Source organism: Rhinatrema bivittatum, chromosome 12, assembly GCF_901001135.1.
Source record: "Rhinatrema bivittatum chromosome 12, aRhiBiv1.1, whole genome shotgun sequence".
Taxonomy (NCBI): Eukaryota; Metazoa; Chordata; class Amphibia; order Gymnophiona; family Rhinatrematidae; genus Rhinatrema; species Rhinatrema bivittatum.
Window position 1 is genome coordinate 71,045,086 of NC_042626.1, and position 71,929 is coordinate 71,117,014.

General features: G+C 44.6%; 2 protein-coding genes across 6 annotated transcripts in view; both read left to right on the forward strand.

Moving 5' to 3' along the window:
* The window catches only part of LOC115074019 (keratin, type I cytoskeletal 10-like), a 6,527-nt gene extending 5,944 nt beyond the window's left edge, over positions 1–583 (forward strand). For both annotated transcript variants that reach the window (XM_029573088.1, XM_029573087.1), the window contains exons 7-8: positions 22–65; positions 272–583. In XM_029573088.1, the coding sequence (XP_029428948.1) occupies positions 22–65; positions 272–369 (142 nt within the window). In that variant the 3' untranslated portion in view covers positions 370–583. The remainder of the gene's footprint in view (positions 1–21; positions 66–271) is intronic.
* Positions 584–39,368: 38,785 nt separating this feature from the next.
* LOC115074117 (keratin, type I cytoskeletal 47 kDa-like) lies at positions 39,369–46,998 on the forward strand. 4 transcript variants are annotated; one of them, XM_029573286.1, is made up of 9 exons: positions 39,369–40,097; positions 40,494–40,576; positions 40,815–40,971; positions 43,558–43,719; positions 44,330–44,455; positions 45,061–45,283; positions 45,410–45,458; positions 46,441–46,484; positions 46,687–46,998. In XM_029573286.1, the coding sequence occupies exons 1-9, from the start codon at positions 39,438–39,440 to the stop codon at positions 46,782–46,784; spliced, it is 1,602 nt and encodes a 533-aa protein (XP_029429146.1). In that variant the 5' UTR covers positions 39,369–39,437; the 3' UTR covers positions 46,785–46,998. The 4 variants fall into 4 exon arrangements, with proteins under 4 accessions (XP_029429146.1, XP_029429144.1, XP_029429145.1 ...); XM_029573284.1 differs by having other exon boundaries at positions 45,061–45,458; XM_029573285.1 differs by having other exon boundaries at positions 45,061–45,413.
* Positions 46,999–71,929: the final 24,931 nt, after the last annotated feature.

Sequence of the window (71,929 nt, forward strand, 5' to 3'; positions counted from 1 at the left end):
ATTTATACATTTTCCCTGCAGTGGTCAACAGCAAAGCGTTCATACTCCACCGTCTTTAACAAAAGGTAATCAGTTTCTGGTGCTTTTTATGGGTGGAGAGGGGTAGTTTTCTTCAGACAGTTTTTATTACTGCAATGCTTGATTATAATATCCTGTTTCCCATTCTGAAAAGTGTCTTTATCTGCTTTAAGATGCATGATAACTCTTTACAGTGCATTTTATTTTAAGCAATTGTATTGCAAAACTTACAAAGATATTATTTAAATTTCAGAGATAAAGAAAACCGTAAAAACAACAATAATTACTGAGCAGATGGAAGATGGTAAAGTTATCGCATCCAAAACAGAGGAAACTGAAAAAGAGATGTAAATAACGCTGAAGATTTGTCTTTCACCGGTTGCCATTGTTTCAATGAAAAGAACAGTTTGGGGGAATAGTCTAAGCTCTTCAAACTTAAAGATGTTTTCAGAGATCTCATTTCCTTTCCCTTTACTAAAAAATTCCTCATTCATGAAGGTTAACAACACTTTTTGTTTTCCCTGTCTCTAGTACGCAATAAACTTTCTTTCTGATGCAAACAATATATGCTTGAGTTTCTAAAATGTGTTTACTACAGATTAAAATAATTAGCAGTCGTAATTTAGTAAATGTTCAAAAGGGTTACGGAAGGACAATTACCATATATGAATTTTACATACATGCTATTTTGTAAACATCACAAGTCCATGCTTATTTATGTGTGCAAAATAGGGGCAACCTAGCAGCGCTGCCAAGAGCTATATGCAGAGTTGCTATTTTATTAGAGATTTAGGTGAATACATTAGGCAAATTATTTGCGCCATTTTATACCATGCTAATTAAACAGCACAAGGGACATCAGACTCATCTATTGTGCACTGTTTTTGGGTGGGAGGTCTGGGTGAACTGGAGGGGAATTCAGTGAGAAGTACTAGGATGGTCTCAGTAAACTGGAGACAAACTGGGTAAACTGGTGAAGGTATCTGCAAACTGGTGATTTCAAGAGCTTGCATATTTTAAAATATACCAGCAGCCAATATAAATTAGGGTTTTGTGTGTACATATTATTTTTGTTTTACACGTTATATTTACATGCTGTTATGGGTTCAGACCGGGCATACTGGTATCCTGCCCAGGGGTTCTAACCTGGGGGGGGTTAATCTCATATAAACACACACAATTACTGGGATTATACCTGAGGTCTTGAACCCAGGAGCTTATCCCCAATACAAAAAGCCAGACACAAACTTGGATTCAGTACATCACGGTTCCAGTAAGGAAGTAAGTTTATTTGAGCAATAGGAGGAACAAATAAAAATCAGATCATACAGAAGAAGTAATGGTAGATAATAACAATTGCTACATAGATATAAAAAGCTTACATTTCCAAAGGATCAGCCGTACCATCACGTCCAGGGCTCTCTCTCCCCTCTCTTTCTCGCTGTCTCCGCTTATACACTACAAATGCTTCTGAAAGCAAAGCATTCCCTCCCTCTGAGTTCTTATCAGTTTTCAGAAACAGCTGTGTGGCCTTCATTTTCTCTCAGGCTTTAGTATAAGTTAATCGCTATTTTTCTCATCATAGACTTAGTGTAGAACTAAATAAACACTCTTGTCTGTTCGTAAACATTTCACAGTGCAAAACAGTAAGCAGGAGTTCACTCAGAGGTTGGCCTGTAGCCTGTTTTGAGACTATATAGCCCAAAAAGGGCAGGCTCTCTCATTTGAAGGTACACTTCTCCAGTTTCGCAAAATGTTAATGGTCTCTGAGGCATTGGAGTACCCAAGCGACGTTGCGGCAATGGGTGGTGAGGTCTCGGGGAAAAAATCAAGATGTCATCGAGGTAGACGACTATGCACTCGTAGAGCATATCCCGAAATACCTCATTCATCATCTTTTGGAAAACTGCGGGCACATTACAGAGACCGAAGGGCATAACAAGATACTCGTAATGCCCGTCTCTGGTGTTGAAGGTGGTTTTCCATTCATCGCCACTCCGGATGCGGATCAGATTATACGCTACTCGGAGGTCTAGCTTGGAGAAGATGTGGGTTCCTTGTAGGCGGTCAAAGAGTTCGGAGATAAGTGTCAAGGGTTAGCGGTCCTTTCGGATGATGGTGTTTAGCCCGCGATAATCAATACATAGGTGGAGCGCCCCGTCTTTCTTTGCCACAAAAAAGAATCCCACCCCTGTGGGAGAGTGAGAAGGCTGGAAGAAGCCTTTGGCCAGGTTTTCTCGAACATAGTCAGACATAGCTTTAGTTTCAGCTCGAGGCAAGGGATAAACCTGACCCTGGGGTAGCTCAGTGCCGGGGAGTAGGTTTATAGCGCAGTTGTACTGATGATGGGGCAGAAGAGTATCAGCACCTTCCTTGGAAAAGACATCTAGGAAGGGTGCATATTGAGGCGGGAGCCCCAGAGGGAGAAGAGTGGTCGTCAGACAGGATTGCTGGAGGGTCGGTTTCAGACAGGATTCATGACAGGAGTCCCCACATTGGGAGAGTTGCAGAGCCATCCAATCAAATTGGGGAGAATGCCGTTGTTGCCAGGGAAGGCCCAAGACTATGAGATGAATAGTCTTCTCGATGATGTGGAAAGGCAGGATCTCCTCAAGCAAGGCGCCCGTATGAAGCTTTACTGGAGCAGTGATATGGGAGACTCGACCCGGCAAGGGTTCCCCTTGGATGAAATGCAGGATGAGCGGGACTGGAGCGGAGTAGGTAGAAATCCGAAGGTGCATGACCAGTTGTCTCATAATGAAATTCCCCCCTCAGCCCCGGAGTCTACTAGGGCTAGCATATGGAAATCCTGGTCGGGCATCCGAATGGTCACCGGAAGAGTAAGAGAAGGGGCAGGATGCGTCATACCTAGGAGCAATCCCTCTCTGCAACCTAGGCCTGGGAGTTTCCTGGCCGCACTGGGCATGAGGACAACACGTGTCCACCTTCTCCACAGCAGAGACACAGCCCCGAACGTAGGCGATGGCGGCGTTTCTCCAGAGCTAACTTAAGAACATAAGAACATAAGAAAATGCCATACTGGGTCAGACCAAGGGTCTATCAAGCCTAGCATCCTGTTTCCAGTAGTGGCCAATCCAGGCCATAAGAACCTGGCAAGTACCCAAAAACTAAGTCTATTCCATGTTACCATTGTTAATGGCAGTGGCTATTCTCTAAGTGAACTTAATAGCAGGTAATGGACTTCTCTTCCAAGAACTTATCCAATCCTTTTTTAAACACTGCTATACTAACTGCACTAACCACATCCTCTGGCAACAAATTCCAGAGTTTAATTGTGCGTTGAGTAAAAAAGAACTTTCTCCGATTAGTTTTAAATGTGCCCCAAACTAACTTCATGGAGTGCCCCCTAGTCTTTCTACTATCCGAAAGAGTAAATAACCGATTCACATCTACCCATTCTAGACCTCTCATAATTTTAAACATCTCTATCATATCCCCCCTCAGCCGTCTCTTCTCCAAGCTGAAAAGTCCTAACCTCTTTAGTCTTTCCTCGGCCTAACTGCATCGGTTCTTCCAGAGGGGATTTGGGTGGAGGAGGAGCCCATCTAGGGGATGGTGAATGTCACGGACGTGGAATGGTGGAGGAAGATCTTCTGAAGGATTGCTGTTCTCTGGCCCGCTACTGAAGACTGTGGTCAATGGGGCTGGTCAAGTCGATGAGAGCATCAAGGGAAGTCGGGAGCTCTCGGGCCACCAACTCGTCCTTTTTTTTTTTTAATTCTTTATTTATCAATTTTAACATTACAAAAACTGAATTTTGCAAATACAGAAACAGAAAGGAATGAAGACAAAATTTCCTTCTATCAACATTTCAAAACTGAAATAAGTAATTCCATCCTTTCTTAAACCATAAATCAATATATATATTAACTTTGGATCCGAAATTATAGAGAGTTAATTTTTAGTAATAATTATCAGACTAAAGGAAACACAAGCATGTCTAACAGCTATTACATTGTTACATTTTTATGGGAGAAGATATGGTGGGAGTTTTTGATTGCAAAAAGAATTTCAGCTGCTCGACCATGAAGAATACATTGACTTCAGCCCCCCTCTTTAACATACATTTACAAGGGAATTTTAACTTAAAGGTATATCCCAACGAAATTGTCTGTTGACACAGGGCTAAAAACTCCCTGCGCCTCTACTGAGTAATAGGAGATAGATAAGGAATAATTTTAACATTTTCGTTAAGAAAAGAGTTTCCTGAAATAATTTTTCATTATTAACTGAACATTAGATAGAGATATCAAAGAAACCAATAGCGTGGCTCTATCTAATACCTCTATTGTCGAATTTTCTAATATTTCAGTTAAATTATCCTGAAGGTTAACTCTATTAAATGTTGAAGTAACTTTAGGAAAAAAATAACATTTATTTATTGCAGGTAACTTTTCTTCTTCAAAACCAAGGACCTCTTGCATAAATCTTTTCAAGGAAACATAGGGAGTTTCACCCAACACACAAGGAAAATTGAGGATCCTTATATTTAAGTGTCTAGAAACATTTTCCAGAGTTTCCACTCTTCTAGCAAGAAATTCTTTATCTTTCACAACCGCCGCTTTAAATTTTAAATTCTCTTGCTACTTCTTCTCCAAAGTCACAACTTTCACAAAAATTTGATCAAATTTCCTTTGAAAATCATATGAATTATGAGCGCTTTCAGAAGCCAAAGTCTCCACTTTCTCACTCAATTTATTCACTGTGGATGCTACCCCCACCATCAGATCCCATAATGCAGCCAGTGTGATGACCTCAGGACGTTCAGGGATTTTTAGGGGCTTAAAATTTGGGGTAGACTCTTGTGGTATTTGCAGGCTTATACCACCTGGACTTACCCCAACTGCCCCTTTTCCCAGTCCGAATCCTGTTGTTTCCGCGCTAATCATCTCACCCGAGGCGACCGCAATTGCTGGTGTTGCCTGAAAGGCTGCGGTCAGCGTTGGAGTCACTGCAAGCAACCCAGAAGAGTTTCCCTCGTTCAGCGCGTCGGGTTGAAACATTAACCCTGTTCCTTGCGTTGGGGCTGATCTTTGATCTGGACTCAGCGTAATCTCCTTTGGTGCAGGAACTTCTCTCTCTGTTCCTTGTACCAAGGGCTCCTTGACTCCTGGGATTTCAATAGCTGAAGAAGTAAGGAACCGAATAATTTCTTGCTGCATAGCTGATGATGGTGGGCGTGTAGAGGGTTATACCCTGATTTTCCCCTTCCTTTTTGGTGGCATTTCGAGTATAGGAAAATTATATATTCGTGGTAGCAGCAGGAGACCACTCCATTCCTACTCATAGCGTGCCGCCATCTTGGATTCCTCATAGCGTGCCGCCCCAACTCGTCCTTTATGCGGGTTACAAGACCCTCCAGGAATATGGAATGAAGGCAATCCTCGCCCCACTGAAGCTCCGTGGGCAATGTCCAGAACTCAATAACATAGTCGGCCAAGGGCCAGGATCCCTGGAGTAGGTGTAGGAGCGAAGAGCCTAAGGTGGCCTGTCGTCTGGGATCTTCGAAGACATTGCGGAACCAAACAAGGAAGCCGGATAGGTCCCGGAGTATTGGATCTGCCCGCTCCCACAGAGGAGAAACCCATGCCAGATGTTGCGACCGTCGCTGCCTGACATCTCCACTCTGCCCACCTTACCTCTTCTGCGACTCCCTCTTTGGTTGATGGAAGTTTGGCTGCTGCGGCGTCATCTTGCTGTTCTCCTCCGGCGTCCCTGGACTGGCTAGACGCTGCCTTCTGCCATGTTCTCCTGAAGCTTAAGGGCGCGCGTGCGGCACAGCCCCGACTCAAGTACCAGCTGTTGCGTGAACCTCAGGGGCGTCCCCCTGAGATGACGTCATCCTCACCGGATACTTAAGATCTTTCGTTTTGCTAGCTATTCGAGTTAGCAAAGATTAAGGTTTACCTAGCTTCCTCCAGGTATTCGCTCTCCGCATACCTTGCTACTCTGCCTCCTCGGACTTTACCAGGGGTACCCGCTCCTCGGGGGCCTCACTCTCTCTCTTGCTTTTCAGGTCGTAGTCTGGAACCGGTACTCACTCCTCGAGGGCCCATGTTCCCGGACCTGCTACCGAATATAACTTCTGCCAGGAAGTCACCACTGCTTACAACACCAGTGAGTTACCATCTCTCTCTCAGAGCTTTCCCTGGAACCAGGTACTCGCTCCTCGAGGGCCTACTTCATTCCAGCCTCTGGGCTGCTTCAGGAGACTATTGTGTGAGTGTTACCATCAAGGTTCTGTTCCTGAACTCTGCATACTCTGCCTACTCACTATATTCAGTTTCTCTACAGCTCAGCCATCCTGGTATCGCTGTTCCAGTGCCTGAGGGACTACAGCCCAGCCGGGCTCTTCCAGCTCACCACTGCCACCTCTGGTGGTTCACTATACAGTTTAATAAAAGATCTAGTGTGTGTCTGTCTTCCAATTCTGAGCCTGACCGGTGGCCCCTCTCGGGATCTTCCCCCGTGGGCATGGTCATCTGCCACCGGCCCAAGGATCCACCCACAATTATCACAAATAATAACACCAAAGCCTTGCCATCCAACAAGGAAAGGATATAGGTGGACTTGGTGAGGTCGTCAGGGAAGAGCGCAGACTGAAGAGTAAAGTGCATACTGCACTGGTTCAGGAATCCTCAACAAGAGGCCAGGTTCCCCGAGAAGTGTGAAGGAACCGAAAGAAGAAGAACTGTCCGGTTCACTGGCATGGCCACCGTGAACCCCGGTGCAGAAGAAACTGAAGGAGCTGCAGGAACCGAGGAATCCAAGCGGGAATTGAGCCATTCTATTGCTGATGCCAGAGCCTCCAGCGCCCCCTGTTGCTCGAGAATTTTCTGGGCCAGACCGGGGATCACCTGCAAGGCAGAGGCCTCCACCGGGTCCATGGACTTGACAATCTATTATGACCTTGAGGAAAATGTGGACCCTTGACCTGTGTTGGAATTGACGCTACCTGGGTTGAGCCTTTGGGTGCCGGGATCAGCTGGGCTTAGGAGGGCCCCCGTGAAGAAACGGAAAGCAGCCGATTCAAGATCCAATCCAATGGTCGGTGGCAGGCAGGGCCGGTGCAAGGGGATTAGGTGCCCTAGGCGAGCCTTCTCCCTTGCACCCTCTCCCCCCCTCCCCTCAGTTGCACCACCTACCCCCGGTCTCGGCCCTGACTCCTACCTCATTCTCAATCACGCCGGCTGACTGTGTGGTTTTCTGGGTCGCGAGCAGGTTAGGCACTGCTCGCGGCCCGCCAAATCTCCACTCCTCTTTGCCACCGCTTGCGGCTCCATATGGCTCACACCCAGTGGCGTACCAAGGGTCTCCGGCGCCCGGGAGCCAATGCATTTGTGTGCCTCTCCAGCATCCCCCCTTAATTCTTCTTGTACTAATGCTTAAGGTCACAGAAAATCAATGGCGTCTCTAGATAGAAGATGTTTGGGGAAGGAATCAAAATTACATTTCTTCATCACACCTACCTCTATAGCAGCGGTTCTCAACCGGTGTGTCGCCAAGCACCGGCTGCTGTGTCGCATGTTCCCGGTCTCTCCCGCTGCTCTTTCTTCCCTGCTGCCGTTGCCGCCGGGCTATCAGCACGTTCAAGCCCAGTGAGAACGGCAGCAGTGCTAAAAAAAAGCTGTGGCACCCGCGGCTGGCCTTTTCTTCTCCCCGCGCCTGCCCCCCCCCCCCCCCCCCCCCCCCGTGACCCGGAACAGGAAGTGATACACAGTGCGATGCGCGGGAAGGAGAAAGAGCCGTGCCGCGTGATAAAGTAGCAGCGGCGGCTGCAGCAGCAGCCCCCGAGCAATTGAAGCAGCCGGTAATCGAGAAAGGAGACAGCAGCATGAGCCTCCCGCGGCCTATGGGATTCTTCTTTCTTGGCCTGCGGGGACTGGAGGAGGAGGCTGCTGCAACTACCATTTGTGCTCGGGGAGGGGCAGGGGAGAAGAAGTGAGTGAGAGAAAGAAGCAGCCAGCCTGCGTGTGAGTGAGAGAAACTGGTCAGAGAGCTGATGTGTGTGTGTGTTTGTGTGTGTGTGTGAGAGACAATGAAAGTGACTGCTCAAGGAGATGACTGATGTGTATGTGAGAGTGTGAGACATTAGTCAGGGAGGTGACTGATGTGTGTGTGTGACAGAGAAAAAGCATTGAAGTGAGAAATCTGGGTATGTGAGAAAACATGGGCATAAGAAGCCTGCTGTTGGGGGGGGGGGTGGATGTGTGTGAAAGAAAGCATGGGAGTGAGAAGCCTATGTGAGAGAGAGAGCATGGGAGTGGGAAGCCTGTGTGTGTGTGCATGCATGAGAGCGAGAGACTGGTTGGTAAGGTGACGGTGTGTATGAGAGAAAGAGACTGGTGTGTGTGAATATGAGAGAAAGAATGTGATTCAGGGAATGAGAAGCCTGTGCAGTGGAGAGCGAGCATGGAAATGAGAGAGAGACTGTTGTGTGTGTGTATGTATGTGTGTGTGTGTATGTATGTGTGTGTAACAGAGAGAAAGTGATTATGGGAATGAGAAGCCTGTGCATGTGAAGAGAGTGAGCATGGGAGTGAGAAACCTGGGTGTGTGTGAGACACAGCATGTGAGGGAGAAGCCTGTATATCTGAAAGAGAACATGGGAGTGGGAGGCCTGTGTGTGTGTGTATGCATGAGAGAGATCAGGTGACTGGTGTGTGTTTGTGTGTATGTGTGTGAGAGAAAGAAAGTGATTATGGGAATGAGAAGCCTGTGCATGTGAAGAGTGAGCATGGGAGTGAGAAACCTGGGTGTGTGTGAGACACAGCATGGGAGTGAGAAGCCTGTATATCTTAAAGAGAACATGGGAGTGGGAGGCCTGTGTGTGTGTGTATGCATGAGAGAGATCAGGTGACTGGTGTGTGTTTGTGTGTATGTGTGTGAGAGAAAGAAAGTGATTATGGAAATGAGAAGCCTGTGCATGTGAAGAGTGAGCATGGGAGTGAGAAACCTGGGTGTGTGTGAGACACAGCATGGGAGTGAGAAGCCTGTATATCTGAAAGAGAACATGGGAGTGGGAAGCCTGTGTGTGTGTGTATGCATGAGAGAGATCAGCCTGTCTCTCACCTCTGGGCCTCCTCCTCTCAGGTTGCCGCAGGATGGGCTCTGCAGTGGCCCTGATCTTCTCGGGCCTCCTCCTCTTCTCAGCGCAATGCGACTTGGGATTCGCGGCGGCCCGTAAGCGCTGCTCCTCTTCTGCACACGGCTGATGCTCCTCCTCCTTCCTGCCCGTGTGGCTCTGGCAACATTTTTCTTCCGGGGCCGCGCGGGCAGGAAGGAGGAGGAGCATCTGCAGGTTTAGACACACAACCTTTTTCTTTGGGCTGTCGGCCCTGCCGATCTTCCTGCTGTGTGTATCCAGCACACAGCACAGCAGTAGTTCACTGCTCAGCCGCCATTGGGATGAGGTCCACTGGCGGCCGCATGAGCCTTCATGTCGGCCATCAGTGTCCCCCCTATGGGCCTGCTCCTGGGGGAATTGGATCCCCCTGACCTCCCCTCAGTATACCACTGCTCGGCGCCCCCTAATGCTTGGCGCCCTAGGCCCAGGCCTAGTTTGCCCAGTGCTTCCACCGGCCCTGGTGGCAGGAAGCAATCAGTCAACATGAGGTCCAGTCCAAAGGTCAGGCCAGGGAGATCCGTCTGAAGGGAGAGAGGAAGCTGGGGTCCGGAACAGGCGAAGGAAGACAGAGGCAGGAACAAGAACGGGACCAGGAACAGGAACAAGTGGGCGAAGGCAGGAACAGGAATCATGAGCAGGAACCAACGCTGGAGCAGGAAAGGAGCACCAAGAAGACCTGTTGCCAAGTCGTTGGACCGAGGTTGCCGCTGGGTATTTGTATGGAGAGGCCCCGACGTGATTGGGAGGAGTCAATGGTATCTCCCTGCCGCGGGCCCTTTAAATTCACATGGGCCGTGTGCACGAGTGCCTAGCGAGCGGGGCTGAAACGGCCGGTCGGCGGTATCCCTGCTCAGCTAGAGAGTGAAGTGGCCCCAACAGTGCGAGAGGAGCGTCGGCCCTGCTGGGAGCCAGGAGAGGCGGCGGAGCATTGGTAAGCCGACCCGAGGATGGTAGGCCTAACATCTGCTTGGACCCGGAAAGAAGAAAGGAACGTCATTGGTCTTCCGCGGCTGAAAAAGGAGGAACTTGACAGTGATTTCTACCATCTCCGGACCTTTTCAATTGTTAACTTCGCTTCATCATGACATCACCTGCTCCTGCACAGCCTGTTTCTTGTATCCAGCAACTTGCCCACCCCATCCTGTTTGACTTGGCCAATCAACATTGAGATTTCCTGTCTGTGCATCAAACAAGGAGTAAGAAACAGGCAGCATCCACGTCTGCAGCACAGGAGGAGAAGGAAAAGGCTGCTCCTGCTCCAGGACCCCAAGTTAGAGTCTGCTGTTGCTAGTGTGTTTTGAAAGGGGGGGAGAGAGAATGAATGAGCAGGTCTGTGAGAGTGAGTGTGTATTTGTGTAGGAAGAAGAGATCTGAGAGTGTATGTAGGTGAGTAGGAGAGAGCTGAGTGCAAGTGAGCATAGATGTGAAAGTGAGTGGGCATGTGTGTATGGAAGAGGGAGAGACGTGAGTGAGTGTGTGAGTGTTGGTGGGAGAATGGCAGAAGTAAAGGTGTAAATGGACATGTGAGAATGTGAGAGAATGAGCAGTGAAAGTAAGTGGGAACATGTAAGAGTGTTTATGAGAGCAAATTTGTGAGCATCCAGTGCCACTGTGCAGTTGCCCTCCCCCCGCCCCGCTAATCCATGGTAATCTCAGGGTGACTGGAAGTCAAAGGTTGCCAGGTATGGTTGGGGCTAACTAGGGGGAGTGCAGGCTATAAAACTAGAGGGGTTTAGCGGACCACTCTCAGCTGGAAAACTGAGAATAAACTGGTAGGGATGTGAATCGTTTTTTGACGATTTAAAATATCGTCCGATATATTTTAAATCGTCAAAAATCGTTAGGGCCACGATACAATACCAATTCCCCCGATTTATCGTCAAAAAATCGTAAATCAGGGGAAGGGGGAGGGCAGGAAAACCGGAACACTAAAACACCCTAAAACCCACCCCCGACCCTTTAAATTAAATCCCCCACCCTCCCGAACCCCCCCCAAATGCCTTAAATTACCTGGGGGTCCAGCGGCACACTAAAACACGGCACACTAAAACCCCCTAAAACCCACCCCGACCCTTTAAATTAAATCCCCCACCCTCCCGAACCCCCCCCCCCCAAATGCCTTAAATTACCTGGGGGTCCGTAGCGGCGGTCCGTAGCTTAAATTACCTCCGTAGCCTTAAATTACCTCCGTAGCGGCGGTCCGTAGCTAAATCGGGGGAAGGGGGAGAGCAGGAAACCGGCACACTAAATCGTGTAGTCTTCAGCCGGCGCCATTTTGCAAAATGGCCGCCGCAAAATGGCGGCGGCCATAGACCAAAACGATTCGACGCAGGAGGTCGTTCCGGGCCCCCGCTGGACTTTTGGCAAGTCTTGTGGGGGTCAGGAGGCCCCCCCAAGCTGGCCAAAAGTTCCTGGGGGTCCAGCGGGGGTCCGGGAGCGATCTCCTGCCGCGAATCGTTTTCCGTACGGAAAATGGCGCCGGCAGGAGATCGACTGCAGGAGGTCGTTCAGCGGGGGTCCGGAACCCTCGCTGAACGACCTCCTGCAGTCGATCTCCTGCCGGCGCCATTTTCCGTACGGAAAACGATTCGCGGCAGGAGATCGCTCCCGGACCCCCGCTGGACCCCCAGGAACTTTTGGCCAGCTTGGGGGGGCCTCCTGACCCCCACAAGACTTGCCAAAAGTCCAGCGGGGGTCCGGAACGACCTCCTGCGTCGAATCGTTTTGGTCTATGGCCGCCGCCATTTTGCGGCGGCCATTTTGCAAAATGGCGCCGGCTGAAGACTACACGATTTAGTGTGCCGGTTTCCTGCTCTCCCCCTTCCCCCGATTTAGCTACGGACCGCCGCTACGGAGGTAATTTAAGGCTACGGAGGTAATTTAAGCTACGGACTGCCGCTACGGACCCCCAGGTAATTTAAGGCATTTGGGGGGGGGGGTTCGGGAGGGTGGGGGATTTAATTTAAAGGGTCGGGGTGGGTTTTAGGGGGTTTTAGTGTGCCGTGTTTTAGTGTGCCGCTGGACCCCCAGGTAATTTAAGGCATTTGGGGGGGGGGTTCGGGAGGGTGGGGGATTTAATTTAAAGGGTCAGGGGTGGGTTTTAGGGGGTTTTAGTGTGCCGGCTCACGATTTTAACGATTTTCACGATACTTTACACACCCAAACGGCAACAATACGATTCCCTCCTCCTCCCAGCCGAAATCGATCATTAAGACGATCGAGGACACGATTCACATCTCTATAAACTGGTAAAACTGGCAATGATATTGCCATGTGACCCTTTTTAAAATCCCCTCATTTACACGGTAGAAGCAGGATTAGCGCACACAGGTGCACAATCACTTAAAATTCAGCGCACATGTGCGCAGGGCCAACCTATTTTATAACGTGCCCGCATATAGATGCGTATGTTATAAAATAACTGCGTCCCTGGACACAAGGCGACAAACACGTGTGCACTCGCGCGCTGGTTTGAAAGTTACCATCCCTGTGTAACACTGCTGTTATATGAGGTTAGATTCCAGGTATCAGTGAATCAATGATCACAGAATCTCACATTTCTTCTGGAGTTGTCAATTAACCTAACAGTTACACTTCAAGCAAAGAGCAGCTTCTATGGAAAAATCCTAAAACAGGAAGAATGAATGAAGGATTTTCTATTTATATAGCACTTTGCAGGTTGGGATTCTAGCACTGGAAAGAGCTAACTTTGCTGAGCAACACAACTGTCTTAAGTTTCAGCTCAATCACTGACAGATATGTTACCATGGGATAGATCTCAGTCACCACTGTGCTCAAATACACAGCAAAGTGACTTTAAAATTATTCTGAACAAATCTATTCTAAACATGGATGGTGGCAGCTCTGCTCAGACAGTAGTGAGGCTAGGACCATCAGCACACATCCAAAGGCATGAGATGTAGAGAACATTCGGACACCTGGGCTTTGAAAAACCCAAGTGAGAACAACATAAGACTGTGACTTTGATAGAAATATGCAGGGAACCATCAAAGTGAATGTGCCAAACATCAAAATGAGCTGTCATTGAAGAATAAAGGTGAAAAAAATATCAGATCGGATCCCATTCAAAAGGGATCTTTTCTGGAGTTCTAAACACAGATGTTAGAGGCATAAGAACATAAGAAAATGCCATACTGGGTCAGACCAAGGGTCCATCAAGCCCAGCATCCTGTTTCCAACAGTGGCCAATCCAGGCCATAAGAACCTGGCAAGTACCCAAAAACTAAGTCTATTCCATGTTACCATTGCTAATGGCAGTGGCTATTCTCTAAGGGGGTAATTTTCAAAAGGAGTTACATGCGTAAATATAGCTACTATTGTAGCAATTTTCAAAAGCCATTTACTCAAGTAAAGTGCACTTATGTGAGTAAATCCTATAGACAAGTCAATGGCATATATTGTAGCAATTTTCAAAAACCCACCTACTCAAGTAAAGTGAATTTACTCCAGTAAACCTGGTTTTTACTCGAGTAAATGCTTTTTAAAAACAGGCCCTAAGTGAATTTAATAGCAGGTAATGGACATCTCCTCCAAGAACTTATCCAATCCTTTTTTAAACACAGCTATACTAAGTGCACGAACCACATTCTCTGGCAACAAATTCCAGAGTTTAATTGTGCGTTGAGTAAAAAAGAACTTTCTCCGATTAGTTTTAAATGTGCCCCATGGAGTGCCCCCTAGTCTTTCTACTATCTGAAAGAGTAAATAACCGATTCACATCTACCCGTTCTAGACCTCTCATGATTTTAAACACCTCTATCACCTCTACTACAGCCTCACGGGGCCTACACTCACTGCCCCTGGGCCAAGCCCTCCACAGTACCACAGATTCATGGGTCCCATGCCCACTGCCACTGTCACCAAGATGAGTCCTCTGTACTACAGTTTTATGGGTCCCACACCCTCTGCTCCCGAGCTGAGTCCTCCCCAGTACTACAGCCTGACAGGGCCCACACTCACTGCCCCTGACCTGAGCCCTCCACAGTACCACAGATTCATGGGTCCCATTTGCACTGTCACCAAGATGAGTCCTCTCTACTACAGTTTTATGGGCCCCGCACCCACAGCCCCCGAGCTGAGTCCTCCCCAGTAATACAGCCTCACGGGTCCCACAGTCGCTGCTCCCGTGTTGAGCAGAATAAGATAAAAGGAAACACACGAAGCATTGTACCAGTTTTCCTCTTACCCTGAGCGCTGTCTTTCCCGCTCATAGCTTCTTCCTTTCTGACACTGGAGTTCTATCATCGGCTGCCGAGTTTTACTAAGAGATAAAAGCTTCACACTTCTTCTTTCTAAGCAGAGAGAAAGAAGCTCCCTATGAAAGCCTGCCTGCTGTGTCCACCCCCCCAGCAACTTTGTCCCTGACTCGGAGCGGCACTGGAAGACTGACTGACCCCCCCCCCCCCCCACACACACACACACACACACACATACTGCTCCTTATCTGTCTCTCTCACACATACACACTCAGTCCTCCAACCGCAGTCCCTGCTGTTTCATGCTAGGATGTGCTAGAGGGAGACTCGGCCCTCCCGCAGAGTCCCTGCCTGTCTCACCGCAGGAGGTGCTACAGGAACACTCAGGCGTTCTGCACTGTCACTGCAACTTCCTGGCAAGATGGGGGGGGGGGGGGCAGTTAGCACTACAATCCGAAGGGGGAACGGGGCTTGTGCAATCACCCTGCCTGGTTTGCTGAGGACCAAGGAGGACTGGTACACCACAGTAACATTGGTGGAATTCCTTTCTCCCGAGGATCTGTGGGAGCACTGAGAGGAGAGGATCACCTTGCTGGTGGCTGAAAGGAATCAGTAAGTTTTGCTTGGAAAATTTTTTTTAAAAGTATTGGAAAGAAGTAAACTATTGGGGTATATTATCTAGTGTGTCTGTGTGTTTGTGCTTTTAATAGGCAGCTAATAAACAGAACGTAGTGTGTTTATTTTTAAATAGTGGGTCAGTAAGGCAGCTAATGAGCAGAAGTTAGTGTGTTTGTATTTCCCAATCCTCCCACCCACCCCTAGCTCATCCTTTAATTTATAGGCAGGTGCCACTTTCACACAAATAAATAAATAAATAAATAAATAAATAAATAAATAAATAAATAAGAATCAGCCTTATAACTTCACTTTACGAATTCCCCACACCTTATTGAGAGTTTGATCATTCTCCTGTAGGCCACTACCATACATTTAGTGAATTCACTAATACATTTAGACACTTCCTACTCCCATAGCAACCTAAAACTTAATTAGGAACTGAATAAATTTGAGATGAAGGCAGCAGTCCAGCAGCAAGAAGGGGGCCTCCCAGTTTTTTGCATTGAGTGTCACATGTATCTTTTTTTACCCATCGGTGAGAAGTCGTATGTGTGCATCCGATGCAAAGAGCTCCTGTCTCTCAGAGAATGAGTCCGATCTCTGGAGGCTAGAGTGGCAGACCTGGAGGAGCTGAGGCAGACAGAGAGGTATATAGATGAGACTTTCAGGGACATAGTAGCCAAGTCCCAACTTCAGACTGGCAGCCCTAGTGCTGCCTTGGAGGAAGAAGATCTCATGATCGGAGAGCATCAGCCTGGTGCAGCAGGAAAGGATCCTGTAGCAAGGACCTGCTCTCTAGGTGGTGCATTGTCCTTTCACACCGAGGATGTGTCTCCCAGTGATACTGCCCAGGAAGGAAGGGTTAGGTCTGCCGTCATAGTTGGTGATTCGATTATTAGGAATGTAGACAGCCGGGTGGCTGGTGGGCGTGAGGATCACCTGGTAACATGCCTATCTGGTGTGAAGGTGGTGGACCTCACGCGTCACCTAGATAGGATTTTGGACAGTGCTGGGGAGGAGCCAGCTGTCGTGGTACATGTGGGCACCAATGACATAGGAAAATGTGGGAGGGAGGTTCTGGAAGACAAATTTAGGCTCTTAGCTAAAAAGCTGAAATCCAGAACCTCCAGGGTAACATTCTCTGAAATGCTCCCTGTTCCACATGCAGGTCACCAGAAGCAGGCAGAGCTCTGGAGTCTCAATGCATGGATGAGACGATGGTGCAAGGAAGAGGGATTCAGTTTTGTAAGGAACTGGGGAACCTTTTGGGGAAGGGGGAGTTTTTTCCAAAGGGATGGGCTCCACCTTAACCAGGGTGCAACCAGACTGCGGGCACTAACCTTTAAAAAGGAGATAGAGCAGCTTTTAAACTAGAACAAAGAGGAAAGCCAACAGTTGCTCAGCAGTGGATGGTTTGGAGGGAGGAATCTTCAAAGAATACTAATGATGCATTAGAATTAGGGCATCCCAACAGTGAGGTTCCAATAATTAGAAAAATAGTCCAAGTGTCTGTAACTAAAAACTCACCTGAGCTAAAAAAAAATCCAATTTATCCCTATCAATTAAAAAGCAAAATGAAAATACAAACAAAAAACAAACTTTGAAATGTTTGTATGCTAATGCAAGAAGACTAAGAAGTAAGATGAGAGAATTAGAATGTAGAGCAGTGAATGATGACATAGACTTAATTGATATCTCAGAGACATGGTGGAAGGAGGATAACCAGTGGGACAGTGCTATTCCAGGGTACAAATTATATCGCAATGAAAGAGAAGAGCATCTGGGAGGTGGTGTGGCACTTTATATCCAGGAAAACTTAGAGTCTAACAGGATAAAGATCCTGCATGAGACTAAATGCACAATCGAATCTTTATGGGTAGAAATCCCTTGTGTGTTGGGAAGAGTATAGTGATAGGTGTAAACTATCGTCCACCTAGCCAAGATGGTGAGACGGACAGTAAATGCTAAGAGAAATTAGGGAAGCTAACCAAATTGGTAGTGCGGTAATAATGGAAGATTTCAATTACCCCAATATTTACTGGGCAGTATCCCTGGGAGACACATCCTCGGTGTGACAGTTTATAGAGCAATTGTTTCAGGAACCAATGAGAGAGGGAGCAATTTTAGATCTAATTCTCAGTGGTGCACAGGATTTGGTGAAAAAGCTTACAGTGGTGGGGCCACTTGGCAATAGTGATCATAATATGATCAAATTTGAATTAATGACTGGAAGGGGGACAATAAGCAAATCCACGGCTCTAATGCTAACCTTTCAAAAGGGAAACTGAGAAAATGAGAAAAATAGTTAGAAAAAACTGAAAGGAGCAGCTACAAAGGTAAAAAGTGTGCAAGAGGTGTGCATATTGTTAAAAAATACCATCCTAGAAGTACAGTCTAGATATATTCCACACATTAAGAAAGGTGGAAAGAAGACAAAACTATTACTGCCATGGTTAAAAGGGGAGGCGAAAGATGCTATTTTAGCCAAAAGATCTTCATTCAAAAATTGGAAGAAGGATACAACAGAAGAAAATAGGATAAAGCATTAGTGTTGGCAAGTTAAATGTAAGACATTGATAAGACAGGCTAAGAGAGAATTTGAAAAGATGTTGACTGTACAGGCAAAAACTCACAGTACAAAGTTTTAAAAATATATCCGAAGCAGAAAGCCTGCGAGGGAGTCAGTTGGACCGTTAGATGATCGAGGGGTTAAAGGGGCACTTGGAGAAGATAAGGCCATCGCAGAAAGATTAAACAATTTCTTTGCATCAGTGTTTACTGAAGAGGATGTTGGAGAGATACCTGTTCCAGAAAAGGTTTTCATGGGTAATTTTTCACATGGCCTGAACCAAATCTCGGTGAACCTAGAAGATGCGTAGGCCTGACTGACAAACTGAAGAATAATAAATCACCTGGACTGGATGGTATACACCCCAGGGTTCTGACAGAACTCAAAAATTAAATTTCAGATCTTATGTTCTGTATATCAGCACAATGAAAGTATACATTAACACATTTGAAAAGTTATAGAAGATTAAAGAATTGTTAGCTGTGCTACTGACTGGTGACAATTTCAAGTTGCCATTAGTTCCATAGTGAAATCATATTTTTCTCTTGAAGGGCTTGTCAGTTTCATTTAATTATTACTTTGAGTTCTGCATCATGACTAATGATTTACAGGTGCCACCGCTCAGCATGTGCCAATGCATAGCAATTGCCAATGCATAGCATATTTTATTTCTGAAATACCAGTGGCTTCTTGCCACCAGTGGCAAGAAGCCACTGGTGGGTGGTTCTGAGTATTAGGCAGAACAGTTTTCACAGATCCTGAGAGATGCTCCAGAGATTACAAGTATGAGATCCTTTGTTTTATAGAGTAGGAGATGGTGTAACTATGAAATCACTAAGTAAAATGCGGGGGTGTGCACAGACATTTTTTCCTTTTGTTTTTCATTTGTTGTTTTGGGGTTTTTTTTGTTTATTTAAAACAAAAAAAGGAAAGGAAAGGAAAAAAATACCAGACACTGCCAAGATGGAGCTCGACTCTGCCATGTTCCATGTGCATTCTTGGGATTTGGAGCGGGTTTCAGGTGGGTTGGGAGGATGGGGGTAGGAATTGCCACAGTGTAAGGTGGTGACCAGGAAGGTACCTGGAGTCAAGATTTAAATTGAAATATCTTATGGGAGGGGAGGGGCCTCAGGCGAGCAAGGGCTGTGTCTTTTTCTAATTATTTTGGGAAGGTTGGGGAGTATGGGATTGGACACTATTCCCACGGGTTTTTACTGTTATTGCAGGAATGAAGTGGGGATGAGGAGCTGGGCTGCTCTGGCCTCATAGGTGTTTTTGTTTCTTTTATACTTATCTATCGTTGGTGGGTCCTGCTGGGATCCCTATTAAAGGAGTTTGGCTTAGTGGTTAGTTCAGTATAGTGTAGATTAGGAACAAATTAGAGAGACTGTACCAACTGTGCTGGTTTGTTCAGGAAGGCTATCTCCTCCGAATGGATCGCCCAGGTGCGGACAGGTAATGGGTGCCATGCACATCACTATGGGTCTGAGCAGGAGTGTCCCCTGGATGGAGGTAATTCACAACGGGACCTCCCGTCTATGCATAGGAATTCACAACTGGGAGACCAAGTCTTGCAAGATGAAATTACCTCCTGCCCTTGAATCCAGGAACGCGATAGTCTCAATGGATCCTCCAGGGTACTCCAAGGTAACAGGCCCGGTACATTGAGGAGCTGTTGCACAGCCTAGGAGGAGCTCCTCCCGACCTCCTAGGCTTTGGCGTTTTCCGCACGCTCCTGGCAGCGTGCCAAGAAGTGGCCCTTCTGGCCACAATACAAGCACAATTAGTTCGCTGCATTAGTTCGCAGGAGGGAACGTCTGGGCGAGAAGTCTTAGGAGAAGACGCAGGTCTCGCGGAGACTGAAGCGGGACTGTGGCGGGAGGAGTGCTGCTCCTTGGCCCTCTGTTGTAGGCGGCAATCAATGCGGGCAGCTATTTCTATCAAGGCATTGAGGTCCTCCGGCAGATCTCGAGCAGCAATTTCGTCTTTAATACGCCCGGATAGACCCTCCAGGAAGATGGCCTTAAGACTTCCATCCTGCCAACCTACTTCTTGGGCTAAAGTCCGGAACTCCATAGCATAGTCTGCCAAGAAGCGAGCCCCCTGACGAAGCTGTAGCAATTCAGTTGTAGCCGTAGCTTCTCGAGCTGGCCCATCAAAAGCCTGTCTAAAGTTTGAGATGAACTGTTGTAAGTCCACCAGCGAGGAATCATTATGTTCCCACAGAGGGAAGGCATAAGAACATAAGAACATAAGAAAATGCCATACTGGGTCAGACCAAGGGTCCATCAAGCCCAGCATCCTGTTTCCAACAGTGGCCAATCCAGGCCACAAGAACCTGGCAAGTACCCAAAAACTAAGTCTATTCCATGTTACCATTGGTAATGGCAGTGGCTATTCTCTAAGTGAACGTAATAGCAGGTAATGGACTTCTCCTCCAAGAATTTATCCAATCCTTTTTTAAACACAGCTATACTAACTGCAAGGCCCAAATTAAGGCCTTCCCATCAAGCAGGGAGAGGATATAGGTAACCTTCACCGCATCCGTAGGGAACTGCCGGGGCAGCAGGGAGAACCGTATGAAACATTGGGTCAGGAAGCCGCGGCAGGTCCTATTATCTCCAGCGTAGCGAGAGGGTGCTGGCAGCTGAGTCACCGACGAATCTGGGCCCTTAGATGCTGGTTCCGAGGCGGACGAGGCCCTAGCATCCAAGCAGGCTGTTAATTCTCCTACAGAACCAATAAGGACCTCAAGGTACTGTTGTTGATACTGCATCTGCCGGGCCAACCCAGGCAGATCCAAGGGGACAGACGCATCTGCCGAGTCCATGGCCTTGCAATCTGTTATGGAGTCTCAGTTTAGTGGACCCTTGGGCCGACCTGTCAGAGACTGGGAGAAGGTGTTCACTGTCTCTAGCAACCCGCAGGTCGGGAGGCAGATGTCAGGCAGGACGTGGATGGTGCTCTTCACCCTGGAAGCTGGTGCTCCCCCGGGAGGAGCCCATAGGAGCCCTGCTGCTGGGACTTAGGTGAAGTTTCACCCCTGAAAGCTGAAGCCCCCCCCCCCCCCGGGAGGAGCCCATAGGGGCCCAGCCACTGGGACTTAGGCGAGTAGTGAAGCTTGAGACTGAGACAGGCAGGCAGGCTGGTGAGCTGGACAGGAACTGGAACCAGACAAGAACAGCGAGCAACACTGTAGTAAGAGACGGGAACTGGAACCAGGCAGGAACTGGAACAAGACTCGGATACTGGAACCAGGCAGGAACTGAAGCAAGCAGGCAAGATCCAGGCAGGTACTGTAGCAAGCAGGAGGGATCCAGGCAAGTACTGTAGCAAGCAGGCAGGAACGGAGCGAGTTCCAAGGCAACCCACTCTGGGGCACAGAGCAACTGGGAACCCTGTTGCAAGGCAAAGACAGAAGGGCCGCGGCCGACTTATCAAGGCCACGGTGTCTGACGTTAGGAATTGGGCGGAGTCACCACTGGCGGGAAACGGCCTAGAAAAGCGCCCAAGTGGCGCGTGTGTGCGCCTAGAGACAGAGCGTCCACGGGAGGCTTCCCGGCGGCGCAGCCCCACGGGGACGCCACCAAACAGGCCGCAAACCAGGCCAGCAGAAGCGGGAACAGGTCCAGGAACATGGAGGTAAGGGCCTGGTCGCGGTGCTCGCAGCCAGAACCGTAACACATACAATAAAGATTGAATACAATAAAGAGGGACAATCAACAAAACAGAAGAAGAGCACATGCAGAACATGCAATAAAGAGCACATGCAGAACATGCAATAAAGACGCCCATGGCCGCTGCCATGATCGGAGGCCCTACCTTCCATGTCCGGGCGCTCAAGGGCCTGCCTTCCCAGGCCCCACTCAAGGCAGCGGCCATGGACGTTGGAAGGCAGCGGGGCCTTCGATCATGGACGTTCCCTCCTCTTTCCGGACGTCCATGATCGGATTCCCCGCCACCTTCCACGTCCGGGCACTCAAGGCACTCAAGGCAGCGGCCATGGACGTTGGAAGGCAGCGGGGCCTCTGATCATGGACGTCCGGAAAGAGGCGGGAACATCCATGATCGAAGGCACTCAAGGCAGCCTGGACGTCCAGAAATAGCTGCCTTCCAACTTCCATGGCCGCTGCCTTGAGCGCCATGATTGGAGGCTCCTACCTTCAACGTCTGGGCATTTAAGGCCCCGCTGCCTTCCAACGTCCATGGCCGCTGCCTTGAGCGCCTTGAGCGCCCGGACATGGAAGGTAGGGGCCTCCGATCATGGCGCTCAAGGCAGCGGCCGGGCGCACAAGGCAGTGGCCATGGACGTTGGAAGGCAGCTATTTCCAGATGTCCAGGCTGCCTTAAGCGCCTTCCCAGGCCCTGCTCAAGGCAGCGGCCATGGACGTTGGAAGACAGTGGGGCCTTCGATCATGGACGTCCGGATGCTCAGGGCATCTCAGAGCAGCGGTCCTGGTGTCCATGCAGGGTCTGTAGGAAAGAACCATCCAATTGCCTGCTAAAAGCATTGCCGATCTTCCGAATGATATCCAAAGGTACCGCTGTAACTGCTCTGTCCTGGCCCGAACCAAATACAAAGGGATTTTTTTACCTGGCGATGCGACTTATATACACGTCCAAGATAGGATTATGACGCAGCGATGATTTCACAAAGGGGAAACAATGGGATAAGTTTCCAGATTGATGAAAAGTTTGGAATGTAACTTTTACAGATCGATAACATTTTGTAACATTTTAAAAATTTCATTTGCCGTTCCATAGAAATGACAGGTATTGAACCAACGCACCCTGGATACTGTATAGGCGCTCTATAATGCTCTATACAGTACAATCGATTGCGAATGCCTACTGCTTGATAGGCTCGCTTTTGGCGCTCCTTTGGCGCCGCTTAGATTTGAGTCTAATTTGAATACTGAATCGAGCGGATTGAGAACCAAAATGTGCGCGTGTCAAATGAGCGGGCGCCGGACACTGCCGCACTTTTTTTTATGCGACAGTACTGTATTGGCCCAACAATGTTAGGTTCCATATTAGGAGCTACCACCCAGGAAAAAAATCTAGGCATCATAGTGGATAATACTTTGAAATCGTCGGCTCAGTGTGCTGCAGCAGTCAAAAAAGCAAACAGAATGTTAGGAATTATTAGGAAGGGAATGGTTAATAAAACATAAAATGTTATAATGCCTCTATATCGCTCCATGGTGAGACCGCACCTTGAATACTGTGTACAATTCTGGTTGCCGCATCTCAAAAAAGATATAGTTGCAATGGAGAAGGTACAGAAAAGGGCAATCAAAATGATAAAGCGGATGGAACAGCTCCCCTATGAGGAAAGGCTGAAGAGGTTAGGGCTGTTCAGCTTGGAGAAGAAATGGCTGAGGGGGAATATGATAGAGGTCTTTAAGATCATGAGAGGTCTTGAACGAGTAGATGTGAATCGGTTATTTACACTTTTGAATAATAGAAGGACTAGGGGACATTCCATGAAGTTAGCAAGTAGCACATTGAAGACTAATCAGAGAAAATTCTTTTTCACTCAACGCACAATAAAGCTCTGGAATTTGTTGCCAGAGGATGTGGTTAGTGTAGTTAGTGTAGCTGGGTTCAAAAAAGGTTTAGATAAGTTCTTGGAGGAGAAGTCCATTAACAGCTATTAATCAAGTTTACTTAGGGAATAGCCACTGCTATTAATTGCATTAGTATCATGGGATCTTCTTAGTGTTTGGGTAATTGCCAGGTTCTTGTGGCCTGGTTTGGCTTCTGTTGGAAACAGGATGCTGGACTTGATGGACCCTTGGTCTAACCCAGCATGACAATTTCTTATGTTCCTTGTTCCTTATGTAATGGGCAGAATCCATTTTGAAGCAAAGACAGTGCCAATGCAAATGGTGGATGTGCAGGTAAACATCCTTGAGGTCCAAGGCACATATCCATTCATCCTTCTGAATGTATGGTAGAGTTGTGCTAAGGGAATTCATTTTGAATTTCTCTCAACTTATGTGTTTGTTCAAGTATCTGAGATCCAGAATAGGTTGCAATCCTCCCGAAGTAAAACCCCAGGGCATGTTGAGACACTGAAACATAGAAACATAGAAATGACGGCAGAAGACCAAACGGCCCATCCAGTCTGCCCAGCAAGTTTCACACTCTTTTTTTTCATACTTATCTGTTTCTCTTGGCTCTTAGTAACCTTTTGGTTCTATTACCCTTCCACCCCCACCATAATGTAGAGAGCAGTGTTGGAGCTGCATCTAAATGAAATAACTAGCTTAATTAGTTAGGGGTAGTAACCGCCACAATAAGCAAGCTACACCCATGCTTGTTTACCCCGACTATGTAATTCAATCTTTGTTGGTTGTCTGTATATAGATCCACTTTTCTTCATTCCCCCTGCCGTTGAAGCAGAGAGTTATGCTGGATATGAATTGAAAGTGAAGTGTCAGTCTTTCTCCCCTGCCGTTGAAGCAGAGAGCTATGCTGGAAATGCTTGAAGTGTCAGTCTTTCTCCCCTGCCGTTGAAGCAGAGAGCTATGCTGGAAATGCTTGAAGTGTCGACTTTCTCCCCTGCCGTTGAAGCAGAGAGCTATGCTGGAAATGCTTGAAGTGTCAGACTTTCTCCCCTGCCGTTGAAGCAGAGAGCTATGCTGGATATGCTTGAAGACTTTCTCCCCTGCCATTGAAGCAGAGAGCTATGCTGGATATGCTTGAAGACTTTCTCCCCTGCCGTTGAGGCAGAGAGCTATGCTGGATATGCTTGAAGACTTTCTCCCCTGCCATTGAAGCAGAGAGCTATGCTGGATATGCTTGAAGACTTCCTCCCCTGCCGTTGAAGCAGAGAGCTATGCTGGATATGCTTGAAGTGTCAGATTTCCTCCCCTGCCGTTGAAGCAGAGAGCTATGCTGGATATGCTTGAAGTGTCAGACTCCCTCCCCTGCCGTTGAAGCAGAGAGCTATGCTGGATATGCTTGAAGACTTTCTCCCCTGCCATTGAAGCAGAGAGCTATGCTGGATATGCTTGAAGACTTTTTCCCCTGCCGTTGAAGCAGAGAGCTATGCTGGATATGCTTGAAGACTTTCTCCCCTGCCGTTGAAGCAGAGAGCTATGCTGGATATGCTTGAAGACTTCCTCCCCTGCCGTTGAAGCAGAGAGCTATGCTGGATATGCTTGAAGTGTCAGACTTCCTCCCCTGCTGTTGAAGCAGAGAGCTATGCTGGATATGCATTGAAGTATCAGGCTTATTTGATTTGGGGTAGTAACTGCCGTAAAAGGCAGGCTACTCCCTGCTTTTTTGTGAATGCAAATTTTTTTTCCCCCACATTCATTTACATCCTCTAGACTTTATGGATCCTCAGTGTTTATCCCATGCCCCTTTGAAGTCTTTCACACTTCTGGTCTTCACCACTTCCTCCGGAAGGGCATTCCAGGCATCCACCACCCTCTCCGTGAAGAAATACTTCCTGACATTGGTTCTGAGTCTTCCTCCCTGGAGCTTCAAATCGTGACCCCTGGTTCTGCTGATTTGTTTCCGACGGAAGAGGTTTGTCGTTGTCTTTGGATCATTAAAACCTTTCAAGTATCTGAAAGTCTGTATCATATCACCTCTGCTCCTCCTTTCCTCCAGGGTGAACATATTTAGATTCTTCAATCTCTCCTCATAAGTCATTCGATGAAGACCTTCCACCTTTTTGGTTGCCCTTCTCTGGACCGCCTCCATCTTGTCTCTGTCTCTTCGGAGATATGGTCTCCAGAACTGAGCACAGTATTCCAGGTGAGGCCTCACCAAGGACCTGTACAAGGGGATAATCACTTCCCTTTTCTTACTCAATATTCCTCTCTCTATGCAGCCCAGCATTCTTCTGGCATTAGCTATCGCCTTGTCACATTGTTTCGCCAACTTCAGATCATTAGACACCATCACCCCAAGGTCTCTCTCCTGCTCCGTGCACATCAGCTCTTCTCTCCCCATCGAATACAATTCATTCGGATTTCCACTCCCCATATGCATGACTCTGCACTTCTTGGCATTGAATTTCAGCTGCCATATCTTCGACCACTCTTCCAGCTTCCTTAAATCCCGTCTCATTCTTTTCACTCCTTCCGGCATGTCCACTCTGTTGCAGATCTTAGTGTCAACCGCAAAAAGACAAACCTTACCTTCTATCCCGTCCGCAATGTCGCTCACAAATATATTGAACAGGACCAGCCCAACACCGATCCTTGTGGTACACCGCTTAAAACCTCCCTCTTTTCAGAGAGAGCTCCATTAACCATCACACATTGTCTTCTGACCGTCAACCAGTTTGCAATCCAGGCCACCACCTCAGCACTCACTCCTAAGCTTCTCATTTTATTCACCAGTTTCCTATGTGGGACCGTATCAAAAGCTTTGCTGAAATCCAAGTAGATGACATTGAGTGCTCTTCCTTGATCCAATTCCTTGGTTACCCAGTCAAAAAAGTCAATTAGATTTGTCTGACAGGATCTTCCCCTGGTGAATCCATGCTGCCTCTGGTCCATCAATTCTCCCAACTGTAGATAGTTCACTATTCTCTCTTTCAACAATGACTCCATTACTTTTCCCACCACCGAAGTGAGGCTAACCGGTCTGTAGTTACCAGCCTCTTCTCTGTTCCCACTCTTGTGAAGCGGGACCACCACCGCTCTTCTCCAATCACTCAGCACTAGGGATGTGAATCGTTTTTGACGATTTAAAATATCATCCGATATATTTTAAATCATCAAAAATCGTTAGAGCCGCGATACAATAACAATTCCCCCGATTTATCATCAAAAATCGTAAATCGGGGAAGGGGGAGGGGAAAGGGAGGGCGGGAAAACCGGCACACTAAAAAAACCCTAAAACCCACCCAACCCTTTAAAATAAATCCCCCACCCTCCCGAACCCCCCCAAAATACCTTAAATTACCTGGGGTCCAGAGGAAGGGTCCCGCTGTGATCTTCCACTCTCGGATCTCCGGTGCTTGTAGAAATGGCGCCGGCGCTACCTTTGGTTTTTCCGTACGGAAAAACGATTCGCGGCAGGAGATCGCTCCCGGACCCCCGCTGGACCCCCAGGGACTTTTGGCCAGCTTGGGGGGGCCTCCTGATCCCCACAAGACTTGCCAAAAGTCCAGCGGGGGTCCGGAACGACCTCCTGCAGTCGAATCGTGTTGTCTACGGACGGCGCCATTTTGCGCAGGCCGTAGACAACACGATTCGACTGCAGGAGGTCGTTCCGGACCCCCGCTGGACTTTTGGCAAGTCTTGTGGGGGTCAGGAGGCCCCCCCAAGCTGGCCAAAAGTCCCTGGGGGTCCAGCGGGGGTCCGGGAGCGATATCCTGCCTCGAATCGTTTTTCCGTACGGAAAAACCAAAGGTAGCGCCGGCGCCATTTCTACAAGCACCGGAGGTCCGAGAGTGGAAGATCACAGCGGGACCCTTCCTCTGGACCCCAGGTAATTTAAGGTATTTTGGGGGGGTTCGGGAGGGTGGGGGGATTTATGTTAAAGGGTCGGGGTGGGTTTTAGGGTTGTTTTAGTGTGCCGGTTTTCCCGCCCTCCCCCCCACTGGACCCCAGGTAATTTAAGGCATTTTGGGGGTGGTTCGGGAGGGTGGGGGATTTATTTTAAAGGGTCGGGGTGGGTTTTAGGGATGTTTTAGTGTGCCAGTTTACGATTTTCACGATATTTAAAAAACCCAAACGGCGACGATCCGATTCCCTCCCCCTCCCAGCCGAAATCGATCGTTAAGACGATCGATCACACGATTCACATCTCTACTCAGCACCACTCCCGTTTCTAGGGATCTGTTGAACAGGTCACACAGTGGACCCGCCATCACATCTCTGAGCTCCCTCAGTATCCTGGGATGAACCTCATCAGGCCCCATGGCTTTGTCCAGTTTTAGTTTCTCCAGCTCTTCCCATATATTTTCTACTGTAAATGGAGTTACATCTACTCCACTCCCCTCCAGTATCTTGTTAACGAGGGACGGTCCTTCTCCAGGGTCCTCCTTAGTGAACATAGAACAGAAGCATTCGTTTAATATTTCTGCCATTTCTTCGTCTCTCTCCACACATTGATCCTTTCCACCTTTCAATTTCACTATACTACTTTGAACTTTTCTCTTTTCACTGATGTATCTGAAAAATGTTTTGTCACCTCTCTTTACTTCCTTGGCAATCCTCTCTTCTGCTTGACTTTTTGTTCTCTTGATTAATTTCTTCGTCTCCCTCAGTTCTACCAGATATTCTTCTTTGTGCTCCTCCCTTTGGGATCTTTTGTATTTCTTGAACGCTGTTCTTTTAGCCTTTATTTTCTCAGCCACCTCCTTTGAGAACCAGATAGGTTTCATTTTTCTTTTGCTTTTCTTTACTTTTCTAACATATAGATTAGTTGACTTGGCAATTGCTGCTTTTAGATTGGTCCACTGTTGATCCACATCTCTCACATTCTCCCAGCCTTTTAGTTCTTCCTCCAGGTACTTCCCCATTTCATCAAAGTTTGTGTTTTTGAACTGCAAAACTCGGGGTTTTGTGCTTCTTTTCCGTATCTTTTTTGTAATATTAAACCATACCGTTTGATGATCACTGGTGCTGAGGTGGGCGCCCACCTGGACATCAGAGACGTTATCTCCATTAGTGAGCACTAAGTCAAGTATAGCTCCTTCTCTCGTGGGTTCCATAACCATTTGTTTGAACAAAGCTACTTGCAGGGCATCCACTATTTCTCTACTATTATTAGATTCTGCAGATGGGATTCTCCAGTCTACATCTGGCATATTAAAGTCTCCAACGATCACCGCTTCTCCCTTCTTTCCCATCTTTTGGATGTCTTCAACCAGATCTCTGTCCAGCTCTTCTTTTTGGTTTGGAGGCCTGTAAACCACTCCAATAAAAATGGATGTCCCATCTTTTTTTTAGGTTGGCCTGGTAGGTGTTCTATCACTGATGATGCAGGAGCAATTGAACTTCCAGGCGAAGCTGCAGCAAATGCAATGGATCTAGCTGAAACACCGAACAATGTGGAAGAGGTGGTAATTGGGAGAAATGCAAGCAGTACCCATACTGCACCATTTTGAGGATTCTGACCCGACTGAAACAGATGGATGTGAATTGTTCAAGGGAAACAAAAACAAGGTTCAGACTTAGGCTGAGCCTGTTGAGTGGCCTTCTGTTGACAGTGTTCCCTTTGTCTAGGCTTTGTAGAAAGAGGCTGTTGATGGTGAGCTGGAGGAGCTTGCAGACAGAATTGCTGATAAGACGGAAACATCATCTGTGAAAATAAGGTTATTTATAATCATAGAACAGTCGTCTCGGGGCAGATGGTTGCTCAAGGCCCATTAAGAAGGATTGAACTGCTACATTTTGGTCTTTTATCTGCGTGACCTCTCTAACCTTTTCTCCAAAAACGTTATCTCTGAGACAGAGAAAGTCTGCTTGTTTTTCATGCATGTCCTCTCTTATGCTGCTGGCCAGAAGTCAAGCCATGCATCATCCACCAATGGATAATACAGAGTTTTGTGAAATGGAATCAAAAGCGTCATAGAATGAACAAAAGGGGCTGTGTGGAAATGTAGAGACTGCCTTACATGTTTGTCATTTCTATATCTAATATTAGCATTTTGTGTTCTTGTGCTTGGCGAAGGCTCGTTGGAGGGGAGGGGATAAGAAGTGGATGACTGTGAGGAAGAGTAGGTTGTGTGGGCGGGAAGAATTTGGATGGATGGATGAATGGCTGGACAGTCGCTGGACTGTTCAGACAGTAAATCTGAGGAGAGAGTGTTGACTTTTCTAACAAAAATTAAGATTTGCATAATGCTTTACATGGGGCATAGCAACAGGAAGGGACATAGCTGTTGGTTAAGTCTCTGTGTTGTATATTCTCTGTTTCTTTTGCTAGCCATGTTTTTTGTATGATAATGTTTTGCCTATGTGCAGCACATCTTCTTAATAAAAATGATGTTGTTAAAAAAAAGAAAAAACAAAAGAGGTAATGGATGCCTCTTCCATATTCAATAATGGTTGGGAGTAGGTTCAGGATCTCTCATCTGTTCGGAGGAGAGGTTTTAGTTTTTGGAGACAGTCATGGATATTCTGCACCAGAGTACTGATGAATGATAATGGGGCGGATTTTCAGAGCCCTGCTCGCCTAAATCCACCTAAATCCGGGCGGATTTAGGCGAGCAGGGCCCTGCGCGCCGGTGCGCCTATGTTCAATAGGCCTACCGGCGCACGCAGACCCCGGGACTCGCGTAAGTCCCGGGGTTTGGCGAGGGGGGCGTGTCGGGGGCGGGCCCGGTCGGCGCGGCATTTTGGGGGCGTGTCGGCAGCGTTTGGGGCGGGGCCCGGGGGCGTGGTTACGGCCCGGGGCGGTCCGGGGCCGTGGCCGCGCCCTCCGTACCCGCCCCCAGGTTGCGTCCCGGCGCGCTAGCGGCCCGCTGGCGCGCGGGGATTTACGTCTCCCTCCAGGAGGCGTAAATCCCCCGACAAAGGTAAGGGGGGGTTTAGACAGGGCCGGGCGGGTGGGTTAGGTAGGGGAAGGGAGGGGAAGGTGAGGGGAGGGCAAAAGAAAGTTCCCTCCGAGGCCGCTCCGATTTCGGAGCGGCCTCGGAGGGAACGGGGGTAGGCTGCGCGGCTCGGCGCGCACCAGCTATACAGAATCGATAGCCTTGCGCGCGCCGATCCAGGATTTTAGCAGATACGCGCGGCTACGCGCGTATCTGCTAAAATCCTGCGTACTTTTGCTGGCGCCTGATGCGCCAGCAAAAGTACGCCAATTCGCGCGGTTTGAAAATCTACCCCAATGTGTGCAGTAAGCAGTGAAATAAAATACTTTCTTGTCAAAGTTTTCGAGAAACTTGTGTTATTTTCCTGGTAGCGAATTAAAATGATTTGCATTTTCTTCACTTTTTTCATAGTGGATTTGACCACCATTGAATGCTGTGGTAATTGCACCACACCAAACCCTGGAGATTGTTGAACCCCTTTATTTTAGGTCCAGCTTTCTCACACTTGGTATGCCAGAGTTGGGCATTTCTCACATTTGCATTTGCAGAACCTTATGAATGGTGTAGACAGGCAATGAATGACACTTTTGATGTGTAAAATAAAAGCTAATCAGTTTCCACCCTAAGCTCACTAAAAGAGGGAAAAATGATTTGGTTCAGGTTGGTTCAAAAACCTTTACACACACACATGCTGGCACACCCAGAGCTCTTAAGTGAAAAACAGCTTAAACATACTTATATATCCTCTTCTCTGATATATTACTGTTCTCATAGATTTTGAATTAAAGCTAACCCAGAAATATCTAGTTCTGTTTCATATGGAACTCTGAATAGTCACTTAAATTTCACAGTCACTCTCATTTGGAGTGAGGAAAGTCTCACAAAGATGAGATTTCTACAATGTTCTCTCACCCTAGCTTGTAGAAATCTAATCTTTCTGAGACTTTCCTCACTCCAATTGACTTCAAATCTTCACCGAGGTCTACTGTGCTGTTCGTACATCTCACTCTGCATGTAAAACTTCCCCTTAAACCCTAAACCACCACCACCTCACCTCACGTTATTAGCTGGCCCTCCTATAGTTCTATAAATAGTTGAATACTGTGAAGGCCTCCCCAGAGGCTCTCACTGTCTCTCTCTACTCCACTTCACTCCTCTCCCCTCTTCCCTCCCAAATTGCGTATGTTATATTGGGAACCACCCAGAACAGATTCTAATAATTGGGCAGCACAAAAATTTCTATAAATAAATAAATAAATAAATCTACACGGGCCCATGTATGCATGTATATGAGTAAACATAGAGATGTCTGAAAGTTATCCTCCCTTAATTTACCTAGATTTCTCTATTTAATCTAACACACAGAATATCAATTTACCCCAGAATAACTTTTCTGCCCCAAAATTTAAGTTACAAAATTTCCCAGCAAAACAATACTTACAAATCCTCTTCAGGCACCAGCAAAATCACCTTCTGTTTTCAGTACTCCTTAAACTTCCACTGGAATTAGTGATCTGAAGTTCTCTGATTGTACAGAGAACTCTGAAATACATAAAGAAATCGGTGACATCCCTATATCATTTGTAGTAGTGTGCAACCTACTATTAACCATAAGATTTAGCATAAAATCCAGTGAGTTAGGAATCTCACCAGAAGTGGTAAAACTTGATTGGATTGTCATAATATTTTATGCTTACATGGTGACACAGCAGTTAATGACAGAAAAAGACCACTTACCTGTCCAGTTATTCCAGTCTACAAAAATATATCCCTGCTGTCAGCTAAGGAGAGTACAGTTTTGCTGTGGTTCTTATTCTCATCTCTTGTAAAGAGGAAAAGGTGAAATGTTATTCTTTAAAACATGTAAACTGCTATGATGGCTTGACTGAATAGCGGTATAGAAATCTTAACAAATAAATAGCTTAACTTACACACATAGATTATTGCATTACATTGTTACCGTACTATGATGGCACATGATTAATTTGTAATCTATACCACTCATATTTTCATTATCGTGCCTTGTTGTAAACCATTGTGATGGTTAACTAACTTAATGACGGTATGCCCAGCATGCCATGATATTCTCTGCCACAGGGGTCTCACTCCAGTCTCGTATGTAGCAATAAGCTTTAGCAAAAGAAAATAATAAAAGGTATGAGACCTAACTCCGCAGGGTGGCGGAGTGGGTTTCTGGAGGACTACATCCTGCTGTCCTGGGATAACACCTATTACAAGGTAAGCAAATTTGCTTTATCCCAGGACAAGCAGGATGCTAGTCCTCACATATGGGTGATTAGCAAGCTAGAGGCTGAGTCATTTCAGATTGAGGCAACAGTGATGTATTGTTGTTGAAAATGAGTCAGCCGAAGATCACAGTAGGTTGGTTGTAGAAGGAGTTGGGTTTAAACTGGAAACAAGTTCTTTAAGACAGATTGTCCATAGGCTGAATCTTGTCGTCCTTCTTTGTCCAAACAATAATGAGGCTGCAAAGGTGTGAAGAGAACTCAATGTTGCTGTTTTACATATGTCAAGGATTGGCACTGAACAATAGTGTGCTACTGAGGTTGACATTGTCCTTACTGAGTGTGCCTTTACTCGCCCTTGGAGAGGAAGGCCTGCTTTTTCATAGCAAAACTGTATGCAATCTGCTAGCCAATTGGATAGAGTATGTTTACCCACTGGTTTTCCTGGTTTGTTTGGATCATAAGAAACAAAAAGTTGATTGGATTTCCTGTGGACTGCAGTGCGCTTTAAATAAAAGGATAGAGCACGTTTACAGTCCAAGGTATGTAAGGCTGTTTCTCCTGGGTGAGAATGAGGCCTTGGGAAGAATGTGGGTAAAACTATGGATTGGTTCAAGTGGAATTCCGTAACTACTTTAGGAAGGAATTTTGGATGTGTGCGGAGAACCACCCTATCATGTAGGAATTTTGTGTAGAGTGCGTACGTGACAAGTGCTTGCAACTCACTAACCCTTCTAGCTGATGTAATGGCTATGAGGAAGATAGTCTTCCATGTGAGAAATTTAAGATTACAGGAATCTATGGGTTCGAAAGGAGAACGCATGAATCTTGTTAATACCAAGTTCAGGTCCCATTCTGTGACTGGTGGCCGAATTGGTGGTTTAAGTTGAGTTAAACCTCTCATAAACCTACTGAAAAGAGGTTGAGTGGAGATTGGTGCATCTCTTATCTTGTTATGGTAAGCTGAGATTGCACTGAGATGTACTCTTACTGACGAAGTCTGGAGACCAGAGTCTGAAAGATGGTATAAATAGTCTAGTAGAGAAGTGATGGGGCAAGTAAAAGGATCAATATTGTTTTGCCTGCACCAGATAGTGAACCTTCTCCATTTTGAAGAATAGTTCTTTCGTGTGGAAGGTTTATGTGAAGCTATAAGCACTTGAGATACATTGGTTTAAAGATTGAGTAGTTGCAAAATCAAGCTTTCAACATCCATGCTGTCAGGGATAGAGATTGAATGTTGGGATGGCGCAACCGACCCTGATCCTGAGTTATGAGAGTGGGAGCTATTCCCAGACGAATGGGATCCCTGACTGAGATGTCCAAGAGTGTGGGAAACCACACTTGTTGAAGCCAATATGGGGCTATGAGTATCATGGTCCCTTTGTCCTGTTGTAGCTTCACTAGAGTTTTGGTTATGAGTGGTATTGGAGGATACGCGTATAGTAGACCTGAGTTCCAAGGGCGAGCAAATGCGTCCTTGGCTGGCTGGTTTTTCTGTTTGTGAAGAGAACAGAATTTGTCTACTTTGTGATTCAGATGTGATGCAGGGAGGTCTACTGTTGGTTGTCCCCAACGTTGGAATATCCTGGTCGCTACTGAGGGATCCAGGGACCACTCATGTGGCTGGAACTGACGACTGAGTCGGTCTGCCACTATATTATGTATGCCTGCCAGATAAGTGGCCCGGAGAAACATGGAATGATTCAGGGCCCATGCCCAAATCTGTGCGGTTTCTTGACAAAGGAGATACGAGCCCATACCTCCCTGTTTGTTGATGTACCACATAGCTACTGTGTTGTCCGTTTGGATGAGAACAGTCTTGTGTGAAAGGCAGCCCTTGAACGCATGCAGCGCATATCGTATAGCTCGAAGCTCCAGAAAATTGATTTGAAATATTGCTTCGAGTTTTGTCCAAGTACCTTGAGTTTGGAGGTTGTCTATGTGAGCTCCCCAGCCCGAGGTGGATGCATCTGAAGTTAACGTTATCTGTGGGACTGGTTGTTGAAAGGGTAGGCCCTTGCGCAAATTGTCCTTGTTCTCCCACCAAAGTAGAGAGGAAGGTAGTTGGTGGGTTACTTGAATTGTAGAATGTAGTGGTTGAATGGCTTGGATCCATTGTGATCTCAAAGTCCATTGAGTTACCCTCATGGCCAACCTTGCCATAGGAGTGACATGAACTGTGGAGGCCATATGGCCTAGTAAGGTTAAAAACTGATGAGCTGTTACCTGTGTTTGTGAGTGAATTGAGTTTGCTAGGAAGGAGAACGTTTCCGCCCAATCTTTGGATAGAAAGGCTTTTGAGAGGATGGTGTTCAATTCCGCTTCTATGAATTGAAGCAGATGTGATGGTTTGAGATGGGACTTTTGATAATTGATGAGAAAACCCATGGAGTGAAGTAGAGCAATTGTCTGGTTGAGGGAATCAATTGCTCCTTGATGAGATTGACTTCTGATGAGCCAGTCGTTGAGATATGGGAAAACATGAACACCTTGTTTGTGCAAGTGTCTTGCTATTACTGCCATGCATTTGTGAATACTCTTGGAGCAGAGGCTAGTCCGAATGACAGAACTCTGTATTGGAAGTGTTGGTGGCCTACCATGAAGCGCAGATATTTGCAATGAGGAGGGAATATTGAAATGTGAGCATAAGCATCCTGAAGATCCAGAGAACAAAGCCAATCCCCTCTTTGAAGAAGTGGAAGCATGGTGCCTAGAGAAACCATCCTGAACTTTTCTTTTTTTAGAAATTTGTTGAGATTTCTGAGGTCTAGGATGGGACGTAGGCCTCCGGTTTTCTTTGGGATGAGGAAATAACGGGAGTAGAATCCTCTGCCCTGCTGAAACCAGGGCACCGGTTCTACAGCCCTGGATTTCAGAAGGGTGGATAATTCTATTTGTAGTTGAGGCATGTGATGCGAGTTGAGATGAATCTGAGATGGTGGAAACTCTGCGGGAATTGAGAGGAAATTGAGTTGGTATCCTCGAGATATTATAGACAGAACCCATTGGTCTGTGGTTATTGTTATCCAATTGTTGTAAAATTTGGATAATCTGCCTCCTACTGGGAGTCCTGGTCAAGGATTCATGGAAAGGCTTAGCTCTCTGGAGATCTTTTCAAAAGCTCGCAGCAGGACTTGGTTGTGTAGTAGGCTGAGGCCTAGGTGCTCTCTGCTGACGAGTTTGTGTCCTGTGCTGAGGTCTGGATTGTCTAGGTCTACTTGAAGGAGGATAAAATCGTTTCTGATGATAATATGATCTTCTGACGTCCCTCCTTTGAGTTCTTCGGGTAGTATGCATAGTGGGGTCCTGAGGAATGGAGGAGAGCTGTCGCAATGTCTCATTGTATTCTTTTAATTGAGACACTGCTTCTTGTACTTTTGTACCAAATACATTTTCTCCTGTGCAGGGGAGGTCCACCAATTTTTCCTGGACTTCCGTTCGTAGGTCTGAGGCCTTAAGCTAGGCCCACCTTCTGGCACTAATATCCAAAGCTGCAACTCTTGAGGATGTTTCAAATGAATCATATGCAGCTCTTACCTCATGTTTTCCAGCTTCAAAAGCTTTGTTTATGAGGTTTTGAGCAGATTCTCTACATTCTTGTGGAAGAGATGGGATGAAATCCTCCATTTGCTTCCAGAGGTTTCTCTGGTATTGGGTGATGTATAATTGATAGGAGGCTATACTTGAATTTAACATTGCACCCTGGAATACTTTGCGGCCTAGAGAGTCCAGAAACCTGTTGTCCTTCCCTGGAGGATTGGACGAGTGAATTCTTGTCCTCTTAGCTTTTTTCTGGGCAGATTCTACAACTACTGAATTATGTGGTAGTTGTGGTTTTTGAAAACCAGGTGCAGCTTGTACCAAGTATGTGGAATCCATTCTTTTATTGATTGGGGGAACAGAACAGAGATGTTCCCACAATCGTTGCTGCAGTTGGAGTAGTACCTCATGTATGGGAATTGCCATAATTTGTTTAGGTGGGTTGAGAAATTGTAGCACCTCAAGTGTCTGGTGACGAAGATCTTGTTCTGACTCTAATTGGAAAGGTATAGAGTCAGCCATGTCTTGAATAAAAGTAGAGAAAGTAAGATCCTCTGGTGGAGATTGCTTCTTAGGGTGCGGTGGTGAAGGGTCAGACATGAAGGTTTCAGAAGTGTCTGAGTGAGTATCACTCCATGTGTCATAGTCTGGAGTGTCTAATACTGTCTTCCCTGTTGGTAGTGGAGGAGCCAATCCAGATGGTCCTGGTATGGGTTCCTGAGAAGAAAATTCCTCTTGCTGTGGATACGAAGGCAAGGAATCTATTAAGTCTTGGTATTTCTTTTGAATCACTGAATATAATGCAGCTTCTGATGACACTGGGTGTCCAGAAGGAAGTGGCATCGTTGGTATTGTGTGTGATATCGATGGCATCGAGGATTTTAGTATTGGCATCGATGGTAGCGGCGAGATCATAGTCTTTTCAAATGATGGAGCAGTGGTACTGATAGGCATTGAAAAATGACCTGAAGTTGTAGTTAGCATCGATGTTGTCCGTGAGGAAGAGGGAGGCATCGATGTTGGTATCGGAGAAATAGTTGATGTTTCTTGTGTCATCGTGAAGGATCCTGGTTTCAGGAAGGTTGTCGTCATCGGGCCGATTCCCGGCATCGAGCCGAATCCCGGCATCGGGCCGGTGCCCAGCATCGGGCCAATTCCCGGCATCGGGCCAATTCCTGGCATCAGGGCGGTGCTCGGCATTGGGCCAGCGCCCGGCATCGGGACAGTGCCCGGCATCGGGAAAATTCCCGGTATTGTTGCCACCGTTTGTACATCGGATATCAGCACCGGAAGGTGATCTTTCACAGTCTGCAAAACGGCTTCTTTTATAAGCGATGCGATGTCCTGCGGTATCAGGGAAGGAATCGGCCCCAGTGGATACAGAGACGAGACAGTTTGCGGTATGAGTGGCTCTACCACGATGGGCCTTGTGGGCATCGGGATGTCTTTGTGTTTAGGTCGTTTTTTGCTCGGTTCCCCGTGGGTAGATGTGGACGGCGAGACTGAGGCATGTCGGTGACGGTGTTTGTGCTTAGGCCTTACCTCGATAATAGAACATATCAATGCCGTGGATGGTGTAGGTGAAGGTCTGTCGCCCGAGCCGTCCGGTCGGCGTTTTTTGAGTAAAACATTTTAGGAGCTCCCACCGGTGATGACTTCAATGAAGTCGATGGTGAAGGAATCAACTGCAGACTGAAAATTGTTGTATTTTTTCTTGACGCAGTTTTCTTCCTTTGGGTGTCATCTCCTGGCATTTTTCACAAGAGGAGATATCATGCTGTTCACCCAAGCAGCGTACACATTCTAAATGCGGATCAGTAATCGACAATGTACGATTACAAGTCGGGCATTTTTTGAAGCCCAACGCCATAGTGTCACTGACGGCCGTCGATGACTGAAGAGAATTCAAAAGCGTTTTAGAAAAAAATTCTACACTAAATTACTTCACCAGCCGATGAAGTATGAGACCAAGTGAGACCCGTGAGGGAGATTTTTTTTTATGAGAAAAGTGACTTTTTAGTCACTTTTCTCATAAAAAAGCCCTCTGAGATTCCTCTCATAAACTGAGAGGAATCTCAGAGGGCTCCGGTGACCGTGATGCTGATAGCAGCGTGGAAAAAACGAAGACTGGAGTGAGACCCCTGTGGCAGAGAATATCATAGCATGCTGGGCATGCTCAGTAGCCTCAGGCTGCCAGTCAAAATTTTCTAGAAACTTTGACAGACGTTTTCCCGCGATAGGGCTTCGTCACTGACGTCACCCATATGTGAGGACTAGCATCCTGCTTGTCCTGGGATAAATAAATCAATAAATAAATCTGGGGTGGCAGTGCAATAAGGTCTGCATGTTATCCCTTTTAAAATATACTTCATTATTGCAAGATTTTACATGATTCAAAAAAAGCTGACAAACAAAATAAACTGATTTGAGCCACTGGGAACCTAGTACATGCAGGAGTTGCATAGTTTATTAAATGCTGTGTCATTTTGCTCTGAAAGTACCCATGCATCTCAGTACACATGAAGATTTCCAACATGAGGAAAGCTTGTACTTTGCCTGTTTATATACACAAGTATATTTTGTATGCAAAAATAGTATAACATATTCACATAAAACCCCAATGTAAATGCAGAAACAGATTCTAAAATACCGTATGTGCATACTTGAAATCATCAGTTTGCCAATGCCTCTACCAATTCACAGAATTAATCTCCAGTTCATCAAGACCCACTCCTAGTACTTCATTCTGAAGCCCCTCAGTTGACCCAAACCCAGAGAACTAGCCGGTATAAAATTGCATGAATAAGTAGCCTAATCTATTAACATAAATCTCTTATAAAAAAAAAGAGACGTCCCTGTGTACTTCTTGGCCCCAACATGGAACACTCCTAGACTGCCACTTTTTTTGCGCAGGTAAGTGTGAGTGTGAAACAAAAATGTGTGCATAGTTTTCATTTTTATAAAATAGCATGTATGCAAATACAGGCTACTTATGCAAATATATGCTTATTTTCTGCATGTAACCCTTTTGACAATTTTCTCAATTGAGTTTTTTTAGGAATGATATGTAAACAGAAATTTACCTATTATACATGCCTTCTTGGCTAAATGTTTACCTGTTCAGCATGCTAAACATCTCTTATGTGCCCACAGCATCTACCCAGATAAAGAGAATGGGTGGGGAAATATAGAAAAGTTGTTTGGACAGAATGAAAGCTAAAAGACAGGTAAAAAAAATCTTAATTATACTTGAATGATGAACAGGTTAGCATTAAGGTTTGCACCACTCCACCCATTACTGCAGCATATGATGCTAAAACAGCCCACAGGCAGCATTTCAACAGAAATCGACATATATAACTAAGGATAACTATTAATTAATGATAATTAATCCATCTAGGGTTAAGGCTAAGCTGGCAACCCACAAAATAGTTTGCTAATAGTAAGGGTTGAATCTGAGAAACACCCATTTAATTTTGCATATAAGGATCAACATTTATCAGCATTCTCAGTCCTTCACTTCAGCTTCCTTATTCTATCTGAAAGGGCTCCATTTCCACTTGCCACCATGGCTTATCAAGCATTCTCATCCAGACAGAGCAGTGGTTCAATCAGAGTTAGTGGAGGGGCTGCTGGAGGACAATTCGCTGGTGGCCATAGTGGATTTGGTGCTGCTCAAAGTTGTGATTTCAGTGGAGGCCAAGGTAGTGGCTTTGGTGGTGGATTTGGAGGTGGTCAAGCTGGTGGATTTGGAGGTGGTCAAGCTGGTGGTTTTGGTGGTGGCCATGGTGGTGGTTTTGGTGGTGGTTTTGGAGGTGGGCAAGGTGGTGGATTTGGAGGTGGCCACGCTGGTGGTTTTGGTGGTGGCCATGGTGGTGGCTTTGGTGGTGGCCATGGTGGTGGCTTTGGTGGTGGTTTTGGGGGTGGGCAAGGTGGTGACTTTGATGGAGCAGGTGGCTTTGTGGGTGGTCAAGGTGGTGGATTTGGTGGTGGCGGCTTTGGTGGAAGTGAAAGTCTTCTTTCTGGCAATAAGAAAGAAACGATGCAAAATCTCAATGACCGTCTGGCAACCTACATGGAGAAGGTGCATTCCTTGGAGAACTCAAATGCTAACCTAGAGCAAAAAATCAAGGATTGGTATGGTCAGGATCGTCCTGGAGGGACCACTGATGGATCGGGTCATGATTACAGTCATTTTTACCAGTCAGTTGAAGATCTCTCAAATGAGGTAAAAATGCATTCTGAACTGGCAGCTTTAGAGCCATGTGTATTTTATTTTATAACTATCCACATTTGAATACAGTAATTGTCTATGGTGATGCTTAGGGCTTCACTTAATTTAGGAAATTACCATGATCATTTCTTTAGCTTATCTAATATTAAGCAATAGAAATACATCCACAAACTGTGGATGTATGAAGCTAAACCATAATAATACTAATGTCTTTTTATATGAAATGCAGAACTCTTTTTTCTTAGCATTTTGCTGTTTAGAGGTAAAGTTATACCACATTACAAGTTGTTAAATATTCTGAGCTATGTTGATGTTTTGATTTTACATATTCGTATCATGTTATCCAACAAAGATACAGTATTACTCACAGGGTTTCATTATGTATTACAGATCTTTCAGATCACCATAGAAGTGGGCAAGACCATTCTGGAAATTGATAATGCAAGACTGGCAGCCGATGACTTCAGGCAGAAGTAAGGTTCAAGACCTACTAATAATAGGCAAAGGTTGAACGATAAATACAGCTAAATTATTTTTTTCACCAGAGTACTATTCAAAAAAAGACTTTTATAGATGTATCATTCTTAATGATATTTATAAGAACTGTACAATGAAAGAAAGCAGTCCACAAAATACTTTGTGAAATTTTGTTAACAAAAATCACTTTTAGAACAGAAAACAACAAAAAAATGGCTGCCAAATTATTTTTAGATATGACTATGAGAGAGTCCTACTCCAGACTGTTGAGGCTGACACCAATGGTCTGCGCAAAGTGATGGATGAGTTGAACTTGACCAAGTCTGAAATGGAGACAGAAGTGGAACATCTGAATGAAGAACTGATCTCCCTCAAGAAGAACCATGAAGAGGTGAGAGGAGTACTCCATGCTTGTGTTACGACACATTACAATTAAAAACTAACAGGTAATATGTGGAGACTTTACACGTGTACTCACAAAAGAGGAAGCGGGAAGAGGAGGAGAAGGAGAGAGAGAAAGAGACAAACAATCTGATACTCTATATATCTCCCACTGTAAGAGGGGCACTTTCAACTCAGGGTGGGTTTTTGGGGGGGGGGGCGGTGTTACAAGGGTGTACAGACCCTTAAGCGCTATGTAGACTAATGTAACACCGCCCCCCCCCCAAAAAAAAACCCACCCTGAGTTGAAAGTGCCCCTTTTACAGTGGGAAATACATAGAGTATCAGATTATCTCTCTTTCTCTCTTTCTCTGCCCCCCCCCCCCCCCCACCGCACCGTGTTCAGGATCCCTCTGGCCCAAAATCTCCAGACTTGCGCCTGATCAGGACCAGTAGTAAAGTTACTTAGGTACATGGTGCTCATTGCCATGTTCAGCCTTGCAAAATTAGGGGGTTACACATGTAAATCTTGGCCCCTCCTCAGAATGCCAATGCCCCTTTTCTGCCTTCTTATCTTTGACGCACGCACAGGTACTTCCCGGCTTCTTAAAATTTGTGTTGCTTGCGCATGCCCCACATATGCATGTATGGAGTCATTTTTGCACGAGCAACACTTTTAAAATCTACCTGTATCTGAGGACATTCCTAAATGTTTGGTATAATGCCTTATTATTCATGCCTAAGGAGATTCAGGTTCTGACAAAGAAATACTGTACTATTAAGATATCTCTATAAAGCTAGGTTCACTGACAGCAAAAGATTGTCCGTGCCTCAGATGTTCCAGCAATTTATTTATTACAAAAGATTACTGTATACGCCTCACAATCCTTAATGCTAGGCAGCAACAATAAATACAAATTAAAAATCTTCATACATATATCACAACATATAGAAATACATTCATGTCACCTGATTTTGCAATCTCTCGTTTGAAATGCAAAACTGGCACAAGCTGAGATTTGAAATCTCATTTACCTGGGATGAAAGCTATTCCACTTTTCTATGCAAATGTAAACAGAATGTCACATATCTGTAAAACATTTAACAAGTTCTTCCTTTTCATGGCCCAGCTATGTGAAAAAAAGATTGGGCATTTCCAACAAGAAAAAATGTTCATTTTATGCTTTAGAACAAAGAACAAAAAAAGAGTGAAGAAATCCCACAAAATATACTATCACAAAAAAAAGGGAAAACAATGTGAATACTTAGAAGAGTTGCCCACTTATAAAGTTGTGAGTTTAATCATAGAATTATTGTATTGTTTTTATATATTTTTTTATTTTGAAATTACTATGTTTTACATTTCAATGTGAATTTTTTGTGTGTATATATATATATATATATATATATATATATATATATATATATATATGATGAATGAACCGCATCAGCAAGCCAGGCAGCGTATCTCCTGTGGCTACGGAGATCGCTCGGTCTTTTCAATCATTTGCGGTTTCGTTTATATTACGCAAATTTGAGAAGTTTCATCTTAAGAATGGACCGCAAATAGAATGTATTGCAAAAAATTCACATTGAAATGTAAAATATAGTAACTTCTAAATCAAAAAATATAAAAAAAAACAATGCAATAATTCCATGATTAAACTCACAACTTTATAAGTGGGCAATTCTTCTAAGTATTCACATTGTTTTCCCTTTTTTTTGTAACATTTTATGCTTTACCCATAGAAATGGTCTTTTCTAAAACCGCCTGCGCAACTCTAGGTAAACTTCTCTACCCTGTGCCTGTATGCGTGTAACTTGACTCTCATTCTAAAGAGGAAGGCCTAGGATGGGATTTGCATTTACACACATAGGGGTAGATTTTAAAAGCCCTGCACGCCGGCGGCCTATTTTGCATAGGCCGCCGGCGCATGCAAAGCCCCGGGACACACGTAAGTCCTGGGGCTCGCTAAAATGGACGGTCCGAGGGCATGTCTGCGGTCCGGGGGTGTGGCCGAGTGCCCCGACACAGCGGCCTGTGTCGGGGCCTGGCCAGCTGGCGCGCGTAACTTCATCGAACAAGGTAGGGGGGGGGATTTAGGTAGGGCCGGGAGGGAAAGGTGGGGGGGGGACAAAAAAAATTCCCTCCGAGGCTGCTCCGATTTCGGAGCAGACTCGGAGGGAACAGAGGCAGGCTGCGCGGCTCGGCACATGCAGGCTGCCGATTTTGCGCAGCCTTGCGCGTGCTGACCCCGGATTTTAAAAGATATGCGCGGCTACGTGCGTATCTTTTAAAATCCAGTGATACTTTTGTTCTCGCCGGTTGCGCAAACAAAGGTACGCGCACACGTATTTTTTTTTAAATCTGCCCCATAATGTTTTAAAGTATAAGCATACACTTTTCACACCAGATAGCAGGTATATATGTATGCAAACAGTTTTCTTGGGTAATTTTCAAAGTGAAGTTGTGCGCATAGCTTCACACTGAAAATGTGTGTAGTCTCCTGGTAAAAATGAGCTGCAAACTTTCCATCAATGAAGGAAGTTAAAAAATTGCCCCCTTTATAACTATTCTTGCATTCTCAATATTCAGGAGAAACAAGGCTTGCAAGGAACTGGTGCCGGCCAGCTCAACGTAGAAATGAACGCTGCTCCGGGCGTTGACCTGACCGAGATACTGAATAAAATGAGAGGGGAATACGAACAACTTGCAGAGAAGAATCGCCAAGATGCCGAACAATGCTTCAACGAAGCGGTAAGTCTCTATAAATCATCCCAGTGCTCAAGCACTGATGGTTTTATGAAGGCAGAAGTAAAGTTTAAGTCCCACGCGTGGGCACACAAGTGTGTGCGTTTACCGGCGCATGCACATGGACACGGCGATTTTATAACATGTGCGCGTGTTATAAAATCGACTCCATGCACGTACGTGTACGCCCGATTTTATATTGATGCACTCATATCACGACTCGAGCGCATAAGTGGGGGAAAGTTTAGTAGCTACGCACGCTGACACAATTACCTGTTCCCCCAGTTTGTTCCCAATTTGGACCAATAAAGGAGAAGACTTCCTAAGCCCCCTGGCTAATTTGCCTCCCTTTCACCCTGAGCCTTAAAACCCCGCTGATTAGCCTAGCATTTTTGTTACACGACTTCCACGCCGTCCACTGCTTTTGGTGAAAAATATTTTATGCACGTTCCACGAGATATGCGTGTACCCACACGGGTTTTAACATCACCGCGGGGCGCGCCGCTCTGAGTCACACGCGTATCTCCCGGCTACGGCACGCTTAGGGCTTTTAAAATCTAGCAGGCTGCTTTTATCCAACTAACCTCTGACATCACATTTCATTGGTGTTTCTCAGTGTAAACCCTTGAAAAAGGAGATCTCTGCAGGTGCTGAAGAGATGCAATCGGGCAAAACCGAGATAACAGACCTGAAACGCACACTTCAGGGTCTGGAAGTCGAGATGCAATCTCTTCTCGCCCAGGTACGTAGCTGATAAGTGGTAACTACCTTGACTTCTGCAGTCCAGAAATGTTCCAGATACAATGAAAATAAAACTCTGCAGTGAGGTGAACATTTATAACCAACTTCCAAGTAATTAATTGCTCACGTACCCTTCTCCATAACTTCATAGCAATGTCACAAAAAGGTGGAAGGTGGGAAAGAACAGGGTTAGTTTACTGCAAAAATAAAAGCAAACATTTTTTCTAAGAAGTTTAGATAGAGATCATTTTGTTGTGTCGACATTACTCAGAAAAAATACTCACCATTTATATGAATTTGGATTTTATTTCTCCCTTTCCTTGCTCAAGGCAAATTACAATTCAGGTAGATTCGTACAGTATGAATTATACCAAAGAAAAAATGACAAAGGATAGTTGCACCCTTATTCTGTGTCATTTTTGCTAACCCCCCCCCCCCCCTGCAAGTTTCATTATAACTTAGAGAAAGCAGTTAAATTAGCACAATGAGAGCAAACAGCTGCTCATAATTCCAATCATTAATCACTTTCTATAATGATTTCCAAACATTTCACTTTAGTCAGCTAAATAATTTTTTTTTTTTTTTTTTTTTTTAATCTACCAACAGAAAAAATCTCTTGAAGGCACCTTGGCGGAAACAGAAGGTCGCTATTGTATGGAGATTTCCAAACTACAAACCACAATTTCTATGATAGAAGGGCAGCTTAGCGAGATCAGAGCAGACTTGGAGGAGCAGTCTGCACAGCACGCAGAGCTCCTGGACACCAAGAGCCGGCTGGAGATGGAGATCGAGACCTATCGCCGCCTTCTGGATGGAGAAGGACAAGGAGGACATGGAGAACACGGAGGACACGGAGGACAAGGAGGACACGGAGAACATGGAGGACACGGAGGACATGGACAACAAGGAGGACAAGGAGGACAAGGAGGACATGGAGGACATGGAGGACACGGAGGACAAGGAGGACATGGAGAACACGGGGGACACGGAGGACACGGAGGACAGTAAGCAAATAACACCAATATCCGAAACAATCTACTTAGTACATGTCATAGATTTTCTTAAAGGATGAAAAACCAGGGGATATGGGATAAAAAGATCCACCAGGAGATACATTTCCTACTGACCTACAGAAGGCATCCTTTTCTTGCAGGGCAATTTTCAAAGGGAAAGTTGCAAGTACTGGTGCAAAGATCACAGATAAATGTGCCCATGATCTTTGTAGCAATGTGGGTAGTTTCAAACTGCTCACAAAATATCCTTCTAGCACAGCTGTGATTTAGTGCATGCTTCAGATGCAGTCCAGAGATGGCAATAAGACCTGGTGATTTGAACCGCTAAGGATTAGCATCATCAGCCCAGAAAATAATAAGAAAAAAGTGTATTTTTCGTTGTTATGCAAAAATAGTGATTGGAACCTGAACGTAAAAGTCTGGGTGTGGTGCCTTCTTGAAAATTCAGACAGTGCTCCTCAATGTGCCCTGCTTATGGACTTGGCAGTTGAAGCAGTTCTGTGCTTTTTCCTTAATATCTGCATATCAGAAACCCAGACCATAAAGGTCAGGGCCCTTGTTGACTTTTATGGTCTGGGTTTCTGATATGCAGATATTAGGGAAAAAGCACAGGACTGCTTCAACTGCCAAGTCCATAAGCAATGCACGTCAGGCAGTACTGTCTGAATTTTCAAGAAGGCTCCTCACCGGTAAAAGGAAACATGGAAGTAACCTGCACGGCATGGCAGATACTACCATAAGAAGCTTGCTGGGCAGACTGGATTGACCATGTGAGTTTAATAAAAGTAAATTCAATGATAACATCATCAGAAATAGAAAAACACATTTTGTCTTGGACATGAGCCCACGATAATACAAAATTGAGTTAAAACTGTTCATCTGCCCTGGTTAACTCTGACAAGCATTATTTTTTGTGACTATTCCAAGTCAGTCTAATGAGCTAACATCCAACATTTATACATTTTCCCTGCAGTGGTCAACAGCAAAGCGTTCATACTCCACCGTCTTTAACAAAAGGTAATCAGTTTCTGGTGCTTTTTATGGGTGGAGAGGGGTAGTTTTCTTCAGTTTTTATTACTGCAATGCTTGATTATAATATCCTGTTTCCCATTCTGAAAAGTGTCTTTATCTGCTTTAAGATGCATGAGAACTCTTTACAGTGCATTTTATTTTAAGCAATTGTATTGTATAGCTTACAAAGATATTATTTAAATTTCAGAGACAAAGAAAATCATAAAGACAACAAAAATTATTGAGGAGTTGGAAGATGGTAAAGTTATCGCATCCAAAACAGAGCAAACTGAAAAAGAGATGTAAATAACGCTGAAGATTTGTCTTTCACCGGTTGCCATTGTTTCAATGAAAAGAACAGTTTGGGGGAATAGTCTAAGCTCTTCAAACTTAAAGATGTTTTCAGAGATCTCATTTCCTTTCCCTTTACTAAAAAATTCCTCATTCATGAAGGTTAACAACACCTTTTGTTTTCCCTGTCTCTAGTACGCAATAAACTTTCTTTCTGATGCAAACAATATATGCTTGCGTTTCTAAAATGTGTTTACTACAGATTAAAAGAATTAGCAGTCGTATTTTAGTAAATGTTCAAAAGGGTTACGGACGGACAATTACCATATAAGAATTTTACATTCATGCTATTTTGTAAACATCACAAGTCCATGCATATTTATGTGTGCAAAATAGGGGCAACCTAGCAGCGCTGCCAAGAGCTATATGCAGAGTTGCTATTTTATTAGAGATTTAGGTGAATACATTAGGCAAATTATTTGCGCCATTTTATACCATGCTAATTAAACAGCACAAGGGACATCAGACTCATCTATTGTGCACTGTTTTTGGATGGGAGGTCTTGGTGAACTGGAGGGAATTCAGCATGAAGTACTAGGAGGGTCTCAGTAAACTGGAGACAAACTGGGTAAACTGGTGAAGGTATCTGCAAACTGGTGATTTCAAGAAGCTTGCATATTTTAAAATATATCAGCAGCCAATATAAATTAGGATTTTGTGTGTACATATTATTTTTTTTTTACACGTTATATTTACATGCTGTTATAGGTTCAGACCGGGCATACTGGTATCCTGCCCAGGGGTTCTAACCTGGGGGGGGTTAATCTCATATAAACACACACAATTACTGGGATTATACCTGAGGTCTTGAACCCAGGAGCTTATCCCCAATACAAAAAGCCACACACAAACTTGGATTCAGTACAGCATGGTTCCAGTAAGGAAGTAAGTTTATTTGAGCAATAGGAGGATAGAACAAATAAAATCAGATCATACAGAAGAAGTAATGGTAGATAATAACAATTGCTACATAGATATAAAAAGCTTACATTTCCAAAGGATCAGCTGTACCATCACATCCAGGGCTCTCTCTCCCCTCTCTTTCTCGCTGTCTCCCCTTATACACTACAAATGCTTCTGAAAGCAAATCATTCCCTCCCTCTGAGTTCTTATCAGTTTTCAGAAACAGCTGTGCGGCCTTCATTTTCTCTCAGGCTTTAGTATAAGTTAATCGCTAGTTTTCTCATCATAGACTTAGTGTACAACTAAATAAACACTCTTGTCTGTTCGTAAACATTTCACAGTGCAAGACAGTAAGCAGGAGTTCACTCAGAGGTTGGCCTGTAGCCTGTTTTGAGACTATATAGCCCAAAAAGGGCAGGCTCTCTCATTCGAAGTTACAGTTCTCCAGTGTAGGAGTAATGAAGAGGCATCAGACAGCTTTCATGGCAGGCAGGAAGAGAGAAGGCAAAGAGAGTTTGCCCTCACGAGCCTCTTCCTTTTATTGTACATTCATACAAAGGCAGATGATGTGTCATTACATGATTGGCTACTTTCCCATAGCAACAGAAGAGTCATTACACCATTGGCTTTGGCTCAGGGGGTGTGCACGGATCATTTCATTGGCTGCTGAAATCTATACCTCCTGACTTTGTCCTGCCTCTGACTAGGGAAAACCCAGCCCTACTTTCAGGCTATCAGGATTAATTATAAGCCAGAGAAATACATGAAGTCAGGTATCCTTTCCTAGGCAGAGAGGCTTAAGCACAAGTGATGCTTTTATTCAGGCAAATGTCAGGGAGAAGGGAAGTTAGTGTTTAACCCTGATGAAATGGCTTGCTGGCAAGCGCATATTTCCCACATCTCACCCTTTCTGTTTTTGTTTACGCAGCTCAGTAAAGCTTTAGACCCTTACTGAAATCTGTTATGTCTTGGTATGGGCTGGAAATAGGGGAAGAGGGATTATGGAGAGAAGAAAGCTAATTCGGCGTGGTGTGCCAGCTGCCGATGAGCCTCTGAATCTCCATATCACCCAGAGCTGGTGCAGGTGGTGTGCCAACGCTGCAGGGCTCATGATTCCCTATTAGGCACCTTACAAGACATCTTTGTATCCGGGCTGAGAGCAAGGTTTCAATATGGATATGAGGTTGGGTATGCACTGAATACAGCATCACAGGCAAATAATTAAGATAATTATGGTCATTATAATAGAAATCACCCCTTTTGAGACCAGAAATATCAGGGAGCCAGGACCATAGCCAATCCCATGGAGAAGTTGGTATTCTGTCTGAAAATGGTGCATCAGCAACCATGGTTTCTATCTGCTCTATGGTATGTGTGAGGTTTGCTTTATAGTCTGATATGTACACACAGCAATGAGATCCAATTAATGCACAAACACCACCCTTTAAGGCTAAGATGGTTTCTAAGGTATAGCTGTTCTGTAATGCTACTTCTCTAATCTGAGAAACTTTTGTTGTAAGTAGTTTTAATGCATGGACTGTCTGATTAAATATGGCAGTCGTCCAGTTAGCTAGGATGTGTAAGTCTCTGTAATTCATATCTGTCCCCATTGGGGAAAACAGGCTTCTAGCTATCTGAGTTTCTGTATACTTTTCTATGGGATTATTTATTGCCTCCCTTTTGTTACAGAGCCTTGCTTTGGGTAAATGTTTGACTGCATAGTATGAGGGGAGGATGTAGCCTAAAGTGCATCTGTCTCTCCATCTTGGGGAAATGTACATATATGCTCTATGCCCACATAACATCCATATGTTTCCTAACAGATTAGTGGACATGTCATTGGTTATCATTTGGGCTATATAACTACAAAGGGTAAATCCTTCATCCCCTCTATACTTTCTGTACTTGCTTGGGTTTCCCACTGCACATCCTGAAATCTGCCAATTGCATACATATATGTGGTATAATTATGTAAGTGTTCAGTGATTAATACAAAAGTTCGGTTACAATATGGATATTTCCCACCTGAATTCCCTTTCCCATCCCCTGTATCATAGTCCCAACAAAGAGCGGCAGTCTCTTGAATACGGCTACCAATGTGTAGTATGGTATTGTTAACTGGAGAGTTAATGAAAACACCTCTCTGTAAAGGATAATTAGTCCATACTGTAAGGTTAAATGGTACAGCATGCATCAGTCGTTCTCCGCAGGCTTGGGTTGGCATGTGTGTGCAGATCCAACAGTCTGTTCGATTCAACAGGTGTGAAAAGTTCTGTGCATCGAGGATGTATATGTTGTTCTGTCAGAGTCCTTGTTCTGAAATCGCCATAGCTGGAGAAATAAGGCAAAGGAGGAGGATGCAGAACACAATTGTTAGTGAGTTGGCATTCAGGCAAGAAAAAGCGGCTAATAAGTTCTCTGGAGTTTTCTCAAGGCCTTGCTGTTCTAAGAGTTGTGCAGATTGGTTGGATAGGGCCTTGATCTGTCCCCAGGTCATGTGGTGCTGCTTCTTGCAAGGAGTCCGGTCTCTGTCCTTCTGAGGGCTATGGAGGCTCAGGGAGAAGTTGGGGATCGGGTCCTGTAGACCTGGACACCTTTCCATCGTTCCACAGCTTGATTGGACCTGTGGAAGCAAGCAGAGAAACATATCCTCGTTCCCCATTTTAAGGGAACGGGACCGTACCAGACATTAAATATTCTATACAAAACTGATGGCTGTGGGTGACTAACCCTAGTCCCATAATGATTATTCATGGCTGTGGTCTTAAATTTGAACCTGATATGTTTAGATGATTTAAAGTAAACAATACTTTGTTCAGGGGGAAAATCCAGGGGCAATCCCTCCTTTTTCTTTATGTTTGGTCCAGAGCTCTTAAGGGTATGATTGGCTCTCTCCACAATGGCTTGCCCTGTGGTGTTGTAGGGGATGCCAAATAAGTATTTAATGTTCAAATATTGACAAAATTCATGCAAAGGAATGGCTGCAGTAAGCAGAGCCATTATTAGTTTTCAGAACAGAGGGTAGGCCCATTATCAAGAATTTTTTATGCAGTGATCAATTTTCATTCAGTAAAATAGCAATAAATGTAAATTAATCATTTAAAGGAAAAGTCATTTGCCGTAAGCAGAATCAAATGACAAGTATATTAGACATTACATTAAACACATGTTACACAAGACTGACATTCATATTCATTCATCCTGGAAATATTAATTTACACAAAACTGACACATATTCATCCATCCTGCAAATATTTCTTGCATCAAGACAGACAACAGATAACACATAATATGAGCTAAAAATCTTATCAAAAAGTTATCAAAAACAAAATTAGATCAGGGATCAAAAGTCAAAAGTCAAAAGGTGTTAGAAAAATGTTAAAATAAACTGCAAAGTGTTCATCTTCACATCTCCTCATGGCAGCGTCAATCTGGAAAATATTAAAAACTGGCATACAGCAAAAAATTACTAAGGTAAGGATTAAAGTGAAATTCTTACTTTTTTTAACCTTGAAGAAATCAATTCTATTATTCAATTTAATAAAATCAATTTGGATTTGCAAGAAAAGGCTTGGGAGGGATTGCTTTAGATGTATCAACCTCTGTCAGTAAAAGTTTTAAGGTTCAGAATTCTGTAAAAATTTGTGAAAAAGAAAATAAAACTGAAGTTTCCTTAATACAGAAGGTCTGTAGGTCTGAAAAATAAAAACTATTATACAACAGAATTATTAAAACAATAATATAATATAACTTGTAGAATAACATAGCGCCTCCTAGTGGAGACACCATCATTACTTTATAGATTGCAACTATTGTTCCAGGTTGCAATCAATAATACTCTGAGCTTACTTTCAATGTGGAATATCAGAATAGAATTTCTTCATATAATTATTAGAATAGGAAATTAAACACGCTGTTCGCTCTGCTCTGTCTGCTGCACGCTAAAGTTTGAAAGTATTAAAGGATTAACAGAAAGATTGAGAGGAAGGGCTAGTGCAGTAATGCATTGAAAGTTGAGGGAAAAGATTTGGATCAGCAGGATATCTGAACTGTCTCGTGCCCCTCTTTGAAAGCTGCAAGCACAGTTAAAGAAAAGTATTAGTTATAACAAATATAGAAAAGTTATAACAAATATATAAACTAGAGAGAGAAACTGCAGGACTAAGTCCAGTTTTTTTTCTTTTCAAAAGTTCTCCCTCCCTCCCCCAAGAGTGGCTAGCAAGAGTTACAGAAAAGGGGGGGGGGGAGGAGCAGTGTTTCTCAAAAGAAAAGAACTGCACCCAAGGAATTAATCCTTCAGTCAATAGAAACTTAAAGATAGCTTTGTTTAACAATTGACCACAGACAATGGCTGGCCCAGGATTTGCTAATTCCTTGCAGACTTGCTGATTCCTTGCAGACAGATTCTATTTTAATTTACTTTAGGGAGAATCACGGTAAGAATACAAGTTCTGTACGCTAGCAATTCAAACTATAAACTTAAATCTCAGAGAAATGGAGTCATTTTTGCAAAAGGGAAACTTTCACATGTAATTTACACAGTAATTGTTCAAATCTCAGTACAGTTTTAACATAAGGCTGTGCATACACTTTGTGTGGGGAAAATACTCTCAAAGTATGCAGACTTTCTGTAACTGAATTCAAATAGAAACTACTCCTTAAGCATGCGGTCCCTCTGCAACTGAACATCGAAGACCAGGAGAAACCATTTTTTTCCAAATTTGTACTGTTAGTTAATAGAAACCATTTTTTTTCAAATCTGTACTGTTTGTAAAGAGAAACCATTTTTTTTTTCATAGTGATATTTTCTTTGCTTGTAACGCATGAGTCTAATTAAATCCTTTTTTTCATATTGATATTTTCTTTGCTTGTAACGCAGGAGTCTAATTAAATCCTTTTTTTCATAATGATATTTTCTTTGCTTGTAACACAGGAGTGCAGCTGCCTGGCCCAAGGTCTTATATGCTGATTTCTTTGAAGACCTGGGGGCATAGCCACTGCTCATGGCATTTGCTGCCACACCTAGTTCTTTGTTTCTTTCTGTAATGGGAAAGGCTTGAATCCCTTTCAATAATTCCTCCCTTGTGAGATTTCCATGTTCTAGGTGAAATCCCATGGTGGTTGGTGGGGGAAGGGCTTGCAGGCAAGATGGAGGAAGGCTAGTTTTTCTGACCTCAGTGTTTTCTATTTCCTGGGGCCTTTTCTCTGAGGTGGACGCAGAGGAAGCCACAGGAGCCATGTGAGTGTGTGTCCCCAGATGTTCTATCTCATTTTCTGTCCCCCTTTGTTCATGGTTCTTTTCTGTGATGGGGAAGGCTTGAAGTCCTTCTAATAATTCTGTTTCTGTAAGGTTTTCTTTCTGCAGTTTCTGCTGAAATTCAATGCTAATCGCCCCACCCAGGCCAGGTTGTAGCTCTATTGTTCTCAAGGGTTGGTTTTCTAAAGAAATGGGGAAGGTGTGAATTGGCTTGGGTGTGGGTATGGGGAGCTGAGGATACAAAGAATTTGCTGTCTCTGAGGGAGATTGAGCATAAGATGGGGGAAGGGTATTCTGATTAAGTCTGCCTGCTTCTAAAAGCACATGGTTTGAAACTGCTGTCTTGGAACTTTTTTTTCTTTCCATGTGTTCGATGGCCTCTGTACATTTTTGCCAGATTAATCTTTGCTTTATGGGAGCTCTGGGAGCCATATGAAGACAATTGCCGATTGAGATCCATTCCTGGGTATTTAGAGTTCCAGCCTCCATCGAATACCAAGGGCAACGGCAAGCTATTTCACTTATTAATTTTTCTAAGTCCCCCAGGCTGACTTGCGCTATTTTTTTTCTGGTGATGAAATAATGATTATTGATGATTTTCTGCAGCTCCTTGGCATGTAGCCTCTGCTGCATAGATAAATCACTGCCCATGCTTACGAATGTGGGGAACAAACTTGCTGAGAAATACTTTAAAAATACTAAAACATACCTTAAAAATATTTACGATTGCAAATCTGTTGAACGGTACGTACCTTTAAGCTATGACCAGCCGAAATAAGCATGGAGTTTATCATCACGGTCGGGGTTCACCAGATGTAGGAGTAATGAAGAGGCATCAGACAGCTTTCATGGCAGGCAGGAAGAGAGAAGGCAAAGAGAGTTTGCCCTCACGAGCCTCTTCCTTTTATTGTACAGTCATACAAAGGCAGATGATGTGTCATTACATGATTGGCTACTTTCCCATAGCAACAGAAGAGTCATTACACCATTGGCTTTGGCTCAGGGGGTGTGCACGGATCATTTCATTGGCTGCTGAAATCTATACCTCCTGACTTTGTCCTGCCTCTGACTAGGGAAAATCCAGCCCTACTTTCAGGCTATCAGGATTAATTATAAGCCAGAGAAATACATGAAGTCAGGTATCCTTTCCTAGGCAGAGAGGCTTAAGCACAAGTGATGCTTTTATTCAGGCAAATGTCAGGGAGAAGGGAAGTTAGTGTTTAACCCTGATGAAATGGCTTGCTGGCAAGCGCATATTTCCCACACTCCAGTTTCGCAAAAAGTTAATGGTCTCTGAGGCATTGGAGTACCCAAGCGACGTTGCGGCAATGGGTGGTGAGGTCTCGGGGAAAAAATCAAGATGTCATCGAGGTAGACGACTATGCACTCGTAGAGCATATCCTGAAATACCTCATTCATCATCTTTTGGAAAACTGCGGGCACATTACAGAGACCAAAGGGCATAACAAGATACTCATAATGCCCGTCTCTGGTGTTGAAGGTGGTTTTCCATTCATCGCCACTCCGGATGCGGATCAGATTATACGCTACTCGGAGGTCTAGCTTGGAGAAGATGCGGGTTCCTTGTAGGCGGTCAAAGAGTTCCGAGATAAGTGTCAAGGGTTAGCGGTCCTTTCGGGTGATGGTGTTAAGCCCGCGATAATCAATACATAGGTGGAGCGCCCTGTCTTTCTTTGCCACAAAAAAGAATCCCACCCCTGCGGGAGAGTGAGAAGGCTGGAAGAAGCCTTTGGCCAGGTTTTCTCGGACGTAGTCAGACATAGCTTTAGTTTCAGCTTGAGGCAAGGGATAAACCTGACCCCTAGGCCTGGGTGTTTCCTGGCCGCACTGGGCATGAGGACAACACGTGTCCGCCTTCTCCACAGCAGAGACACAGCCCCGAACGTAGGCGATGGCGGCGTTTCTCCAGAGCTAACTTAAGAACATAAGAAAATGCCATACTGGGTCAGACCAAGGGTCTATCAAGCCCAGCATCCTGTTTCCAGCAGTGGCCAATCCAGGCCATAAGAACCTGGCAAGTACCCAAAAACTAAGTCTATTCCATGTTATCATTGCTAATGGCAGTGGCTATTCTCTAAGGGGCGGATTTTAAGAGCCCTGCTCGCCTAAATCCGCCCAAATCCGGGCGGATTTAGGCGAGCAGGGCCCTGCGCGCCGGTGAGCCTATTTTACATAGGCCTACCGGCGCGCGCAGAGCCCCGGGACTCGCGTAAATCCCGGGGTTTTCTGAGGGGGGCGTGTCGAGGGCGGGCCCGAACCGCGTGGCGTTTTCGGGGCGTGTCGGGAGCGTTCCTGGGGCGGGCCCGGGGGCGTGGCTATGGCCCGGGGCGGTCCGGGGGCGTGGCCGCGCCCTCCGGACCCGCCCCCAGGTTGCGTCCCGGCGCGCTAGCGGCCCGCTGGCGCGCAGGGATTTACGTCTCCCTCCGGGAGGCGTAAATCCCCCGACAAAAGTAAGGGGGGGGATTTAGACAGGGCCGGGCGGGTGGGTTAGGTAGGGGAAGGGAGGGGAAGGTGAGGGGAGGGAACGGGGGTAGGCTGCGCGGCTCGGCGTGCGCCGGCTATACGGAATTGATAGCCTTGCGCGCGCCGATCCAGGATTTTAGCGGATACGCGCGGCTACGCGCGTATCTACTAAAATCCTGCGTACTTTTGCTTGCACCTGATGCGCCAGCAAAAGTATGCCAAATCGCGCGGTTTGAAAATCTACCCCTAAGTGAACTTAATAGCAGGTAATGGACTTCTCTTCCAAGAACTTATCCAATCCTTTTTTAAACACCGCTATACTAACTGCACTAACCACATCCTCTGGCAACAAATTCCAGAGTTTAATTGTGCGTTGAGTAAAAAAGAACTTTCTCCGATTAGTTTTAAATGTGCTCCATGCTAACTTCATGGAGTGCCCCCTAGTCTTTCTACTATCCGAAAGAGTAAATAACCGATTCACATCTACCCGTTCTAGACCTCTCACAATTTTAAAGATCTCTATCATATCCCCCCTCAGCCGTCTCTTCTCCAAGCTGAAAAGTCCTAACCTCTTTAGTCTTTCCTCGGCCTAACTGCATCGGTTCTTCCAGAGGGGATTTGGGTGGAGGAGGAGCCCATCTAGGGGATGGTGAATGTCACGGACGTGGAATGGTGGAGGAAGATCTTCTGGAGGATTGCTGTTCTCTGGCCCGCTCCTGAAGACTGTGGTCAATGGGGCTGGTTAAGTCGATGAGAGCATCATGGGAAGTCGGGAGCTCTCGGGCCGCCAACGCGTCCTTTTTTTTTTTTTTTAATTCTTTATTTATCAATTTTAACATTACGAAAACTGAATTTTGCAAATACAGAAACAGAAAGGAATGAAAACAAAATTTCCTTCTATAAACATTTCAAAACTGAAATAAGTAATTCCATCCTTTCTTAAACCATAAATCAATATAATATATTAACTTTGGATCCGAAATTATAGAGAGTTAATTTTTAGTAATAATTATCAGACTAAAGGAAACACAAGCACGTCTAACAGCTATTACATTGTTACATATTTATGGGAGAAGATATGGTGGGAGTTTTTGATTGCAAAAAGAATTTCAGCTGCTCGACCATGAAGAATACATTGACTTCAGCCCCCCTCTTTAACATACATTTACAAGGGAATTTTAACTTAAAGGTATATCCCAACGAAATTGTCTGTTGACGCAGGGCTAAAAAGTCCCTGCGCCTCTACTGAGTAATAGGAGATAGATCAGGAATAATTTTAACATTTTCATTAAGAAAAGAGTTTCCTGAAATAATTTTTTCAGGAGTTTCCTGAAATAATTTTTCATTATTAACTGAACATTAGATAGAGATATCAAAGAAACCAATAGCATGGCTCTATCTAATACCTCTATTGTCGAATTTTCTAATATTTCAGTTAAATTATCCTGAAGGTTAACTCTATTAAATGTTGAAGTAACTTTAGGAAAAAAATAACATTTATTTATTGCAGGTAACTTTTCTTCTTCAAAACCAAGGACCTCTTGCATAAATCTTTTCAAGGAAACATAGGGAGTTTCACCCAACACACAAGGAAAATTGAGGATCCTTATATTTAAGTGTCTAGAAACATTTTCCAGAGTTTCCACTCTTCTAGCAAGAAATTCTTTATCTTTCACAACCGCCGCTTTAAATTTTAAATTCTCTTGCTCCTTCTCCTCCAAAGTCACAACTTTCCTAAAAATTTGATCAAATTTCCTTTGAAAATCATATGAATTATGAGCGCTTTCAGAAGCAAAAGTCTCCACTTTCTCATTCAAATTATTCACTGTGGATGCTGCCCCCACCATCAGATCCCATAATGCAGCCAGTGTGATGACCTCAGGACGTTCAGGGATTTTTAGGGGCTTAAAATTTGGGGTAGACTCTTGTGGTATTTGCAGGCTTATACCACCTGGACTTACCCCAACTGCCCCTTTTCCCAGTCCGAATCCTGTTGTTTCCGCGCTAATCATCTCACCCGAGGCGACCGCAATCGCTGGTGTTGCCTGAAAGGCTGCGGTCAGCGTTGGAGTCACTGCAAACAACCCAGAAGAGTTTCCCTCGTTCATCGCGTCGGGTTGAAACATTAACCCTGTTCCTTGCGTTGGGGCTGATCTTTGATCTGGACTCAGCGTAGTCAACTTTGGTGCAGGAACTTCTCTCTCTGTTCCTTGTACCAAGGGCTCCTTGACTCCTGGGATTTCAATAGCTGAAGAAGTAAGGAACCAAATAATTTCTTGCTGCATAACTGATGATGGTGGGCGTGTAGAGGGTTATACCCTGATTTTCCCCTTCCTTTTTGGTGGCATTTCGAGTATAGGAAAATTATATATTCGTGATAGCAGCAGGAAACCACTCCATTCCTACTTATAGCGTGCCGCCATCTTGGATTCCTCATAGCGTGCTGCCCCAACTCGTCCTTTATGCGGGTTACAAGACACTCCAGGAATATGGAATGAAGGCAATCCTCACCCCAGTGAAGCTCCATGGGCAAAGTCCAGAACTCAATAACATAGTCGGCCAAGGGCCAGGAACCCTGGAGTAGGTGTAGGAGTGAAGAGCCTGAGGTGGCCTGTTGTCTGGGATCTTCGAAGACATTGCGGAACCAAACAAGGAAGCCGGATAGGTCCCGGAGTTTTGGATCTGCCCGCTCCCACAGAGGAGAAACCCATGCCAGATGTTGCGACTGTCGCTGCCTGACATCTCCACTCTGCCCACCTTACCTCTTTTGCGACTCCCTCTTTGGTTGATGGAAGTTTGGCTGCCGTGGCGTCATCTTGCTGTTCTCCTCCGGCATCCCCGGACTGGCTAGACGCTGCCTTCTGCCATGTTCTCCTGAAGCCTAAGGGCGCGCGCGCGGCACAGCCCCGACTCAAGTACCAGCTGCTGCGTGAACCTCAGGGGCGTCCCCCTGAGATGACGTCATCCTCACCGGATATTTAAGATCTTTCGTTTTGCTAGCTATTCGAGTTAGCAAAGGTTAAGGTTTACCTAGCTTCCTTCAGGTATTCGCTCTCCGCATACTTTGCTACTCTGCCTCCTCGTACTTTACCAGGGGTACCCGCTCCTCAGGGGCCTCACTTTCTCTCTTGCTTTTCAGGTCGCAGTCTGGAACCGGTACTCACTCCTCGAGGGCCCATGTTCCCGGACCTGCTACCGAATATAACTTCTGCCAGGAAGTCACCACTGCTTACAACACCAGTGAGTTACCATCTCTCTCTCAGAGCTTTCCCTGGAACCAGGTACTCGCTCCTCGAGGGCCTACTTCATTCCAGCCTCTGGGCTGCTTCAAGAGACTATTGTGTGAGTGTTACCATCAAGGTTCTGTTCCTGAACTCTGCATACTCTGCCTACTCACTATATTCAGTTTCTCTACAGCTCAGCCATCCTGGGATCGCTGTTCCAGTGCCTGAGGGACTACAGCCCAGCCGGGCTCTTCCAGCTCACTACTGCCACCTCTGGTGGTTCACTATACAGTTTAATAAAAGATCTAGTGTGTGTCTGTCTTCCAATTCTGAGCCTGACCGGTGGCCCCTCTCGGGATCTTCCCCCGTGGGCATGGTCATCTGCCACCAGCCCAAGGATCCACCCACAATTATCACAAATAATAACACCAAAGCCTTGCCAAGTCCTCACCAAGTCCACCTACATCCAAGGAAAGGATGTAGGTGGACTTGGTGAGGTCGTTGGGGAAGAGTGCAGACTGAAGAGTAAAGTGCATACTGCACTGGTTCAGGAATCCTCAACAAGAGGCCAGGTTCCCTGAGAAGCGTGAAGGAACCGGAAGAAGAAGAACTGTCCGGTTCACTGGCATGGCCACCGTGAACCCCGGTGCAGAAGAAACTGAAGGAGCTGCAGGAACCGAGGAATCCAAGCGGGAATTGAGCCATTCTATTGCTGATGCCAGAGCCTCCAGCGCCCCCTGTTGCTCGAGAATTTTCTGGGCCAGACCGGGGATCACCTGCAAGGCAGAGGCCTCCACCGGGTCCATGGACTTGGCAATCTATTATGACCTTGAGGGAAATGTGGACCCTTGACCTGTGTTGGAATTGACGCTACCGGGGTTGAGCCTTTGGGTGCCGGGATCAGCTGGGCTTAGGAGGGCCCCCGTGAAGAAACGGAAAGCAGCCGATTCAAGATCCAATCCAATGGTCGGTGGCAGGCAGGGCCGGTGCAAGGGGATTAGGCGCCCTAGGCAAGCCTTCTCCCTTGCACCCTCTCCCCCCCTCCCCTCAGTTGCACCACCTCCCCCCCGGTCTCGGCCCTGACTCCTACCTCATTCTCAATCACGCCAGCTGACTGTGTGGTTTTCTGGGTCGCGAGCAGGTTAGGCACTGCTCGCGGCCCGCCAAATCTCCACTCCTCTTTGCCAACGCTTGCGGCCCCATATGGCTCACACCCAGTGGCGTACCAAGGGTCTCCGACGCCAGGGAGCCAATGCATTTGTGTGCCTCTCCAGCATCCCCCCTTAATCCTTCTTGTACTAATGCTTAAGGTCACAGAAAATCAATGGCGTCTCTAGTCAGAAGATGTTTGGAGAAGGAATCAAAATTACATTTCTTCATCACACCTACCTCTATAGCATGGATCCTGCTTTAAAATTGGTTATAAAAAAAAGTGTTAATAAAAAAGTCCAAAGGGTCTTCTGCGTAATTTTAAAAAGCAGGTCAGTTTCACACTTCTAGTAAAACTACTATAAAATTATTTGATACCTCATTCAACTAATTCTATATGGCTATGAGAGTGAAGTCTGGAATATATAGGAAGGGACAGAATGTCAATAGAAATCCTGCACCTCCAGTTCTGTAACTCCATGCATCCACTGAAATTCCCCCAAACAATGGAGCTTGGATGCTTCCCTTACAGCTCATCTTACTAAAAGATATTTTCAAATTCTGGTGTCACCTCACAGTAACAGCAGCGCAAACACCTTCCACTGCCAGAGACATTGTGAACTAACACAAAACCTCTCAAAAAAGACACTCAAAATCTATACTGGAATCCCAATGTAACATAACAGTAATAACACCAAGGACTCAAACAATAATAACCCTTCCTGTGAAAAAGCAAGGGTAAATATTACACTGGGTCCTAGAATAGCCTCGTGGTTAGAGCAGTGGACTATGAACCAGGAGACCCGGATTTGAGTCCTGCTGTTGCTCCTTGTGACCTTGGGCAAGTCACTTTACCCTCCATTGCCTCAGGTACAAAAACTTAGATTGTAAGCCCTCTGGGGATAGAGAAATACCTACAGTACCTGAATGTAAACCGGTGTGATATCTCGATTGAGATTGAATGTTGGTATATAAAAATAATAAATAAAATAGAATACCAATACTCCACCTACTGAGGAAACAAAACAAACCTGATTGCTATAGATCTCTATACAGACACTTTATGCTAGCAGAATCTCTCATCATGGTCACACACACAGAGCAGAGACAGACTCTTACCAAATACAGAATACAAAATAAAGGAGCACAAATTAGAAAAAACTGAAATGAAAACCCCAAGAAGCCAGACTCTGTGTATTAACAATGGAAAAACAGATCCACCATTCCTCATAAAACAATAAAATCAAGAAACATAAAGCATCAGTTATAATAGTAAAACCATACTAATAAAAGAATATTTTAAAACTACTGATAAATAGAATTTCTATTAATTAAAGTCATATACATTTTTTACAATTTCCCAAACACCAATAAAATATTTCAAAACAGAACATATATCAAATAACACCCAATAATTAAAACTAATAAGGATTTTAAAAAGCCCCTGCTGTCCATGCATGGGAGCTCTTGATTTCCAGTCACCCTGATATTGTCGAGGATTAGGAGGTTATCCTCTCTCTCTCACACATTCTCACATGTCCATTCTCTCTCACACATATACTGTCACATACATACACATTCATGCTCTTATAACCACCATAACCTCTCGCTCTCACAGACACTGACATACTCTCAGGCTCTAAGACACTCTCTCCCCCTCCACATACCCCCCCCCCCCCCCACACACACACACACACACACTTTTACTCCCCTGGATTTTCTCATACACACTCATATTCTCTCTCTCACTGGCTCCCTCACATACACACAAACACACACACCCAGGCAAGCTCTTATTCTGCTGCCTCCTCTGTGCAGGCCCCGTGGTCTTCCACTTCCTCCATGCTGATCTCGTACATTGTGAGATCCGCATAGAGAAAGTGCTACGCTTGCACATTACCAAAGATTACAGGTGCCAATCAGTAAAAAGTAATTTATTTTTTTTTTACATTTGCTGTCTGATCTTAATTTTCTAATCGCGTGGTCACAGGCTTTTTTTTTTCCCACCTTCCCTTTCTTATTTTTTGCCAATTCCTTTTATATTGTCTTTTTTTCTATTTCTTTTCTCTCCATCTGTCTTGTTCCCTCAAACACACAGTCAGTTTCTCATTCCCACATGCTTTCTCTCTCTCACACACATAAACACACAGGCTCTCACTCTCACATGTTCTCTCATACAATCATTCATACAGTCTCACTGGCACATGCTGTCTGACTTTCACACACACAGGCTCTCTCTCATTCCCACATGCTGTCCTGCTCAAGAACAGGCTCTCGCTGACACATGCTGTCTCTCTCACACACACAGAGGCTCTCACATGCACATGCTGTCTCTGCAAACATTCAGGTCCTCATTCCCACACCCAGTCTCTCAACTCACTCTCACACACAATCTCTCAACTCATCTCATACACGCACACATACTCTACAGGCCCTCAGCCTGTCTCTCACCTCTGGGCCTCCTCCTCACAGGTCGCCACAGGATGGGCTCTGCAGTGGCCCTGATCTTCTCGGGCCTCCTCCTCTTCTCAGCCCAATGCGACTTGGGATAGTGTAGGAAGAAGAGATATGAGAGTGTATGTAGGTGAGTAGGAGAGAGCTGAGTGCAAGTGAGCATAGGTGTGAAAGTGAGTGGGCATGTGTGTATGGAAGAGGGAGAGACGTGAGTGTGTGAGTGTTGGTGGGAGAATGGCAGAAGTAAAGGTGTAAATGGACATGTGAGAATGTGAGAGAATGAGCAGTGAAAGTAAGTGGGAACATGTAAGAGTGTTTATGAGAGCAAATTTGTGAGCATCCAGTGCCAGTGTGCAGTTGCCCTCCCCCCCGCCCCGCTAATCCATGGTAATCTCAGGGTGTCTGGAAGTCAAAGGTTGCCAGGTATGGTTGGGGCTAACTAGGGGGAGTGCAGGCTATAAAACTAGAGGGGTTTAGCGGACCACTCTCAGCTGGAAAACTGAGAATAAACTGGTAAAACTGGCGATGATATTGCCGTGTGACCCTTTTTAAAATCCCCTCATTTACACGGTAGAAGCAGGATTAGCGCACATAGGTGCACAATCACTTAAAATTCAGCGCACATGTGCGCAGGGCCAACCTATTTTATAATGTGCCCGCATATAGATGCGTATGTTATAAAATAACCGCGTCCCTGGACACAAGGCGACAAACACGTGTGCATTCGCTCGCTGGTTTGAAAGTTACCATCCCTGTGTAATACTGCTGTTATATGAGGTTAGATTCCAGGTATCAGTGAATCAATGATCACAGAATCTCACATTTTTTCTGGAGTTGTCAATTAACCTAACAGTTACACTTCAAGCAAAAAGCAGCTTATATGGAAAAATCCTAAAACAGGAAGAATGAATGAAGGATTTTCTATTTATATAGCACTTTGCATGTTGGGATTCTAGCACTGGAAAGAGCTAACTTTGCTGAGCAACACAACTGTCTTACGTTTCAGCTCAATCACTGACAGATATGTTACCATGGGATAGATCTCAGTCACCACTGTGCTCAAATACACAGCAAAGTGATTTTAAATTTATTCTGAACAAATCTGTTCTAAACATGGATGGTGGCAGCTCTGCTCAGACAGTAGTGAGGCTAGGACCATCAACACACATCATTTAGATATCCAAAGGCATGAGATGTAGAGAACATTCGGACACCTGGGCTTTGAAAAACCCAAGTGAGAACAACATAAGACTGTGACTTTGTTAGAAATATGCAGGGAACCATCAAAGTGAATGTGCCAAACATCAAAATGAGCTGTCATTGAAGAATAAAGGTGAAAAAAATATCAGATCGGATCCCATTCAAAAGGGATCTTTTCTGGAGTTCTAAACACAGATGTTAGAGGCAGAAAGAAACATATTGAAATCTGGTTTGCTGAGGACCTAGGAGGACTGGTACACCACAGTAACATTGGTGGAATTCCTTTCTCCCGAGGAACTGTGAGAGCACTGAGAGGAGAGGATCACCTTACTGGTGGCTGAAAGGAATCAGTAAGTTTTGCTTGGGAAATTTTTTTAAAAAGTATTGGGGAGAAGTAAACTATTGGGGTATTTTATTTAGTGTGTTTGTGCTTTTTATAATCAGTTAGGCCTCTAATAAAAATAAGTTAGTGTATTTATTTTTAAATAATCAGTCAGTAAGGCAGCTAATGAACAGAAGTTAGTGTGGATCCAGGGGTGATCCAGGAAACTATAGACCGGTGAGCCTGACTTCAGTGCTAGGAAAAATTGTGGAAACTGTTATAAAGAATAAAATCACTAAACATTTAGACAGACATAGTTTAATGGGACACAGCAAGCAAGATTTACTCAAGGGAAATCCTGCCTTACAAATCTCCTACATTATTTTGAAGGTGTGAATAAACACGTGGACAAAGGTGAATCGGTAGATGTGATGTATTTGCATTTTCAAAAGTGTTGACAAAGTCCCGCATGAGAGGCTTCTACGAAACCTATAAAGTCATGGGATAGGATGTACTTTTGTGGATTGCAAGCTGATTAAAAGACAGGAAACAGAAAGTAGGATTAAATGGTCTGTTTTCACAGTGGAAAAAGGTAAACAGTGGAGTGCCTCAGGGATCTGTACTTGGACCAGTGCTTTTTTATATATCTCTAATGTTCTGGAAAGGGCTATGACACGTCAATTGATCAAATTTGCAGATGACACAAAATTATGCAAAGTAGTTAAATCTCAAGAGGATTGTGATAAATTTCAGGAAGACCTTGAAAGACTGGAAGATTGGGCTTCCAAATGGCAGATGAAATTTAACGTGGACAAATGCAGAGTGATGCATATAGGGAAAAATATCCCTTGCTATAGTTACACAATGTTAGGTTTTATCTTAGGAGTTACCAACCAGGAAAGAGATCTAGGTGTCATAATAATTAATACATTGAAATTATCAGCTCAGTCTGTTGTGGCGATCAAAAAAGCAAACAGAATATTAGGAATTATAAGGAAGGGAATGGAAATAAAACAATGGATGTCATAATGCCTTGGTATCACTCTATGGTAAGACCGCATCTTAAATAATGTGTGCAATTCTGGTCGCCACATCTCAGATAAGATATAGTTGCACTGGAGAAAGTGTAGAGAAGGGCGATGAAAACGATAAGGGGCATGGAACGGTTGCCCCATAAGGAAAAGTTAAGGAAGTTAGAGCTGTTCAGTTTGAAGAAGAGACATCTGAGGGGGGATATGATTGAGACCTACAAAATCATGAAAGGACTTGAATGAGTTAATGTAAATCGGTATTTGCTCTCTCAGATAATAGAAGGACTAGGGGGCACTCTATGAAGTTAGCAAGTAGCTCATTTAAAACAAATTAAAGAAAATTATTTTCACTCAGCGCATAGTTAAGCTCTGGAATTCATTGCCAGAGGATGTGATTAAGGCAGTTAGTGTAGCTGGGTTTAAAAAAGGTTTGGATAAGTTCCTAGAGGAAAAATCCATAAACTGATATTAATTATTAAGCAATAGTGCCTTGAATTTTATTTAATGTTTGGGTACTTGCCAGGTATTTGTGACTTGGATTGGCCATGGTTGGAAACAGGATACTGGGCTTGATGGACCCTTGGACTGATCCAGTATGGCATATCTTATGTTCTTATATTCTTATTGGCCAGAACCTGTGAGATCATCTGAGAGCGTGTCAAGTACATTTTAGAACGGCTTGGCCATGCATATATCTCCTGGTACCCGCAGACGTGCCAGGCCTTTAAAAAAGGGGCAGGCCTGGACGTGAGCTGGCCGGGACAGTGGCCATTAGGCCCTGTACCGAGGGAAACGCACACCGGCAATTGGCTGGCACACGGAACTTACTGCTGCTCCTAGGAGCAAGAAAGTTCAAAAATAAAAAATGAGAGTAGATAGGGTAGGTTTAGGAGTTGGGGAGGAGAGGGGAAAAGGGAAGAAGGATAGGTAGGTGGATAGCAAACTGGGGTAGGCCCAATTGGTTATTGCATGTTTTTTTACTAAAATTCCCTCCCTTGCACACGTGTCCATGGGCATGCCAATATAAAATTGGGCGCGTATGTTTGCGCGGATATCGGATTTTATAAGATGCACACGTTGGCACGCGCATGTTATAAAATCGGCACATCCATGTGCGCGTGCAGCTTTAAAAATTTACCCCTTAGTCTCCAGCCTGGAGTTGCGGAACCAGTCTACATTTCTTATCAGTGTGTTTTTTCACCTGAGCCACTGCCTTGGAAATCAACTTGTTGGTTTGTATTGAAAGTTCCTGGAACTCTTGGGCTGTAAAGCGGGCTGCCGTATAAGTCACTGAGAGAGAAAGCAGCAAAGGAACCCATGGATGTTTACTGTTCACAGTATGGAAGAGGGAAGAACTGGTGGCACTACTGACATGATTGTTGTGTGAAAACCCAGTCCAGGATAGGAGAATGGACCAGTCATTGACATATAGGCAGAGGAAGGACTTGAGAACCTGGTTAATTCTCTCTGTTTAGCCATTTCCTTGTGGATGGTAGGCTGTGGTAAGATCCAGGGTAATGCCAAATTTTTTACAAAGACTTTTCCAATATCAGGCAATGAACTGAACACTTCTGTCAAACAGGATGTGAGAGGGCAGTCCATGCAGTAAAAAAACATGTTGGCAATAGTGATCATAATATGATCAAATTTGATTTAATGACTGGAAAAGGAACAGTGTGCAAATCCAAAGCTCTCGTGCTAAACTTTCAAAAGGGAAACTTTGATAAAATGAGAAAAATTGTTAGAAAAAAACTGAAAGAGCAGCTACAAAAGTAAAAAGTGTGCAAGAGGCGTGGTCATTGTTAAAAAATACCATTCTAGAAGCACAGTCCAGATGTATTCCACACATTAAGAAAGGTGGAAAGAAGGCAAAACGATTACCGGCATGGTTAAAAGGGGAGGTGAAAGAAGCTATTTTAGCCAAAAGATCTTCATTCAAAAATTGGAAGAAGGATCCAACAGAAGAAAATAGGATAAAGCATAAACATTGGCAAGTTAAATGTAAGACATTGATAAGACAGGCTAAGAGAGAATTTGAAAAGAAGTTGGCTGTAGAGGCAAAAACTCACAGTAAAAACTTTTTAAAATATATCCGAAGCAGAAAGCCTGTGAGGGAGTCAGTTGGACCGTTAGATGATCGAGGGGTTAATGGGGCACTTAGAGAAGATAAGGCCATCGCGGAAAGATTAAATGATTTCTTTGCTTCGGTGTTTACTGAAGAGGATGTTGGGGAGGTACCCGTAATGGAGAAGGTTTTCATGGGTAATGATTCAGATGGACTGAACCAAATCACGGTGAACCTAGAAGATGTGGTAGGCCTGATTGACAAACTGAAGAGTAGTAAATCACCTGGACTGGATGGTATACACCCCAGAATACTGAAGGAACTAAAAAATGAAATTTCAGACCTATTAGTAAAAATTTGTAACTTATCATTAAAATCATCCATTGTACCTGAAGACTGGAGGATAGCAAATGTAACCCCAATATTTAAAAAGGGCTCCAGGGGCGATCCGGGAAACTACAGACCGGTTAGCCTGACTTCAGTGCCAGGAAAAATAGTGGAAAGTGTTCTAAACATCAAAATCACAGAACATATAGAAAGACATGGTTTAATGGAACAAAGTCAGCATGGCTTTACCCAAGGCAAGTCTTGCCTCACAAATCTGCTTCACTTTTTTGAAGGAGTTAATAAACATGTGGATAAAGGTGAACCGGTAGATATAGTATACTTGGATTTTCAGAAGGCGTTTGACAAAGTTCCTCATGAGAGGCTTCTAGGAAAAGTAAAAAGTCATGGGATAGGTGGCGATGTCCTTTCGTGGATTGCAAACTGGCTAAAAGACAGGAAACAGAGAGTAGGATTAAATGGGCAATTTTCTCAGTGGAAGGGAGTGGACAGTGGAGTGCCTCAGGGATCTGTATTGGGACACTTACTGTTCAATATATTTATAAATGATCTGGAAAGAAATACGACGAGTGAGATAATCAAATTTGCAGATGACACAAAATTGTTCAGAGTAGTTAAATCACAAGCAGATTGTGATAAATTGCAGGAAGACCTTGTGAGACTGGAAAATTGGGCATCCAAATGGCAGATGAAATTTAATGTGGATAGGTGCAAGGTGATGCATATAGGGAAAAATAACCCATGCTATAATTACACAATGCTGGGTTCCATATTAGGTGCTACAACCCAAGAAAGAGATCTAGGTGTCATAGTGGATAACACATTGAAATCATCGGTGCAGTGTGCTGCGGCAGTCAAAAAAGCAAACAGAATGTTGAGAATTATTAGAAAAGAAATGATGAATAAAACGGAAAATGTCATAATGCCTCTGTATCGCTCCATGGTGAGACCGCACCTTGAATACTGTGTACAATTCTGGTCGCCGCATCTCAAAAAAGATATAATTGCGATGGAGAAGGTACAGAGAAGGGCTACCAAAATGATAAGGGGAATGGAACAACTCCCCTATGAGGAAAGACTAAAGAGGTTAGGACTTTTCAGCTTGGAGAAGAGACGACTGAGGGGGGATATGATAGAGGTGTTTAAAATCATGAGAGGTCTAGAACGGGTAGATGTGAATCGGTTATTTACTCTTTCGGATAGTAGAAAGACTAGGGGGCACTCCATGAAGTTAGCATGGGGCATATTTAAAACTAATCGGAGAAAGTTCTTTTTTACTCAACACACAATTAAACTCTGGAATTTGTTGCCAGAGAATGTGGTTCGTGTAGTTAGTATAGCTGTGTTTAAAAAAGGATTGGATAAGTTCTTGGAGGAGAAGTCCATTACCTGCTATTAAGTTCTCTTAGAGAATAGCCACTGCCCTTAGCAATGGTTACATGGAATAGACTTAGTTTTTGGGTACTTGCCAGGTTCTTATGGCCTGGATTGGCCACTGTTGGAAACAGGATGCTGGGCTTGATGGACCCTTGGTCTGACCCAGTATGGCATTTTCTTATGTTCTTATGTTCTTAAGAGCTAACTCAGGGGTGGAAGCTGGTCTGGGAGAAGAACAAAATATGCCATTTTGGAGAATCAGTCCTACTACGACCCATATCATGGTGTAGCCGTGAGAGAGAGGGAGGTCTGAGATAAAATCTACTTGGTTAATAATATCTAATTAACATCTTTGGATTACATGATTCCCTATTTTAATTGATGAATATTGTTTAGATTGTTTTATTGTATAGATCATTTTAATATTGTACATCAACTAGAAAGATTTTATCAATTGGGCAACCGATAAATAATTTTAAAATAAACAAACAAATACATAAATAAATAATGAGTGGACAAGTGCTCCAGAGTTCCTTGGGGACTGGCAATGGCTGTAACAGCCCTAAAGGTCGGGCACAAGCAGCTGGCCACCAGTAATGGCACTGAAGGAACTCAAGAGTATGGGCTATTCCAGGATGCCCTGCCAGGCATGAGTTGTAAGCCCATTTTAACATCTTTTCACAAAGACACTTGGGTATTACTGTCTTCCCCAGGGGTACTGGTGTAGCAGCAGCAACAATGACCTTTGCAGGGTGATGATGTGTTAAGAACATAAGAACATAAGAAATTGCCATGCTGGGTCAGACCAAGGGTCCATCAAGCCCAGAATCCTGTTTCCAACAGAGGCCAAAACCAGGCCTCAAGAACCTGGCAATTACCCAAACACTAAGAAGAACCCATGCTACCGATGCAATTAATAGCAGTGGCTATTCCCTAAGTAAACTTGATTAATAGCCGTTAATGGACTTCTCCTCCAAGAACTTATCCAAACCTTTTTTGAACCCAGCTACACTAACTGCACTAACCACATCCTCTGGCAACAAATTCCAGAGCTTTATTGTGTGTTGAGTGAAAAAGAATTTTCTCCAATTAGTCTTAAATGTGCTACTTGCTAACTTCATGGAATGCCCCCTAGTCCTTCTATTATTCGAAAGTGTAAATAACAGTGTCACATCTACTCGTTCAAGACCTCTCATGATCTTAAAGACCTCTATCATATCCCCCCTCAGCCGTCTCTTCTCCAAGCTGAACAGCCCTAACCTCTTCAGCCTTTCCTCATAGGGGAGCTGTTCCATCCCCTTTATCATTTTGGTTGCCCTTCTCTGTAACTTCTCCATCGCAACTATATCTTTTTTGAGATGCGGCGACCAGAATTGTACACAGTATTCAAGGTACGGTCTCACCATGGAGCGATACAGTGGCATTATGACATTTTCCGTTCTATTAATCATTCCCTTCCTAATAATTCTTAACATTCTATTTGCTTTTTTGACTGCTGCAGCACACTGAGCCGAGGTTTTTAAAGTATTATCCACTATGATGCCTAGATCTTTTTCCTGGGTGGTAGCTCCTAATATGGAACCTAACATCATGTAATTACAGCAAGGGTTATTTTTCCCTATATGCAACACCTTGCACTTGTCCACATTAAATTTCATCTGGCATTTGGATGCCCAATCTTCCAGTCTTGCAAGGTCCTCCTGTAATGTATCACAGTCTGCTTGTGATTTAACTACTCTGAATAATTTTGTATCATCCACAAATTTGATAACCTCACTCGTAGTATTCCTTTCCAGATCATTTATATATATATTGAAAAGCACCGGTCCAAGTACAGATCCCTGAGGCACTCCACTATTTACCCTTTTCCACTGGGAAAATTGACCATTTAATCCTACTCTCTGTTTCCTGTCTTTTAACCAGTTTGTAATCCATGAAAGGACATCGCCTCCTATCCCATGACTTTTTAGTTTTCATAGAAGCCTCTCATGAGGGACTTTGTCAAACACCTTCTGAAAATCCAAATACACTACATCTACCGGTTCACCTTTATCCACATGTTTATTAACCCTTTCAAAAAAATGAAGCAGATTTGTTAGGCAAGACTTCCCTTGGGTAAATCCATGTTGACTATGTCCCATTAAATCATGTCTTTCTACGATTTTGATCTTGAGAATAGTTTCCATTATTTTTCCCGGCACTGAAGTCAGGCTCACTGGTCTATAGTTACCCGGATCGCCCCTGGAGCCTTTTTTAAATATTGGGGTTACATTGGCCACCCTCCAGTCTTCAGGTACAATGGATGATTTTAATGCTAGGTTACAAATTTTAACTAATAGATCAGAAATTTCATTTTTTAGTTCCTTCAGAACCCTAGGATGCATACCATCCGGTCCAGCTGATTTGCTACCCTTTAGTTTGTCAATCTGGCTTACTACATCTTCCAGGTTCACAGTGATTTTGTTCAGTTCGTCTGACTCATCACCCCTGCAAACCATCTCCGGAACTGGTATCTCCCCAACATCCTCATTAGTAAACCCGGAGGCAAAGAATTCATTTAGTCTTTCTGCAATGGCCTTATCTTCCCTAAAAGCCCCTTTAACCCCTCTGTCATCTAATGGTCCAACCGACTCCCTCACAGGTTTCTTGCTTTGGATATATTTTAAAAAGTTTTTATTATGAGTTTTTGCCTCTATGGCCAACTTCATTTCAAATTCTCTCTTCGCCTGTCTTATCAATGTTTTACACTTACCTTGACAATGCTTATGTTTTATCCTATTTTCTTCAGATGGATCCTTCTTACAATTTTTGAAGAATGTGTTTTTGGCTAAAATAGCCTCTTTCACTTCACCTTTTAACCATGACGGTAATCATTTTGCCTTCCTTCCACCTTTCTTAAAGCACGGAATACATATGGACTGTGCCTCTAGGATTGTATTTTTAAACAATGTCCAAGCCTGTTGAACACTTTTAACCTTTGCAGCTACACCTTTCAGTATTTTTCTAACTATTTTCCTCATTTTATCAAAGTTTCCCTTTTTAAAATTTAGTGTTAGAGCTGCAGATTTACTTATTGTCCCCCTTCCAGTTATTAGTTTAAATTTGGTCATGTTATGATCACTGTTGCCAAGTGGCCCCACCACCGTTATGTCTCTCACCAAATCTTGCGTTCCACTAAGAATTAAATCTAAAATAGCTCCCTCTCTTGTTGGTTCCTGAACCAATTGCTCCATGAAGCAATCATTTATTACATCCAGAAACTTTATGTCTCTTGCAAGTCCTGATGTTA

What these genes read in the sequence shown, in the direction of transcription:
- LOC115074117 (XM_029573284.1), top strand. Translation starts at nt 39,438, where the DNA reads ATGGCTTATCAAGCATTCTCATCCAGACAGAGCAGTGGTTCAATCAGA. An exon ending in TGCAATCTCTTCTCGCCCAG is followed by an intron (nt 44,456 to 45,060) that starts GTACGTAGCTGA and finishes ATCTACCAACAG; the next exon opens with AAAAAATCTCTTGAAGGCAC. An exon ending in CACGGAGGACACGGAGGACA is followed by an intron (nt 45,459 to 46,440) that starts GTAAGCAAATAA and finishes TTTTCCCTGCAG; the next exon opens with TGGTCAACAGCAAAGCGTTC.